This window comes from Cajanus cajan, chromosome 9 (genome assembly GCF_000230855.2).
Source record: "Cajanus cajan strain Asha chromosome 9, NIPB_CcT2T_4, whole genome shotgun sequence".
Lineage (NCBI taxonomy): Eukaryota > Viridiplantae > Streptophyta > Magnoliopsida > Fabales > Fabaceae > Cajanus > Cajanus cajan.
Window position 1 is genome coordinate 3,391,695 of NC_138525.1, and position 72,089 is coordinate 3,463,783.

Sequence of the window (72,089 nt, forward strand, 5' to 3'; positions counted from 1 at the left end):
TTATAACATCAAGAAAGAGAATCAATTAAATAAAATATGAGACTCGCTAAATTTTATATTTTTCAATAAATTTAACAAATTTGAGAGTGTATTTAAAAGAATGTTTTTTTTTTAAAATATTTATCTAAATTAGAGTGCACTTAAATAGGAATTCTCAATATTTAATAAATTCAAATCTCGATTCTTATTCATACAAGAAAAAAATTGAAATTATGAGAAGATATTCACTTATACTATTCGGTGATGAAGGCAAAAAATATTCCTAAATATGTTTGTGAAGGATGAAGGCAGTGAGTTGGCAATAGGTGGAGCAGTTCCTATCCATTTGCTGTGCTGCGCGGTGAACAAGTTGGCCGGTCGCTTTGCTTTGCAATCATCTGTCTTTGTCACTCAAGCTTTGTAAAGAAATTAATATTATTAGACATGAATCCTCCCATATTCTTAACTATCATAATATAATCATTTTTACAAAAAGAAAGACATACTTTTCATCAAACATAATAAATAAACTATACAAATAACTATGATAAATTTTCACTTAATAAAAAAATATATATCTTTGTTTCTTTAACATCATGATGTCATGGGGCTGATGTCCAATGCCATATCAGTTAAGATTCAAATTCCACATTATCCATCCACTCGTTTGAACTAATGAAAATTTTCTGAGTTGACCAAAACTTAAGTAGAAAATAATGAACTTGGACACCATGTGTTCTTGATAGATAGTTGATTAGTAGATGTCTAGATGAGCATGAAACGAGTGCCACATCTTTTTCGGACAATGCTGAGCCTTATCAGTCTCCAATTATATGCACCTTGTCCCTGCCACGTGTCGCCACCAGAATCAACATTCAGATATAGCATTCTCCCTGTGCATGGAGAATTAGATTTCCTTGTTTAATTTGTGTTTTCAACTTCAACAACCAGAACCTATAGAAGCAAAACAAATTGCAGACTCCGTTATTAATTGGTCCCCAATTCATTCACAAAATGACACATGTGCAGCCATGTTTTTCTCGCTGTTGACATGCACAAAGTAGTACCATTTTTTCATGGGATATTTCCACTATTCTCTCTCTGTACTTGAACATGTCACTGTCCTTCTTCTTCTTAAAAACTGTGTGCTACAAACTCCCTATGCAGAAGAACATGTTCATAGGGAAAAGCTAGAAGAGGGAGTTTCATGAGTTTCTAGATTCTAGCTTGTAGATTCTATTCAAGAAGTTACAAAACAAAAATTGCTTTTACCTTAACTCAGGTGTTCTTTTCTGCTATACTGTACTCATCATACTGACTTGTTATAATTGTAACACAAGAAACTCGGGTTCTTTTTTCTTGCCTGAAAATGATTTTTTTTTCTTTTCATTTTAATTAGTTCTTCGACCAGTCAAAGTGAATACGTTCATAGGAATATATCAATTACTTCTTAGTTTTTGAATTTGTGTCTCTGTGTGTATGTTTATGTGGTAGAATCTTCTCGATTTAATACTTAGAACAGCTTTCTAACTGACTACTCTCTCAAAAATTTCCCAATTTGTTGGGTTAAATGTTTGGTAATTTTTTTTTATAAATTTTCTGTTCTTTTTCTATGCTTGTTGACATGTACTTCAACCGTAATAGGAAAATAATTTTTCCTTTCCGGATCTCTTGGAGTTTGAACATTCGGTGCTTTATTTATTTACACAATTCACAATGGCAAAATCAACTTGTGGTTCCATTTCATTGGCCTTTTCTCCTCCTTGGCATGTTAGGAAAACAATTTATTATTATTTTCTTTCACTTCAAAAGTTCAATTAGCTGAACATTGCAAATTATTTTCCTCTGCTTGTGAAGTTTGTTTGAAGTCTGAAGTTCTCTCCTCTCTTGTTCAAACAGACAACTTGGTTTGGTGAACCATGAACAACAGTATTCGAGGTTGGGATTTTGAGAGTGATACTTGTCTCAACAACCAAAGAAAGTTAGTAAGGTGTGTGTTATCTATCTTTGTCAAATCAGAATTCAGTCACAATTAACTTTGTCTTGATTATAATTCTCTGTGGTCAATTACACAGGCCGGACCAAGAATTTGTGGAGCTCTTATGGCAAAATGGACAAGTAGTTATGCACAGCCAAACACATAAGCAACCAGTTGGGAACTCATCTAACTTGAGACAGGTTCAGAAAACTGATCAATCAACATTAAGGACTAGTGGGCCATATGAGAACTCTAGCAAGCTGGATCAAGAAAACGCAGCCCCATGGATCCAATACCCATTTGAGGACCCATCGGAGCAAGAATTTTGTTCAAACCTTTTACCTGAGCTACCACCTTGTGAAGTTGAATCTTACAAGCCAATCAGGCAAATGGAAGAGGGAAAAAATGCCAATTTTTTTGCCTCTAGTGCCCCTCATTTTACTTCAATTTCACAACCTCTACCACCTAACATGAAACCCTCCAGTGTTGAGGGATTCCAAGGGAATCCTATGCCTGCTCCAAGATTCCATGTCTCAGATCCATTCCAGAAAATCAATGACTTTGGTGCATCAGGCAAGGTCCTAAACTTTCCTCACTTTTCAACACCCCGTTATGTTTCTTCAGCATCTCAAAAAACTAGTGCTAACACGTCACAAGGAGAGGCTGGAGAGTACTCAGTGATCACAGTTGGTTCAAGTCACTGTGGCAGCAACAACATCCCTCAAGACCAAGATGTTAGCAGGATATCAAGCAATGGTATTTGGGCCACTGCTAATAATGCTACTTTATCTGCCGAGCCTGAAGCTGTTAGAGATTGTGTCCGGAGACCAGTTCATAGGAGTGACAAGGGAAAATCAGAGATGATTGAACCAACTGTGACTTCATCTTCCGGTCGCTCAGGCAGTACTGGTATTGGAAGAACCTGTTCCTTATCAACAAGAGATCATGGCCTAAAGAGAAAAGGAACAGAAGAAGAAGCGTCAGAGGAGCAAAGTGAGGTCACGCTCTTCCTCTTTCCATTTACCTTAGTGAATTAATGCATGCATGTTTTTCTCTTCTAATTTTTCTTTTTTGGGTTTTACTTCATGGTTTCTGTTGGTGTGCTAATATGAAGGAAAGTCCTACATTGGATGGATAGAGTTCGTTAGTGCGTTTTTTCCCGGTGTTTTATCCCCTCTTGTTCCCAACAGTACTTCTTAATATTTAGTCTTTAACTGAGTCGAATGATGTTGTGTGATTCATGTAGTTGGCTTCACCTAGAGAGACAATGCTAAGTTTTGTTGTTAGCTGATGAGTTGTGTCTACATGTGTAATAGGCCACAGAACTTAAATCAGCTGATGAAAATAAAACATCTCAGCGAACGGGGTCTTCCAGAAGGAACCGTGCAGCTGAAGTGCACAACCTATCAGAAAGGGTGAGGGCATGGTATTTTTCTTGTAATTTTTAAACTTGTGGTGTTAACTTAACACTTATTAATTACCAGTGTTGATTTTACCAATGCAGAGAAGAAGAGATAGGATCAACGAGAAGATGAGGGCATTGCAGCAATTGATACCTAACAGTAACAAGGTTCGCTATCATAATGCTTGTTGACATGTCACTATTTTAACTTTTTTCTGAAGAGATGCATGCATCTAGACTCAGACGATCAAGTCAATGTTTGGTAGGGTTAAAACTTAAAAAGTGGTATTTCACTGGCGCAGTACACACTGCACACACACTTTCTTTGTTTTTAACGATTCTTCTTTTCACAAGATTCAATCACCATGGTGTAATAACTAAGGGCTAGCTGTACATGCAGACAGACAAAGCATCCATGTTAGAAGAGGCAATCGAATACTTGAAATCACTTCAGTTTCAACTTCAGGTATATACAACTTGCAGTGATTTTTTATTTTTTATTTTTCAAATCGCTCAACAAATATTTTTTCATATATATAAATGTGAAGATCGAACGTTGATCACATAGTACTATATAAAGTTAAGTAATGTGTAAACAAATTTGGTTGTTTATGATAGGTAATGTGGATGGGGACTGGTATGACACCAATAATGTTTCCAGGAATTCAGCACTACATGTCACAGATGGGACTGGTTGCACCTTCTTTGCCTTCCATTCACAATCATATGCAATTTCCAAAATTGGCACATGATCAGACTCAGATGCCAAACCAAACTTTAATGTGTCAAAATCCAGTTTTGGGTGCATTTAATTACCAAAACCAGATGCAAAACCCGTGCCTTTCAGAACAATATGCACGTTACATGGGTTACCATCTTATGCAAAGTCCATCTCAGGTAAGTGGCTCATAGTTAAGTTAATTATCCTTGGATGGAGTTAATTTTCCATGTTATGTGTTACCATGTTGACGTTGGTTTTATTAATTGTTGTTGCATAGCAGGCAATGAATGCGTCGAGATATGGTTCGGAAGCAGTGCAACATAGTCAAACAATGATTGCACCCACCAATAATAGTAGCGGACCCATGAGCGGAACAGCTAATGTTGATGATGCTGTTAGTGGCAAAACGAGTAAGCCACTAGATACATTCAACCTTTTTTTGGATTTTTATTCCCAACAACTCTAGTTAAGAGACGACGAAAATAACTTTTTCTGATCATTTCACATTTTATTATAACGAGTGCTATAAGTATGAAATAATTCTTGTCTTATAATTATTGAAGTCAAATAAAATGAAAATTATTTCAATTTTTATATATTATTATAATCATCTCACCGATCAATTTTTGAGATGGTTAATATGATGTCCATTGTAAGAATTTGATATTTGTTTTACTTAGACTAATGACATGTCAGTAAATTATGTTAATGATATTTTAGGAACTATTAAAATATTAACTTGATTTTTATATATAAAAAAATTAATTAAAAGAGATTTTTTTAAAAAAATAGTTTAATTCCCTTCTATTTCCATGTTTTCGCATATGGTAATTAATCCAAACGTTTAATTTCCAAAAAAAAAAAAAAAAAAGAGTTTAGTTTCCTTCTATTACATATGATAGTTAATCCAAACGTGATAGTTCTTTTTGTGTTAGTTGCCTCCACTAAGTTATGTCTTTTCTCCATTGGCTACTTCCTTTTGTCACTTTCTAGGTTCTTCCACTTTTATTACCTGAATGGTGAATAGCAGCAATACCTGAAACTTACTCAAATAGGGGAATTAGCTAATGAAGTACGTCAATTCTACAAGCACCAAGATACCCTCCAATTTTATGTAATTTGGAATTGGAGAACAAGCAATTTAAAGTTTGTTGTTTAATTAACTTTGAGGAGTAAATTATATGAGAAATGTCGTTGATTGTGGACCAGGTATATATGTTATATCAGCTAGCTCCTAGATATATAGGACCCATCAGGTTCAGCAGGCATTTTGTATTGTTTGTAGATTTGGAAAAGTATATTATATAAGTTTAGTTAACGTGCTAATTTGTACTTCTATATATCTCAACTCATAATTATTATTTTATTATCAATGCTATGGACTGTGAAGGAAAGCTTCATATTCTTACTTCCTTTGCCTTTTATACCTTAGCTTAGCTGCTCCATATCCATATCAAACTCGACACCTTATTTTTAATTCTCATGAAATTATGTTAATACTCCTTTTTTTTATGAAGTCGATCACATGATATTTTTTTTTGTATTGTGACATGACATATGCTATGATTTTTATATTAAAATACAAATTTTTTTTTTGATTAAATGACTATTCAAATAAAAGAGATTTTTACTTTATATAATTTCATTAATTAATATTTTTAATCCACATTAAATATATTAGAATGTTTGTACATCGTTATTGAAATAATAATATTTTACTAACTAGAGCAATTTCTGAAAGTTTGAAAATTTTAAATATATATTTATAATCATTATCATTGAAATAATCATTTATCAAATAAATTAATTTTATATAATATATAGTAATTTACTAATAATAAGTTAATTTTGTCAGAACATTCTCTCGCTTTTTTGTGCAATTAATGTAGCACATTCTCTATTAATTATCTTGAGATTGTATACTAATTTTTTTTCAAGTTTGTATTAAAGATATTTTTTCAATCGAGATATTTGAAAACTAATTCATTTTAAGGAGTAGAGTTCATTCCAAGTAGATTTTTTATCTCCTAATAATTTTTTTTTCATATACATATTTCTCTCGGCATTAATTTTTTTATATAAAAAAATCCAACATTGTAAAATAATAAATTGCATCAATTAAGTACTAACTTAAAATCAAAACCAAGTTATAACCAACCACGATCAGGGAAAAACTATATCTTCAAAGGATAAAATTAAAAAGCTAAAATGGAACACCAATAATAAGAAACAGAATATGTCTTGGCTATAGCTTGTATTTAGGCTATGTCTTGGCTCACAAACTTTACTTATGAGAACGACTAAATTGAACTTGATTGTAAAATTGTGGTTGATGACTTACATGGATCTAATCGACTTATCTGAATATGGTTTTCTGATTCAAAAAGGACGATCTATCTTAACTTCTCATAAAAACTTCTCAGTTAGGTTTATTAAGAGACAAGCAAATCATGTTGTTCATTCCTTAGCAAGGACAACAAGATCATACACTAGTCCTCACACTTTTGATTTCATTCCACCATGTATTATTTCTCTTATTATGAAAGAAATGAATTAGTTTTGTTCCCTTAAAAAAAACTATATTATTTAAATTACCGTCCAAAAATTGTAACTATTCCTCTCCAAAACTTCATATTAAATTAGACATATTAAATTGTTAAAAGATAAAATTATTAAATAAAATATATTTTAAAAATATAAACCTTGGACAACACTAAGTGGCTGTCTTTCCACTAATCATACATAACATTAATTAGCCAATTATTGGATTTTAAATATTTAATGATGTTGCTGACAGTCTATTTAGTTATTTATATAGTATCACGTACTAACTCATATAATATATCTACTTAGGTCGACTCAGTTATGGGAAAATTGAATAGTTTGTGTTAGGTTTTAGATTTTAAGCTCAAGGTTTTTTTTTTTTGGTGTCGTTTTTTATTTCGAAGCTCAAGGTTTCAACTCCATTAATCAGTATTCAATAATGTTGTCATTGAGTAATAAAAAGAAAATATATTAAAACTACAAATAACTGAAATAGTTTTCCTTGATTAAAAAAAATAAAATAGTTTTCATTATTATTATTTTAATATTTAAACTTGATTGATGGAAAGAATTTGATAATCATCGTAGTACAATGCATTAATGCTTTCACTTTTTTTTTTTTAACTCATTCGTATACAAACTATCATTAGTCACTTGGCTCGATGGAATCTTTGAGTTCGTGACATGACATTTAAATCTTAATCCATAAAGTAAACAACGGCTTTTTGACCGAGTTGTTTAGAAAATTTTTTACGTAAACAGGTTCTTTTGAAAGTATTTATGTGTAGGACTATTTATAACGGTGTTTCTATGACCCATAGCGACACCAGTGATACGTGGCATTTTTGTGATTCCAGAGAAGCCATGAAAGTTATATTGACGAAATTGTTGTAACCCATAGCGACACTAACAGCTTAAACGAAGACGCTATAGCCCATAGCGCCCCATATTTTAAATTAAAAAAAAAAAAGCAAAAAATATATTAAATAAAGAAATAAATGAAAAAAAAAGTTTATAAAATAGTAATTAAAATGTATATGATAATGTAAAATAAAATAATTAAAAAGATAATATAGTTAATAATTTAAAAAAATCAAACTTTAAATAAGTGGTACTATGAGTGTCGCTATCGGCCATAGCGCTACTGTGAAAAATAAATAAATAGATATTTAATTCGTAATAATTAAATATATATAAAGAAAATAAAATAAATTACAGAGAAAATAAGCTTATAAATAGAAGATAATATTTATTTGCTAATAAAAAATAAATAAAATTTAAAACAAATTAAGTTAATAATTTAAAAAAAAACAAAAAAATAAGTGGCGCTATGGCCTATAGCGACACAGTGTCGTTATAGGCCACAACGCCACTGTGAAAAATAAATAAATAGATATTTAATTCGTAATAATTAAATATATATAAAGAAAAATAAATAAATTACAGAGAAAATAACCTTATAAATAGAAGATAATATTTATTTGCTAATAAAAAATAAATAAAATTTAAAACAAATTAAGTTAATAATTTAAAAAAAAAAACAAAAAAATAAGTGGCGCTATGACCTATAGCGACACTGTGTCGCTATAGGCCATAGCGTCACTGTGAAAAATAAATAAATAGATATTTAATTTTTAATAATTAAATATATATAAAGAAAAGAAAATAAATTACAGAGAAAATAAGCTTATAAATAGAAGATAATATTTATTTGCTAATAAAAAATAAATAAAATTTAAAACAAATTAAGTTAATAATTTTAAAAACAAAAAACAAAAAAATAAGTGGCGTTATGGCCTATAGCGACACAGTGTCGCTATAGGCCATAGCGCCACTATTTTATTTATTTATTTATTTATTTTAATTATTAACTTATTTTGTTTTAAAATTTGTTTATTTTATATTAGCAGTTAAATATGAATTTGTAATTATAAAGTTATTTATTCTGTAATTTATTTTGTTTTCTATATATTTTTTCCTTTAAATTATTTTCTGACGAATTAAAAAATTAATTTAATTATTTATCTACAATCTTTTAACACCTTGTTAACACATTCAGACATTCAGACAAATTTGTTAAATTAATTTTTTAATTCGTCAGAAAATAATTTAAAGGAAAAAATATATATAGAAAACAAAATAAATTACAGAATAAATAACTTTATAATTACAAATTCATATTTAACTGCTAATATAAAATAAACAAATTTTAAAACAAAATAAGTTAATAATTTTAATTAAAAAAAACAAATAAAATAGTGGCGCTATGGCCTATAGCGGCACTGTGTCGCTATAGGCCATAGCGCTACTCAGCTAAATAATTAAATACATTTTTTTAAAATTATGTTTTTTAAAAATTAAATTTTATTTTTATAAATATATAATAAGTAAACTCAGTTTATTATTTTTAGGGTACATTTAAATTATTTTAGTTTTTTTCATTTTTTTTCTTAAATGGTGTCGCTATGGGTTACATCATTTTTGTTGGCCCATCAACTGTGTTGGCCCAGTCCATAGCGACACTGTTATGGCTCAGTCCAGCCCATTCTGGGCCAAAAAAAAAATTGCTACGTGGCATGGGTGTCGCTATGGCCCATAGCGACACCGTTGTAAACAGTCCCAAAGGCGTAAATACTTTCAAAAAAGCCTCATTTACATAAATAAGTTGGTCAACGGCTCCACATTAATCAAAAAGCCATGGCTTGAGTTCATATTAAATCAGAGAATCCTACTACTTATTTCCCTTGTCACGGTGTGTAGGAATTCTTCATGCTTGTACTTGAAATGCAGAATGGCATCAAATATATAAATCTCACTTTCATATGTTTCTTTTATATATTCTCTCTTTCAATCATCATCATCACTTCATTCCATTTTCACACATGTCCCCTTCAACTTTCCCCACGAAAGCCGTAGACCCTCAAATTTTTGTTCAAAACAGTGTCTACTTTAGGATAAGATCATGGATCATGATGTTATTTCAAGCAAGGAAATCAATCAAATTGTGTGAAACACATAAATGAAAGGGACATGATAGAAGGCATAGATGAGACCCACATATGGGGAAATGTACTAACTAGAACATAAGAGATGGGTGAATGATTAATTCATGCCATCCAACTTCGTCGTATGTGGACAACTTTCTAGTTTCTTCCCACTCACCCATCTCTTTCTTGAAGTTGCATCTTGGAAAAAGATTGATATCAACCTTTTATTTTTTTTTTCCCATTATTTTGTGAAAAGATTATTTTCGTTTGTGGTGTTTACACTCACAAATTGAACTTAGAAGTCATTGTCTCTATTCTCTAATCAACCGCTAGAATACTCATATCGTCATTATTACATAGTAAATTGATTAACCAACTGCAATAGCAATGTAAAAAGTAAAGAAAAGAAAATTGAAGATCATTGACTTTCTTTCTCTTTATTTTAAGTTTCGTTGTTTGGGGGAAGGGTCGATGACTTCTTAAATAAGTCAAAAGTCAAAGCAGTATATAGTACGCTTAATTAGTCAATAAAATTAAAACAGTGATCAATTAGAAAAATGGACATGAAGTATTGAAGATTAACTATTATAATTAATAACCTACTCACTTGTATATCGTGTAAGTTCAATTAGGTGGTCCAGGAATTTGCTCCTAACTATTGGGTTTTTTTTCTTCATTTTTCTGTGAAGTGGTGTCCCAATTATGTCGTTAGTGAGCATTGGTGATCGGCAAGAATCGGGAAGTCGGTAATTTGACTGTATTTTGATTGTTTAATGGATTTGGGTGGTTGCCGATTGGTCAAGGAACTGTGCGTGCTCTTAGGGCTACCTCCCTAAAATTTGTTCTTCAACCTTCACTCTTATTCTTACCATCATTGTGTGTGTTGTCACTTGTCAATATTTTTTTATTACTATTTTTCTCTTAAATATAAGTAATAAGTTAAATTTTTATCTTAATTATTAGTAATATTTATTAATTTTTAAAGTTACTTATGAAACATTTGATAGGAAAGAAATTTTTTATATTTTGGAATCATGATTTTTAGAATTACAAATTTAAGGAATCATAATTTTTTAGAGTAATTAAAATCTATTTCATTATTTATAAAAAAAATTAAAAATATTCATACAGGGATTTTCAAAATTAAAGATTTTCATATTTGATTACAATAGCATATTTTTGGGTATATAAATATTTTTTTAAAAATATTCTTTATTAACATAATATTATTATATATATTTATTTACTTAAATTTTATTATAAATATAATATTAAACTATTTTAAAAAGTCAATAAATTATATTTAAAATTATTTGAATACATAATTTAACTAAAGAAATGAATGAAGAAAAATGTTACCTTGTAATTAAGAAAGATAAAAATATATTATTTCATTTTATTCAAAAATAATAATAAAAGTTAATAAATATTATTAAATTATAAAAAGAAAAAAATTAATAATATTATTAAAACTGACAAGGTTAAAAAATAATGAGGTATAAAAAGACAAAAAATATATATATGAGATAGAGAGAGGGGGGAGGGCAGGTGAGAGAGATATAGAAAGGGAGAGAGAAAGAAAAAGATAGAGAGCAAGCGATACTTTGAAAAGATACATCTCAACTATGTGGCTAAACGACCATTGTGGTGCAGTTTTACAAACAATATACCAAAATGGGGTTGTTTTGAAACATATTACACCTTTGGGGCTATTTTATTGGGTGTCGCTATGACCCATAGCGACTCCCATGACACGTGGCTTTTTTGTTTTTTTTTTGCTTGGTTGGCTGGACCAGTGTCGCTATCAGCTGGCCCACCACAGCTGATGGGCTTAAAAAAATTATGTAGCCCATAGCGACACTGGGTAAAGAAAAAAATAAAAAAAGGAAAATAATAATAATGTAAAATAAATATAATAAAGTGAACTATTTATTATATAATTATAAAAAGAAAATTAAGTTTTAAAAAAACGTAATTTTAAAATAAATAAAATGTATTTTTTTAACACAGTCGCTGTGGCCCATAGCGCTTGAGTGGAGCTATGGGCCATAGCGCCTGAGTGGAGCTATGGGCCATAGTGCCTGAGTGGAGCTATGGGCCATAGTGCCCCAATTTAAATTTTTGTTTTTCATTTTTAAATTATTTTTTACATTTTATTACTTATTTTTTAAAATTAACATTTTTTTCTTATTTCAATCTTTTTTTCCTTTTTACCCGTTATTTTTTTATAAATTTGTAAAAAAAAATTATATTTTAAAAATATTAGATATATTTTTATAACTGGCGCTATGGGCCATAGCGCCTGAGTGGAGCTATGGGCCATAGCGCCCCAGTATTTATATTTTTTTTTTCGTTTTTAAAATATTTTTTTACATTATATTACTTATTTTTAAAAATTTACATATTTTCTTATTTCAGTTCTTTTTTCCGCTTTTTTTGGAAAAAAAATTTTAATTCATTTATCAGTTTTTATATTTAAAAATTATTAAAAATAATTTACGATAGGCGCTGTCTGTCATAGCGCCCAGTATGCGCTAGCAGCCACAGCGTTCCAATTTTTACATTTTTTAAATACTATAATTACAAAATTTTGTTTATCAACTCCAATATTTAATACTGTTAATTGATTGTTGCCGTAATTTTTAATAAAAAATTTAGAATAAATTATACATGGAATATACATATATATACACCAGTTAAAAACTTCAAAGTTACAAGACGTGTAAAAGGTAAAAAAAAAAATGGTATCAAAATTGACGAAGAGTAAAATATGATTTTAATGTTCTCTATTACAATTTTCATAAAATTATAAATATATCTCAACAAATTATGAGCATCCAACTGTCCCACCACTTTTGTTCAATACTTCAAATCATTATTAATGTCCCAGCAAAAGGTGAAAATTAGAAGCGCTACAGGCGCTATGGGCCATGACGCCTAACAGGCGCTCTGGGCCATAGCGCCCCATTTTTTATTTTTATTTTTTCGTTTTAATTTTTTTATTGCATTATATTATATTTTTTTTTATTTATATTTTTATAAATTACAGTTCTATTTTTCCCTTTTACCAACTAATTTTTTTATAATTTTTTAATCATGTATAATATTTAAAAACAAATTTTAAAATGATTTATTACAAGCGCTATGGGCCATGGCGCCTAACAGGCGCTCTGGGCCATAGCGCCCCACCTTTTTTATTTTTTTTTCGTTTTTAATTTTTTATTGCATTATATTATTTCTTTTTTAAAATTTATATTTTTTATAATTTTTTAATCACGTTTAATTATTACTTTTAATTTTATTTATTATTACTTTAATTACTATTTGTTATCAAAATTTATTTTTTATTTGTCTTACATTACTGTTATATTTATTCGTTTTTTCTTCACATTTTTTTTAATATTTTTAAATTTATAATAATATATTTTTTTTTATTTATATCAATGTTCTGTTTTAGGCTATAGCGACTTCATTTTTAGTCCAATGGAGGCGCTATAGCCTACAGCGACTTGTTCAAGTTCTCCACCAGCTACAGCGACACTTCTGATATGGCTTTCATGGCTTATCTTCAGGCCCAGGATTGCCACGTGTCATGTGTGTCGCTATGGCCCATAGCGACACACATGAATACAGCCCCAAAGGCGTAAAATGTTTCAAAACAACCCCAATTTCGTATATAGTTTCCAAAAGTGCCTTACAATGGTCGTTTAGCCCAACTATGTATATTTTTTATCTTAAAAATGGATGTTATGCTCTTTTTATATACATAAAAAAAAAAATTCCCTAATTTGATAAAGTTGAATTCTCCACTCTCATCTCTCATGTGAATATTTTTGTGAAAAAATAAAATAAAAATAGTTCTCACGAAATAAGTATAGTTTTTTTTTTAAAATAGTTACCAATAATAAAGAATCAAGATTTTCAATTTAAGATTATCAGAAAAGTAAAAATATTTCACGTATTAAACATTTTTTTAGGAATTATTTAGTAGGGAAGAAGTTTTTTTATACCCACAAATCATGATTCATGAGAATTACAAATATGGAAGTCATTATTTTTGGGAATAGTAAAAAGATATTTGATTACTTATAAAGATTCCTAGGAATATTCATATAAAAATTTTGAGAGTTAAAGATTTCCATATTTGATTACAATAAAATATTATTGGTTATACAAATACATTTTACAAAAATATTCTTTATTAAAATAATCTTATTAAATAAATTTATTTATTTAAATCTTATAACAAATATGACATTAAATTAGTTTTAAATTTTGAAAAATTATAGTTAAAATTATTTAAATATAGAATTCAATAAAAGAAAATAAGAAATAAAAATGCTAAATAATACTAAAAAGGATAAAAATATATTATTTTATTTTATTCAAATAAATAAATATTAACAAATATTATTAAACTTTAAAAATAAAATAGACGTTAGTAATATTATTAAAATTAATAAAATCAAGAAATAATGAAATACAAGAAAGAGATAGAAAAAAAATAAAGATATGGAAGAGAGAGAAAAGACAAAGAGAGTGAGAGTGAGAGTGAGGCTTTGTTTGGATTTGAAGATGGAAAAGGGGAAGTGGAAAAGGAGAGATTTGAAGGGAAAGTGAGTGGAAAGTGAGGTTGTTTGGATTAAGGGAAAGTGAGTGGAAAGTATAGAGAAAGTTTGTGAATGAATTGATTGATGTGATAGATAAAAATAAATTTTTTAATTGATAATTGTGAAAGATTACTATTTTTCCCTTAGGTTAAAAAAAGTTTATAATTATTATAATTAAAAGATAAATATATAAATTTTAACTAAAAAAATTAAAAAATATTAATTTAAAAATAAATTAATTTAAATATTTGCTTTAAATTTAATGATAGATAAAAAAATAAAAATTTAATAGATGAATATATAATTTACACTTTTACCCTTGGATTAAAAATGAGTATAATATTATTTATTGTAATTAATAATAATTACAATAAAATTATATTAATAGGTACAATTTAATATAAAAAAATGATAAGAATAATAATAAATATTAGAAAAATAATAAGAATCATAATAAATAATAATGATACTAATTATAATAAATAATAATAATATTAATAAAAATGAAAATAATAATATTTATAATAATAAATAATAATAACAAAATATATTATGATAATTATATTTTGTAACATTATTTTATTAATTTTTATGAAAGTGTTATTATTTTAATTTTATAAACATGTATTAATTAATTTTTTTTATATTTGCACTTTTTGATGTCAATATTTAAATAATAAAATTTTATTAGTATAAAAAAAATGTACAATAAATTTTTTGAAAGTTAATTAATAAATTAAAAAAATTGATAAATCATTAACATAAATCAGAATGAAATGAAGATACATTTGTTAATTGTACAAGTTAATTTTTACCAATTAAAAAATTAACAAATTTTTAACATTACAAAGTAGATGAGTGATATAACCGAACTTTATTATATATCAAAGTGAGAACATAAAAATATTAATATTTAATATTATTATTTTATTTATATATATATAAATTAAATAAATATTTAATTTATATATATATATATATTAAATATTAAATATTAATATTAAATAATTATATTTAATTTAAGGTATTATATATTAAATATTAATATTAATATTAAATAATTATATTTAATTTAAGGTATTATATATTAAATATTAATATTATATATATATATATATATATATATATATATATAAACGGTATTAAATAATCATCATTAATAACAAATTAATGACTCTAGAACGGCCCGTTCCGAATCCGGAACGGCCGTTATGGACTCATTTGCCATGTCTCATTGACATACCTGGAACGGCCCGTTCCAAAAGTGAAACGGCCCGTTCTGATTTCACATATTTCTCATAAAATGCATTTTTGGAACGGGCCGTTCCGGGTTCCACTGGCAGCGAAAATACCCTGCTTAATCGATTATGGCCTTGCCATAATCGATTATGCCTCACCCATAATCGATTATACAAGGCCATAATCGATTATGTGGCCAACCATAATCGATTATGCTCCTTCGTATATACAAATGAGATCAAACTTACCTTCAATGGAGGAGCTCTTTCCACAATCACTCACCACCAACACCCACCAGCCACCACCAGCCACGCACCAGCAGCCACCACCAGCCACGTTACGTCGAGAATGAGTCACCAGCCCGTGGAGAACGTGGAGAATCAGTGAGCAACACCAACCACCAGCGTCGAAATTCTGTCAACCATAATCGATTATCTTATGTTGCATGGCACATGCATGGGAGGGGCATTTTCGAATTTTCACAAATCCTATGTGTCTTTCACCTCCTTTCTTCCCTTTTGTGCGAGGAGAGCAACAGTGCTTCTCCTCGCTTTTCTTCGCCTTTCCTTCGTTCCAAATTAGGGGAAACAAACGAATACTTTCCACGCCTTTCTTTGCTCGTGAACAGTACTTTCCCGGAAACAAACACTACCTGAGAGAGATATAGAAAGGGAGAAAGTGAAATAAAAGAAGTGAGAGAAAGGGAGAGGGGAGAGAAGAAGAAAAGGGGAGTAAGAGAGGGAAAGAGAGAAATAGAAGGGGAGAGGAAGAGGGAGAAAGGAAGAGAGTAGGAATGAGAGAGAGAGAAGGAGAAAGAAAAACAGAAAGAGAAAGAGATTTTGTTTTAAAAATGAATATTGTATTTTTTTCATTATATTAGACTTTTCCACTAATTAAGAAAAGTTAGATCCATAATAATGTTTTTGTGAAAAAGTAAAATAAAAATAGTCCTTCCAAAATTATATTCTTGATATTTTTTTAATAGCTACTAAAGATAAGAAGCCAAAATTTCAATTTAAAATTTAAAATTCTTAAGAACGTAAAAATATTTCGAATACTAGACGTCCCTTAAAATTAAACTTTTTTTTTAATATACTTTTCATTTATTGTTAATTCTACTTTCAATACATTCACTTATAACTAATATTAAATATAACAATCACTAAATATAAACGGTATCTTTAAAATAAAACTTAATTTTTTATAAAATTAATTAAAAGTAATAATTTTATTTTTTAATTTTTAATTTTGATAATTTATCTTATATTACTTGATGATGGTCGAGATAATATTATATATAGAAATATACATGTAGAAGCCAAGAAACTTGAGTGATAGGTAAGTTACCAACATAGGGTGGGCAACCTCATTTTCGCAACAATCTGCTTCTCTTTTTAATCAATACGTACCAAACACCAAAACATGTAGTAATGAATAGAGCTCCCTATATAAGAACCTCTGACTTTATTTTATTTTATTTTTTATTTTCCAAATAAGAAACCCTTACGTTTTATTACACTTATTTATTCTTATATAATATTACATATATTTAATCAAATCCAAGATTATATAATTTAAAATTTCTTAACAATTTCTTTCAATTTATTACAAATATATACATCCTGCGTATAATCAAACTTTTTATATTTACTATTTTAATTTTTTTTACAAATTTATTAAATATAAAATTGAATATTTAAAAAATGCTATATTATTTTCTGTGCAATTCACGGTCAATATACTATAGTTTATATTTAATTTAGATGTGGTATTGGATTTGCAGTTTGCAGTTTCCAGCAGAGTGGCGTGACGTTTTAAAAGAAACCATTAAATAAAAAAAAAAAAAAAAAGGTGGAATGCAACTTCTCTTCCGATTCACCAATTATATCATTATCAACTCTCCCAAACCAACCACTTTCCTCTCCTTCGCCGCCGATCCGATCCATCTCACAGTGGTTCGCCTTTCGAAATTTAGCTGCATGAGCTGGTTCGGGAAGCTGCGTTTATTCTCCAATTTCAATTCATTCTACTTCATTACTTGTCTCTTAATTTTTATTCTCCATTTCTCACCTCAATCCCTCCAACCCTCATTAATCGACGCTAAATCTAATCACACTTCTATTTTCCCTCTTTCCTCGCAATATGGAGTCCCGATTCAGGAGTAATCGCAGAGGTTCCTTCTCCACCACGCCCTTTTTATTTTTTATTTTATTTTATTTTATTTTATTTTTAATGCTTTTAACGCGTCTACAGTTTCACTTTAATTTGATTTCGTTTTGTTTCTCAATATAATAGTGAAGTCATTGTATGGTACGAATGAAAGGCTAATGTCACCACGTGCATGCCTATTTTCTTGTTTCAACTTTGAAATAGATCTAGGGTTTTGGGTAATCGAGTTTCTGAAAGTGATCTTTACTCTTTTGGGAGAATAAGATTGCTATCTCGTGGAATCTAGCCGCGAATGTGACTTGTGTTTTGGCTGGTTTTACTCTCGAGTGTTTAAAAATAAAGATTATGATGATGTCTTTTTTTAGTGCTGATTGCTGAATAATGAGTGTGATTTGAAAAGGGAAATAATGTCTTGGGTCATCCTTGCTTTTATTTCTCTGTGCTACAATTGACTTGGATCCTGCTTCCTCCTTCTTTGTAGGTCTTTGCTATGAAAATGTTGACAAGGAGCAGGGGAGGTCCCCGTCTGTTATTGTCATTGGAGGTGGCATGGCTGGGATTGCTGCTGCTCGGGCTCTTTATGATGCCTCGTTTCAGGTATTCAAGCAAAATAATATATTTAATCACTATCTTTTACTTCAAATTTTAGTTTGTTGGACTTGCATGCCACTCTAATATACAATGATAAGTTTTCCAAGTCTGTCTTGTGCCTGCATACTTGACTACAATGAATTGTGTCTATGATTAGCTGCATGGATTGTGAAACTTTGCTTTGCTTCTGACCTCAGAAGTTTAATGTTAATTGCAATCTATTTCGGTGGAAAAATTGTTACACTCATCTATTGTTGTGTCTGTTATGTTTTGGCTCAACTTAGAGGTTGTGTGTGGGTAAGGTTGTTTACTTTAAAGCATTTTATATTTCCTGGGTGCTACCACTTCACTTGGTTACTTTGCTAGTTTAGAATTGGACTGGTTTTGTACATTAGTCAAATCAAACCACACATTTTGAATGAGAAAAAATTCACAAAGTGAAAAAAACAAGCAAACATATATTTAGCTCATGAAGAGAGGCAACATCTCCATTATTGTTTTTGCTTTCCCTTCTTGGACATGCATGCTTTTGTACTTGTTAGATTATTTATTTGCATAAATTTACTTTTTTCAGGTTGTTCTTTTAGAATCACGGGAAAGACTTGGTGGCCGAATACACACTGATTACTCATTTGGCTTTCCTGTTGACCTGGGTGCATCTTGGTAGAGCTTATACTCTTTGTTCTCATTAAATTTTTATTTTTTTACTGTAGATAAGAATGTGGCATTTCTCCCTTTTTTAGTATTAAAAGTGGCTGACTTTGTTTTAGGTTGCATGGTGTTTGCAAGGAGAATCCATTGGCTCCATTGATTGGGAAACTGGGACTACCTCTTTACCGTACTAGTGAGGATAATTCTGTCCTTTATGACCATGATTTGGAAAGGTACAAATGCCTCTTTGATTTTAAATGATATTATTTAAATATTTCTGCTTTACTTCTATAATTAATTGGTGACATTAGTGTATGCATCAATTTATCCTCTCCTCTCCTTATCCTGAATGGGATACATTATTGTGTACAAGTTTTTTCTAATTGAAATTCATCAACTTCTTGCAGCTATGCACTTTTTGATATGGAGGGAAATCAAGTTCCCCAAGAGTTGGTAACAAAAGTTGGTAAATTTTTTGACATGATTTTACAAGAGGCAAGTCATTTAATATTTGTAGTTATTTTGTTTATCTGATATATTGAATTTTCAAAATAGAAAAAGAAAATATTCAGGAATATACTGCTTTTTTGATTGTTTCTATATGTTTGATTCCATTTATTACGATCATCATCCCTAAAGATTGACCTGAGTTTAATGCAGACAAATCACGTACGAGAGGAATTCACTGAAGACATGTCCATACTCCGCGCACTTTCCATTGTTTTTGAAAGAAAACCGGAATTGAGGTCATTATTGGCATAAAAAAATCCCTCAACCTCCATTATTCATTTTCTTGAAGCCCAAGTAATGTATAATTTAACTTTTTCTGTTGGATGCAGGTTGGAAGGGCTATCATACAAGGTGTTGCAGTGGTATATATGCAGAATGGAGGGCTGGTTTGCTGCAGATGCTGATGCCATATCACTGAAATGTTGGGATCAGGTAATTTGATAAAACCAAGTTTGAGATATTTGGGTTCTATTATCTATATATCCATTTCAAATTTGTGTCATTCAAATTTGAATTGCATGACATATCATTGATTGGTGGTAGGCCGAACCGCTGAAGTGAATCGGAAACTTTTTCTTTTTTGTCTATTTATAATTATTGATCTATTTTTTCTATACCTATTTTAACTGAAGAACATGATGTTGGTCGTAAAGTTGCAAACTCACAGACTCACAGTTATACCTTATATGTTTGAGTTTGAGGTTAAATGGCAACATATGACTTATTACTGGTTTCCATAAAGCATATTAGACATAAAGGATGTATTATGAGATAGATAAGTGGCTTCATATGGTGCTTCTAGTCACAGTATGCTGCTAGTTTATTGTTGATTACTGCATGCGTAAACATCTTTCATGTATAACTTATCCTTCTTTGTATACCTGCATACAGGAAGTATTGCTTCCTGGTGGTCATGGTCTTATGGTCAGGGGTTATCAGCCTGTTATAAATACCCTAGCCAAGGGTCTTGACATTCGCTTGGGACACAGGTATATATTAGTTTAAAGTTTTGTTTTGGAAGTCTATGTTCTGTTATGTTGCTTAACTAAATTTAATGGCTTTGATAATACCTCTTCTCAGGGTCACAAAAATAGTTAGGCAATATAATGGAGTAAAGGTGACGGTAGAAAATGGGAAAACATTTGTTGCTGATGCAGCCATTGTTGCTGTACCTCTTGGGGTACTGAAGGCAAAGAGCATAACATTCGAGCCAAAGCTCCCAGACTGGAAAGAAGCTGCCATTTCTGATATTGGGGTTGGAATTGAGAATAAAATAATTTTACACTTTAAAAATGTTTTTTGGCCTAATGTGGAATTTTTAGGAGTAGTTGCAGAGACATCTTATGGATGCAGCTACTTTCTTAATCTCCACAAGGCTGCCGGTCGTCCTGTCCTTGTTTACATGCCTTCTGGGCAGCTGGCCAAAGACATTGAGAAAATGTCTGATGAAGCAGCTGCTAACTTTGCTTTCATGCAGCTCAAAAGGATCCTTCCAGATGCTTCTTCTCCGGTAACCTTGATAATTTTTATGATTTATTTCACTTTTAAACTATGCAAGAAAATGCTTCAACCCATATCTGTAGGCGGCAGTTTCCCAAATTTAATTCCTTTTTGTTCCTGTACATATAATATTCGCAGACAATTGCTATATGGTTGAATCGAATGTTATTTTTTCGTGTCAAGTCTGTTGTTCATGTTTTGAGGATGTAATTTGTTTCAATATGCAGATTCAGTATCTTGTGTCTCATTGGGGTTCAGATATCGATACGCTAGGTTCCTATAGCTATGATGCAGTTGGGAAACCACATGATCTATATGAAAGGCTACGGGTCCCTGTAGACAATTTATTCTTTGCAGGCGAAGCAACGAGTATGTTGTATACGGGGTCTGTGCATGGTGCATTCTCTACTGGAATGATGGCAGCTGAGGACTGCAGGATGCGTGTCCTAGAGCGTTACGGGGAGCTAGATTTGTTCCAGCCGGTAATGGGAGAGGATGTTTCAGTGATACCACTCCAGATCTCTCGTTTGTAATCTCCAGATGCTCCCAGTGGCATATCTGGTGTTAAATGTTGTGTTGAACTGTTGGTGTGTTCCTTAGAACTGCTGTGACTCCTAGAATTTGAATTACGCAGAAATGCCTTAGTGACATGCTGCCTCATTTGAGTTTTTTACTCAAATAATATTATTTTTAAAAAAATTTACTCAAATAGCAATTATACAAATTTATTTCTTGAACTAGCACCATTTATTATTCACGTTTCGGAACGGGTCGTTCTGAAATCAGCATGGGCCGTTCCGGATTAAAAAATAATACATGGAAAATAAATCAGAACGGGCCGTTCCAAAATTGAAATTAGCACATAATAAATGGAACCAGAACGACCCATTCTGAAAGCAGAACGGGCCGTTCTGAAAGCAGAACGGGCCGTTTTGACTTATAAATAATTTTTTTTTCGATATTCACTTATCAAATACCAAAATTCAGAAATTAAAATCAAATAATTAAATTTATTGAATATTAACATTATAAATATATCTAAATAAATTTATTAAATTTCAATACAACAATAAAAATTAATGGTGGCAGAAATTGATTATGTTGTTCTTTAATGTCCATTTCTGTTTTAATCCTGTTAGACTTTAGTCGACCCTTAAAAGTTTGCTTGAGTTCTTGATTTGGCTACAAAGTTAGACCAGTAGGCTAATAATCTTCATGTCGGAGCTCTCCAAATTGTCTTTCGTATACCTTTTTGGAACTTGCCGCAATCATATCACATTTCATTTAGTCTTACTGTAAATTTCCCAGCGGGTCAAACTTTTCTCGGATGTAATCTTCATGTCGAAGCTCTCCAAACTGTCTTTCGTATACCTTTCTGGAACTTGTCGCAATCATACCACATTTCATTTAAGCTTATTGTAAATCTCCTAGCGGGTCAAACTTTTCTCAGATGTAATCTTCATGTTGGAGCTCTCCAAACTATCCTTCGTATACCTTTCTGGAACTTGTCGCAATTATACCACATTTCATTTTAGTCTTACTATAAATTTTCCAGCAGGTCAAACTTTTCTCGGATGTAATCTTCATGTCGGAGCTCTCCTAACTGTCATTCGTGTACCTTTCTGAAACTTGTCGCAATCATACCACATTTCATTTAGCCTTGCTGTAAATCTCCCAGCGGGTCAAATATTTCATTTGGAGAGCTCCGACATGAAGATTATTGACCTACTTTCACTGGTCCAACTTTGTTGCCAAATCCAGAACTCAAGCGAACTTTTAAGGGTCGGCCAAAGTTCAGCAGGATTAAAACAGAAATAGACATTAGAGAACAACATAATCAGTTTCTGCCACCATTTATCTTTATTGTTGTATTGAATTTTAATAAATTTATTTAGATATATTTATAATGTTAATATTCAATAAATTTAATTATTTGATGTTAGTTTCTGAGTTTTGGTATTTGATAAGTGAAAATTGAAAAAAGAAATTATTTGTAGGTCAGAATGGCGGCCGTTCTGAAAGTGGGCCGTTCTGATCCCACTTTTTATGTGCTAATTTTGATTTTGGAACGGTTCGTTCTGATTTATTTTCTATGTATTGTTTTTTAATCCAGAACGGCCCGTTCTGATTTCAGAACGGCCCGTTCCGAACATGAACAGTAATTGATGCTAGTTAAGAAAATAAATTTGCACAGTTATTATTTAGATAATTTTTTTAAAAAAATAATATTATTTGAGTAAAAAACTCCCTTCATTTAGTTATATTTGCCAATTATATGTATGGTAACGCATTGGTGTTTTCTCTGTTGTCTTTAAGCTCTATCCTTTTTAGGACTCTTTTTGTTGGAATTTTAGGACTTATTTTATCAGTGGAGAACTTTGCCGAATCATTGTAACTAGACTAGTAGGGCAGTAGGATATATATCATATATTAAACTGGTGTATGGCTCGTGCAGCAATTCATCCAGAACGGTATATTTTTTGTACGAGTAGCGATTATCATAGTCACTTTTTCTTCTATCTAACATCTACCTTACTTTTTATTTTTATTTTCTTTTTTATTGTCTCTTCAGTCTTCATTTCTCAATAATCATCAACCATATTAATTATTATCCCTTTTTTTTTTTTCCTTTTCATCCATACGCACACCTAAAAATGATGTGTATGCTGATCTTATGTATTTTCATACGGAACTCATAGAAGGTGTGAAGTTTGCTGCTCAAAATAATAAGAGTTCTATTATCATCGGAAGTGATTGCAAAAGGGTAGTTAATACTTAATATTAACACAACTAGAGATACACGCGCGCGATGCGGAAATAAAAAAGAAATTATTTAAATTAAAAAATATATTATTTTGTTAGTTAATATATAATTTTTTTAATTATATAATATGACTTTGTTATTGATTTCTTTTACAACAAATAAATTTATTATTGTTTGTAATAGGGTTTGTAAAGAAAAAATATTATTATAAATACTTTTAACATTTATATTTATATAATATTTCATGTTTTATTATCTTTTAGTTAGATTCAAATTCAAAAATATAAGGTTCAAGTAAATAATCTTTTAAAAGTTCATAACTAAAGATAATATATCCAAATAAATATTTTTTTTATAAAAATATTAATTTGATCCCTTATAATATTTTAAAATTTCAATTTAGTCTCACTTTAATTTTTTGTTTCAATTTGGTCCCTAATAAGTTAAATCACTGCAATGTTGGACCTTTCGTTCAAATTTCTTAAACAGAGTTAACTGTCGGCTACGTGGATGCCACGTAGATGCATAGGTGGCAAGGTCTCGTGTCCTCCTCCTCCACTTTCTTTAATGCATCTGGAACGGCCTGTTCTGAAACTAGAACGACCTGTTCTGGTTGCACTATTTGTGTGTTAATTTTGCATCTGGAACAGGCCATTCCAGATGCAATATTTAACATACAACAAGTGCAAGCAGATCGGTCCGTTATGAAACCAGAACGAACCGTTCCAGAAAGCCAACGTATGTTCAACAAAATGCAGCAATGTAGTTCAGAGATTGAAAATAAAAATTCATAATATAACATAAATTCAAAGACTGAAATATGGTTCAGAGACTACAAACAAAAATTTATAACATAACATATACTAAGAAAGTTCAAATAAATTACTGAGAAGAAAAATAAAACCATGTCATTTCATCATTGACTGTATAGTGCCGATTTGGTAGTAAGTGATTCACTCCAGTTTGAGTAACAATAAAATAAAATCTGTCACCATTGTCCTTAGTGTCCTTAGTGATACACTGCATTGCATAACAAGTATTATAATTAATACTTCTAGGAGTTTCTATATCATGCAATTGGTCCATAAATGGTGTATAGCCCAAATGTTTAGCAATTGAAGTTATCAATTCCCCATTGGCAATATTACCAAATTTAGTGTTTGGAATGTTTTGTACCTTGGGTTTTTTTTTCTTGAACAATTCACAACTGTGATTTAGAATCACGGGCGTGAACTATGATCATTAACCATTTGTGGTTGGCGTTCTAGGACCAGAACGGACAGTTCCAGATGCATTAAAGAAAGAGGAAGACATGGGACCTTACCACCTATGCATCTACGTGGCATCCACGTGACCAACAGTTAACTCCGTTTAATAAATTTGGACGGAAGGTCCGACATTGTAGTGATTTAACTTATTGGGGAGCATATTGAAACAAAAAATTAAGGTGAGATTAAATTGAAAATTTAAAATATTATAAGGGACCAAATTAGTATTTTTGCCATATTTTTTATAACCAAATTATAAAATAGTCTATTTCAATATTTTATAAAATTAATAAATTGATAATAAAGAATATAGATATATTTATTATTTTTAAATATATAACTTCTCATATACAAATCTAATTGTTGAAAGGTTTGCTCAATTTTTTTTATTGTTGTTTAAAATTAATATTAATCAAAAGTTTATTATTTTTCTTATCAATGAAGATAAATATCAATTAATAATAATTATTAGGTTTCAGCAAAAGCAATTTTTTAATAAAGATTTATAATTAATATTAATATTAATTACTATAATATTTATTATTTTTTTGAAACGGAGAATTTAATCAAATTAAATTTCTTAAATAATAAATGAATGATTGAATATTTTAATCTACAATCAATATCAATTAATATTGTTTCATTTTTATTTATAATTAAAATTAATTTGTTAGTAACTAAAAATTTAACAAAATTTAATCTCTTAATTAATAAAATCATTAATTCATATATAATTACATATTAAACATAATTTTAAATTATTAAAAATTATAGTTTTGACTAAAAAATGTTTTTTTTTTTATGTTACTCATAATTAATAATAACTGCATAATATTTTTATTATAACGAACAATTTAATTAAATTTAATCTCTTAATTATCAATTAATATGATTATTTATATAATTACTAATTTACTAGTTAAATATAATTTGAAGCTATTTGTTTCTCAATATAAATATCGAAAAACAATAAAAATAATTCTATAGAAAGTGTTACATAGATAATAAAAATAATTGTTTCCTTCATCTTTTTGCAAAACAAATAGTTGCATATTAAAAAATAATTTAAAATTCAAGTTCAATACATGTAAGAAATAAATTAGATAAAAATGTGTGAAAAATTAAGAATAAATAGATAAAAAAGAGAGTAGAATATAAATTAAAAAGAATGTAAATATATAATATAAAAGGTAGAAAAAATAGGTGAAAAAAAAATTGTCACGTAAGATCGTGTCACACAAGAACGATGCTTGACGCAAAATCGTAACAGAGTTTTATAATGAACTGATAAGGTTAGCGCAATATAGTGTATGTTTGGTTTCAATTTTGAAACTCAATTTCTTTGTCACTCTCCACGTCCAAGTAGCAATTTAAGGAGAAACTATTATTTTTTTCTTCCAGTCAAACGTGAAAAATCACGTTTTGACGCTGTTGCAAACACACAGATAGTTTGATGAATGTATTTTCAACTTTGTTCCTGGGAAACGAATTGAGGCTGTCCACAAGTTAACAAAATTGGCACAATTCTCGGTGTAGTGATTTCTGATTCTGTTGCTGTACGATAATTTGATTCATTTCATTTCATTCATTTTGTACGGCGAATGAGCAGAAAGTAATCATTTGTAGATTATTTTGTGGACCAAGCATTTACATTTCATTTTTACATTTTGTCCCGGATGCTCGTACTTTGATTTTTTACATGTAAGAAGGGCCAAAAAGGTGGAAAGAGAGGGTTGAGTGGGAAAGGAAAGGTGTCACCAGAATAGGAGTGAGGGAGGGGGGTTGTAATATTTCTTACATATTTTGGAATTCACTCCAATAGTTCATAGTTTGAAGAACAATGCTTAACGCTGGAACTGAAGGTTTTCATTATTTTATTTTTAAATTTATGTGATGAGAAACACCCTTGTAGCCCAATACAAGATTCAGCACCACCTACAACGCTTTTAGACCATGCCTGATGAAAAAAAATATAAAAGAAAGGCCAGCAACACAATTACTTTCTAATATACTCTTTATTATTAGTTAAAACTAATTGAAAACTACAAAATTATGAGTAAGACTCATTAAATAAAATTTGAGACTCACAAAATTTTGTCATTTCCAATTCAACCAATAATAAAGAATATGTTCAAAAGAATATTGATTCTATTTGAAAGAGTGGTTGAAAGTTTGTTGCTACTATTTCTCAAAAGAAAAATGTTTCTTATGCGTTGACAACCAGTTGATCTAAGGTCTCAGTTTCAGCAGATTTCTTGATGCGACCAATGGCTTTTTCAACCTACAGTAACATTATGAATTAGTTCCAATGCACGTGATGAGCAATTCATGTAAAACATACATAATATACACAAAATCTTATGGGGTAGAATTTTGATTACCTCTGCATCCCAATTTGTTCTGGCAGTCAGAACTATTAGAGTTACTGTCTGTATAAGAACTCCAAGAACCATTCCCCACCAGATACCCTACAAAAATCCCAAATGTATAGTATGATACTAATCTTTATTCAAGCGAAGAGCTATAATTAGTGAGAAAATTGTTTCAAACTTACAGCTACGCCTAAAGAAGTTTTAAAGCCAAGAACACATCCAATTGGAAGTCCAATGATATAGTAAGAGGCCAAGTTTACATAAGCCACTATAGCTTGCCATCCACTTCCAATTGCAACCCCTGAAAATTTCAAAGTAAAAGTAACAAAAGGAGGGTTAGACCAAAATTGGTGCTTATGCTAATATGCTTTGTACAAGCTTTATTACCTGACAATATAGGTTGAATGCCATTAAGGAAAACAGAGATGGTAAGCAATGGAGTCAAATCGGATACAGCCTCAATGACTGAAGTATCAGAAGTGAAAAGTTCACTCATAGGAACCCGGAATATCAAAATAATCACGCAGAAAACCACACTGATGAGGATGCTGGTTCCATTCACTACGAAGACAGAAAGTTTCGTGACTTTTGGATTAGCTGCTCCCAATTCATTGCTAACTCGGACACTACAATCACAAAAAAGTACTATCAACATTTTTTTGTGAAAAGTTTTTTGGATGAACACATTGTTTTGTCACCAAATTTAACCTGGCTGCTGCACTAAGGCCCAACATAAAATTCATGTCCAAGTTCCAATAGTTCATACTACATAATTGGAACAAACATTATAGTTAGACATGTTGGGAAATGATAAGAAACTAAGAAAGATTATAAGACGAAATATTATCATACCAAATAGAGATAGAATCCAATGCGATTGTGGCATTGGGAAGCAGCCCTGATAAAATCACTAGACCCTGATTGTACCATATCTCCAAACTACATCAAGACACATTTTCATATTGTCAAAACAAACTCATCTGAACTCGAGACCTACATTTTGGAATTCATAATTGGTGTGTGCATGAGACGGCGTCTATGTATGCGTGTTTGTCAAAAAATGAAAATTACATTGCAACATAAATGTATAAGGTGGTGGTGATGTAACGTAGTCAACAAATGTAGAGATATAAAATTATTAAAGTAGGAGTTTAACAAATATGCATTATGAACTGTCGACCAAATAACAAATAGTTTTGACATGATTTGTAAGAATAGGCTGGTTATTATCAAAGTCAACAAATTTAACATATAAAATGACGTGTGATTAGATAACAGGGCATGTACTTTTTTTTTTTAATCTTAAATTAATGCATTAACCAATACCAAGAAAGTATATTATGGATAGATGAAAGCTCAGTCGAAGGAGTTTGACATATGGGCATACCATAACATGACAGCAGAAGCAACTGTGAGCTTGAAATAAGGCCAAATTCCTTTAAAGGCTTTTACACTGAAGCCAGTCCAGGTTTCCTTGCATCTTGGGCTAAGAAGGATGTAAAGGCCATTTAACAAGACAAGAACCCACCAAGAAAAGCTAAGAGTAAGGGATGCCCCAAGAAGGCCGTAATCAAAAACAAAAACAACAAGCCAGTTGAGAAGCACATGCAGAAGGAACACCCCAACAGCCATATATGCGAGAGGATTCACAATGTTCTGTGCTTGGAGGAACCTCTGCATAGGACAGCTTATTGCAAATGCATAGAGTTGAGGAATAAGTCCTCGTGCAAACAATTGCCCTTGCTCCGCTATGACATCTGTCTGTCTTATGGCTAATAGAAAATCTCCAGAGAACCAATACAAAAATGTGATAAGCACTGCTGCTCCAAGGTGCAAGATGATTGCTCTCTGCAATATGATGCTCATTGCTGCATACTTTTTTGCTCCATATGCTTGCCCACAAACAGTTTGCACAGCACTTGCCATCCCCAGCTATTTAAGCAAAATGCAATCATCACAAACATGCGTACACCAAATTATAGTTATATAGCACATTAACATTATAAAAATAGCACTCAATGACATTAAAAGATGATTGCTTTCACAACCAAGTTTTCTCCATACACACTAATCACTTACTTGAGACAATGAGTCTGTATAAATACAAGTTATATACATTTTTTTAGAGTTTCTCTACTGAAAAATAAAATGTTTTTAAGCTTGTATCCAAACATACTTCATTACTACTTGAACCAACAACTTTTTGGTACAGCATGTATGTTTTAGAGACTGACAGTAATTAAATAAAGAGTAGTTGTAAAATGTATCATACCATAATGCCATAAGCAAGACCCTGAATTCCAACACTGGCTATGGAGGCCCCAGCAAGCTGAAGGGCCCCCAAATGACCAGTAAACATCAAGGTGACAAAAGTGAGCAAATAATTGAAAATGGAGACAACAATGGAAGCCCCAGAGAGGATCCAGAGGAGCCTTGACTCCCACAAAACAAGCTTTGGCCACCATCTCAACGAAATGGGCCCATTTTCCAAGAACTCTTCAACGGCATCTGATGACAAGTTTCTAATTTGTGTGTGTGCGTCAAGCCTGTGAAGCAAGGGTTGGTACTCTACTGAACCCATGCTTAATTATGTACCTAGTTTCAGTATTGCTGCATGAGAATGAGTGGAGGAGTTTCGCATGGAAACATTTATAAATGGTTACGTCAAAACATTTTCTAACTAACATTCTCTTTTACGACGTAGGCGAGTAGATGAAACTACCCTCTACTTTCATATTATTATTCAAATAGTGACTTGTCTTTGAGTCAAACTCAAACCTGGTATTCCGACACAAACACATCCTCGCTGCTTTTAATTAGGTACGCAACTAAACTCTTGGATTTTTCCTTGTCCTTTTGGTGTTCCTCACATGCTCAGCAAATAGAATGTAATGAAATATTAACATGGAAATTCAAACCTTAAGAAGTGCGATTTATCACAATTTTAGATAATGATTATAGTTTAATATATATGAACAGTTAGTGTAAAATTTTTACATTATTAATCAATTAGAAATCACATTAAATATAGATTTTAATTTAATTAATATAAAATTGATAAATGTAATATACTGGATAATGTTTTTTTATTAATTAATAACATTAAAATACTTGACATTGTTAATAAATATATTATTTATTCTAATAATTAACTGTTGACTATTAGATATCGGAAGTAACACGTTTTCATTAAAAAAAAAGTAACTAAACTTAATTAAAAAAATAATTTTACATAAAATTAATATTGTTGGAAACATATATTCTATATTATTAAAATTATTAAATATAATTTAGGTTTAAATACTTCTTTCATCTCTACAAATATCCTACTTTTCAGTTTTATTATCTGAAAAACTATTTTTATTCTTTCCGGAGGTGGAGGGAGGGGAGACTAGGAGGGTTCATTCATGGTCTCCTTATTTTTTTTTTTAAATTATCAAAATTACTTTAAAAATATTTTTTGACTCTAAAAAATTATAAGTCATGTTAGTTTACATTTAGGAAAAAAAGAGAAAAATATATATAAGATTAATATATAATGTGATAGAAAAAGAAATAAAAATAATAATAAATTATTTATGTTATTAAAATATTTACATAAACTTATTAATAAAAATTTTAACCATTCTCAAACCAAATTTCTGGCTCTGTCCCTAATTCTTTCAATATTTAAAATTTAAATTTTTGTGCTATACAAAAACGCTTAGGTAGCTTCATTAGGTGTTGTCAGGTAACAACTTCTTGTCACAAAAGGCAACATTAGATATAACCATGCAAACATTTTTTAATGAAAATTGACCATAAGAGCAAAAAATAGAGTATTTAAATATTATTAAAAAATACATAAACTCAAAAGGGTATATTTTACATGAGTTATTATAAATATACACTCAAATTTATTTTTCATATCATTATTTTATTTGCACTGAAGATAAATATTAACCAGTAATTAGTAACTAATTCTTTTCAAAGTCCGTGGATAGAAATCACCAAATAAATTTTGTCTCTTTTAATATATTTTTTTCATACTGGCGGCTAAGAAAATAAACCCTCTTCAAAATGAATGAGAAATCCAGCCATAATTATCAGTTGTGTTGTATTTTGTTGATTTTTTTAATATTTTTTTATTCTATTTTCTTTCTAATTTTCCTTTTCTTTCTCATTATATACTTGTGTGTAAAAAGATTAAATTATATTGATATAATTTTATTTACTATTACTTTGTTAATAAATTTATATTAAATATGAATTTTTTTATTTAACAGTTGATTTTAAATATTTTTTTAATTTTATTGTAATTTAACAACAATAGAAATTCATTCAAATTGTTTTTATTTTAATATATTTTAAAATATATATATATATATATTATTGATTTTTATTTATATAATAAAGTATTAAATAATTTTAAATTAATATAACATTTTGAATATATGATGTAGGTAGAATTTTTTTGAATTCAACAGTAAATTTTGAAAAAAATCTAATTAAAAGTTATTAAATAGAGTAGTTTATAACAATATATAACTAAAATAATTTTTAAAATATTTTATAGCATTATTTTTTATTTTAACTTTTTTTAACTAATATATATTTTAAATATAAAATAAGAATATATATATATATATATATATATATATATATATTCATTTTTTTTTTAATTTATTATCAAAAAAATATTCTCCATTGAGATTTAACAACTTGAATTCTGTAATTATAAGAATAAGATTTATACCCTAATCACTTTGTTAATTACATTTCTCCCAAGTAAAATGATTGACTTGGAATGAATAAGTCATTATCAATGTAGTATCTTTCATTTTACAGACAGAATGTGAGTGATTGACTTTCAAGTCATTGTAAAAGCAACTTAGAGACTTCAACAGAATATCTCTCACTCTAGTTAGGTGGCTCATTTAGTTAGTTGTGTTGTGTTGTGTTGTATCCACCCACAGACATCTTTTCTTATTTTATTCAAGAGGCCCAATACTTTACAATTGCTAGTAACCCACTTGGACTATATTTGGCTAAGTGAAATTATTAAAATATAATTTTTATATCTTTTATTTAAATTATTTCTGAAAAACTCAAAAGTAGTTCACTCCATCTTTGTAAAAGAATTAAGAGGAAGAAATAATTAATTTTTATGCTAACTTTTATTTATAGGTTCATTTCTTCGTACATCTAACTGGAAAAAAAAATTAGTCATTAAAACATATGCTTTTGAAAAAATAATAAATAGATTAATTTTTATGTTTAAAAATAATATATTATGAAAGGTCTAATAAAAAATTATAGTGCAAAATTAAACTTTTTTCAATTTTTTTAAAAATATAATAATATGGTGTAATAAAAAGATTCTCCTTATAATAACAATGAGTTAATTCATCTACATTAAAATCTATTGCAAGGCTCACAAACCCAATATAGTTAGTATTAAATGTTTACAACAATATTATAACTAAATAATCACAGATGACTAATAAATACTCTAATTTTACCATTTAATTAATCTAATTTGATTGAATGTGTGACTATCTTAAGACACATGGAATTAAAAAGTCCAATATAACGTGGACAAGGTATCTCAACAATGCATAAAATCACACTTAAAATATATTAATACATGTATGGGAGAGACTTAATTATATATAAACGGTAACAAAAAAAAATATTGTGCACAATAGAAAATGGTAACAACACGTTGATAACAAGCTTTTGACAATGATAATTAATAACGTACATTTTGCTTAACATGTAAAAAAATTTGTTATTTAAAAACATTTGTCAAAAGAGTTATAACTTTTAGGTGAAGTACTTAATGTCTTAATGTGAGCATAAAATCACATTTTTTTTCATCATATAAATAAAAATGGAAAAAAATAAGTTGGTGTAAAATTATGATATTTTAGTCATAAAATAAAATGGCTTGTTTGTTATATTTTTTTATTTTGTACAAAAATCACTTTATTTTTTTTAGTGAATTAAAAAAAAACTTTATTTAAATAGTCACTTTTGAAAATTGTTCATATGAATCAGAAGATGAAAAAAATATAAAATCATATATAAGCTATTTTGAATAATAAAGAATTATATAAAACTGATTTTTTTTATTAAATATTTTCGTGATTGTAAGCAAACATAAATCATCTTATACTTTTTAAAGAGTGTGCTTGTTTCAATTAATTCTAAAAAAAATTTATAGAAAAAAAGACACTTATAAAATATTGTAAGGTGTTTGATTATTTTTTTTCTTCAAAAAATCAAAATCAGAAAAAAGTAGGTTTATGTTTTTTTTCTTTTTCTTTCAAAAGCTAGTTGTAGCTACTCCTCCAAATAATTAGATGTGGTAGATGAGAGCACCAAGTCTCTAATTTGAACAGAAAAATCTATCTAAAAATTGAAATTATAATGATTGTCCCTCCTTTTTTACTGGAGTTAATAACAATAAAATAGTGTAGTTATTGACCAATAATTCATGATCAACTTTTAAAAAAATATATTTTTATCTTGTTATTATAAGTTATAGTGCTTTTTTTTGTCAGTACAGGTTATGGTTATTTTTTTTTAGAAATTTTTTTTATTTATTGTGGTGGTTGTTAACCCCTTTCTTTCTTTTTTTCTTTTTATTTAATTTTTTAGGATTTTTTTTTCATTTGTTTTTAAAAATATGGTAAGCAAGATTTGTTTAACTAATATATCTTCTTTTTTTTTTCTATAAAGAAATTACTTTTACTTTTTAAATATTACACATTTAGAAAAATAAATCACTTTTTGAAAAAATATAAAAAAAAATTTAAAATAAATCACTTTCATTTTTTAAATATTACATATTTGAAAAAAAAATCACATATATTTTTGGATCGTTATTGATTATAACACTTCATTTTTTTAATATATTTATGGGATTACTATATGCTACAACAATTTTTTTTTTAATTTTTACTTTTTAATTTATATTTATTATTTTGCTTTATTTTTTCATTTATTTTAAAAATTAATAAATAAAGATGATTTATTTAAAAAATAAAAAATATATATGCAAGATTTTTTTAATAAATATACCAATTTTTTTTATAAAATAATTCACTTCCATTTTTTTAATATTTCACATTGAGATAAATAAATCACTTTTTGAAAAAAATTAACAAAATTTTTTAAAATAAATCGCATTCATTTTTATGTATTACGCGTTTAGAAAATAAACCATTTTTTTTTATAAAAAATAACAATTTTAAAAAAAAATCACTTTAACTATTAAATAATACACATTTTAAAAAAATAAATCACCTCTTTTGTCGTTAAAGATTATAGTGTCTTATTTATTTATTTTTATTGTTATAAGTTATAACAACTTTTTGTTTGGTTTATTTATTATTTTTATTTTTTTGGGGTCATTGCTATCATAGTGACCTCATTTCTTATTTGTTTATATTTTTGGTTTGTTATCTTCATTCATTTTTTAAAAATTGATAAAGATAACTTATTTAAAAGCTTAAAAATATGCAAGATTTATTTAGTAAATATACCAAATTTTTTTAAAGTAAATCATTTTCATTTTTTTTAAATATTACACATTTAGAAAAATAAATCACATATAACAATTTTTTAAAATATTACACATTTAGAAAAACAAATCATTTTTTTGTCATTATCAATTATAGTGTCCTTTTATTTATTTATTTATTTATTTTTGTAGCTATAGGTTATCACAATTTGTTTTTTTTTTTTAATTTTGATTTGTTTTTCATTTGTCATCATAGCAACTTTCCTTTCTTTATTTTTTATTTTTTAATTTATTCTTTAAATCGATAAATAAAGATAATTTATTTAAAAAAATATGTAAGATTTATTATATATATATATATATATATGTATATATATATACATATATATATACCAATTTTTTTTAAAAATAAATCACTTTCATTTTTTAAATGTTACACAGTTAGAAAAATAAACTTAATTAAAAGAAAAAAAAATATAACAAGTTTTTTTTAAATAAATAAATCAGTTTTTTTTATTATATATATATAGATATTATACATTTAGAAAGATAATCACTTTTTTTTATTGTTGCTATAGGTTATAATACCCAATTTATTTATTCTTATTATTATTTTGGTTGTCACTATAAACTATAGTAACATAGTATAAAAATGTTGTTATAACCTATAAAGATAAAAAAAAAATGATTCTAACTCTACATCTTCTGTTGATATAAAACTCAAGGAATCAATAATGACCTAATTAATGTTGATACTAATTCTAATGATTTTTAAATGATGTATAGCATCATAATTAGAAAAAAAAAAAGTAAAAAAAACTTAATTTATATGTGATATTGATATCACAATACCTCATAACGATATCGACATAAACAATTTCAAAAGTAAAAATAGTTTCAAAAAGTCTCATTCTAATAAATAATTTTAAAAAATGATCCACGATTTCAGTTATAGGTTCTAAATTTGTGTTGTTTTAGACAAATTCACTATTTCTTTTTCTTACATACAACAAGTATTTTCTATAAAAACAATCATGTTTAACTTAAACAAAATTTCAATGGCTGTGTGGAACGCAACTCAAAGCATAGTTAAAGAAAAACAAAAATGGTAACAAGAAGCTTTTGTATAATGTTTGAGTTTATTGAGGTTAACTCCCTTACGACCATAAATTAGGAAAAAAAATATTTAATTGACTAGTTATTAATTATTTTAATCATAATTATTTAAACAATAAGTTAAATTGATAAATACAAATTAAAATAAATAAAAATAAAATTTAATTATTATATATATATATATATATATATATATATATATATATATATATATATATATATTAGTAGTTCAGGTACTCCATACCTTTATATTTTATTTAATAAAAATATTTAGGAATTGTTTTTTTAGATCAATTAGTGTTATGTTTGGTTTTTAAACATCAAAATCTTGAGTTCAAGTCTTATGTTTGGAAGAATGATTATTGTTAATATTATTTTTTATTATTTAAAATTTAAGGATAAAATCATCTAAAAAAATGTGTATACTAAATCAAATTATTGTCTTTATATATGTTAAGATTATCATATATTATATGTAAACTTTATATGTTTTTTTTACACAATCACATTATATTCAACTCATTTCATAATGTTTATATATACTAATGTAAAAAAAAAAAAAAAAAAACACTTCATATATGTTAAGAGTATCATATATTACATGTAAACTTTATGTTTTTTACACAATAATATTACATTCAACTCATTTCATAATGTTTATATATACTAGTGCAAAAAACAAGCACTCCATATCTCCATATATATATATATATATATATATATATATATATATATATATATATTCTTTTAAAAAAAAAAAGAGCAACAAGTAAAACTGAGAGTTTTCTGGTGTCCAAACAACTACCCTAGTTTGCATTAGCATATGCTAACGAGTGAAACTTGTTGTTTGTAGGAAAAAAGAGACTCCGCCCTAAAGTGGACTTCAAATATGCCAACAAGTGATGAACTACACTTAAATGAATGGATAAAGGATGCTTCATGTATTGATTAAGCTTGTGTACAACAAAGGTAATATCTGGCTAAGATATGGTCAAGTACATAAGTCTTCTAATCAATCTTCTATGCACTAAAGGATCCTCAATAGGATCACCATCATTGAGACTAAGTTTCAAATTTGGATCCTTAGTTAGAGTATCAAGTTTGATACCTAAGAAACCAGTATCATTAAGTAAGGATAAAATATTCTTTTGTTTACTCAAGGAGATTCCTTTGCAATACTTAGCGATTTCCAAGCCTAAAAAATATTTGAGAGAACAAAGAGTCTTTAATTTGAACAATGGCTATAACTTCAACTGTACTTGATTAACACAAGTGGAATCAAGTCTAGCTAGAATGATGTTATCCACATAAACAAGTAAAATAACTAGAGATGAACTAGATCCATGTGTGAATAATGAATAGTCATTCTTGGACTGTGTAAAATCATGTTGAAGTAATATGGATGAAAATTTATAGAACCACTATATATCTTGAGGACTGCCTAAGTAGACTTATTGAGCTTGCAAACTAAACATTTTGAGTTGTTTTTATAACCTGTAGAAAGATCCATGTAAACTTCTTCAAATAACTCTCCATTTAGGAAAACATTATTGATATCTAGCAGTTATAAGCACCAAATTTTAGCATCAGTTAGAACTAGTAAAACCCTTAGGCAAGTTTGGCTATTGGTGAAAAAGTATCTAAGAAGTCAATCCCAACTTGTTGTGTGTACCCTTAGCTAATAATAGAGCCTTGTATCTGTCTACTAAACCATAAACCTTGTATTTCAACGTGAAAACCCATCTACAACCTATGTAGTGTTTACCATCAGGTAATGGCACCAAAAACTAAGTGCCATTATCCTCTAAAGCCTTAATTTCCTAATGACCCATAACTCTCTCCACCCAGGGAAAGGAATTGCCTAGTGGTAAAATTGAGGCTCATAAGTGGTAGAAATCTTATTAACAGAAGAGGGTGTGGAATCTGTGCCACCTTTCTTAGAAGCAACTTGATTCATAGTACCAGAAAATGCTTAATTAATAGAAGCTGAAGAAGGTTTATTCTTCTTGTAATTTGGCAGGTACCAAATTAGTTTGTAGCATTGAGCTTTAGTATAACCTAGAAAGCCTTAATGAGCACAAATTGGGCGATCTTTCTTATCCTTGAAACCAACACCATTCTTGATTGCAAAGGCATGAGGAGATTCAATATTTTCTGAATCATCAATCTCCCTCTACTTCTCTTCTTGAACAATTAAAGAAAACATCTTAGTGATGGAGGGAAAATGATCATAGACAAAATTTGACCCCCAAGGGAAGAATATCTTATTAAGATCCATGAGAAAATGCATTGCATACTCCATTTGATCATAATCACACCATGGTTTGATGCCATTGTAGGCACACATATAAGCAGGTTTCAACTCCATCAATGACTCCCAAGTTAATCTTAATTTTGCATGATAAGAAGAAATTGACATTTTGATCCTTGCTGAAGCAAAACAAGATCACATTTCAACTAAAATATTAAAGGACCATCATGTTGTTTGAAACACTCTTTTAGATTACTCCAAATTTGCTTGATTGAAGAACAATACAACACGTTCACCTGCATTTCCTTTGAAAGTGAATTTAGGAGCCATGAAACAACTATGTTATCATTGCGAAGCCAAAGAGAATGAGTAGCAGATCCAACAACAGGTTTTGGAATGGAACTATCTACAAAATCAAACTTGTTCTTGCTTAGAAGTGTCATCTTGATTGCCTTCTTCCAAGAACTATAATTGTTTCCAAACAAAGGGTGAGAAACAAGCACTAATTCAGGATTATTAGAAGAATGAATGTATAGAGGATTGGATTAATCCATGGCTACCATGGGAGAAAACCAGAGAAAGCTTCAACGAAGGAGAAAAAAGCTTGAAGAAGAAGGTGAAAATGCTTCGTGAAAAAAACTATGAGTGTGTAAGAATTGCTATGCTACCATATTAGATGAGAGAATTGAAAAAGAATTTATCGAATAAAATTCATAAAAGAGTACATACGGATTGATTTATATACATCACAATCTTAATAGAATTAACTATTTTATAACAACTTCTAACTTTGATAGTAAGTATAATAATCTTAATTCTATTAGAGACATTACTTTATATTTGTAGAAGCTGGTGAGATCTTTATTAAATCAGGAAAAAAAACTTTTATAATGAGTAAATTATATTTGATAACTCAAATTTTGTAATTTTAATTTTTCTTCAAAAAATTTGATGAAGTCAACTTCGATTAACTTATCCATTCTTATGAAAAGTTTGCTAGAATATTAGCTTAAAAGATGAATATGATTCCTAAAAACATAAAAGTCCTTGGGAAGTAACTTATTCAATATTACATTTTTTTCTTAAATGTACATCATATACACACAACCTTGAAATGTGATTTTCATACAAAGAAGACAAACCATTACTTTTCAAGGAATATTAAGATTTGTATATGATTTTGTATTTTCTTTAACACACACCTTTATAATAAATCTCTCACATATATATATATATATATATATTTTTTACCGAAATCTCAAACACACTGCTCTTTTATATCTCCCCGTTATATTCACCATGCAAATCATATTAACAAGAAATGTGATTTCTATGCTTTAAGATCAAAGTCTATTATTTTCTCACTTCTTTAGCATTCCAATCGTTTCATTTTAAATTATTCATTATTATTTGCTGCTTTTGCTGAGTTGTAAGATAGCACAAAATTAACTTCGAGAAGATTTTAATTTCTTAATAGGTTAAGAATGAACCACACAAATAGGCAAAACACTATATCTAATAATAAATGAATTAAAAAAAAACAGTGTAGAGACGGATCGAAAACCCCATCAGAAGAGACCAATTTTTTTATTAATAAATTTAAATAAACATTAAATTATAATCGTTAAATATATTAAGTAAATTTCAAACAAATTAAAAGATCAATTAAAAATTAACTTTGAAAATATTTATATAACATCTATTATAATAAATAATTTTATCATAACATATTTTACATCTCTCTTATTCCTAAATGATTAGATGTAAGTACTTGTCATATATGCTATTCAAAATTTTGCTAGCCATATTTCTCCCTTCAACATGACATTTCCCCTAATAGAATTATGAGTCTCTCAAAGGGAAGCTTTTAAGTTTTATCCACAAGTAGTATTCAACAATAACAACCTTAGAACTTCCAAATCACCAAAAATATTTCAACACAAATATCTCCAAATAATTAAATTTACTATCATTTCCTTTATGGTTCAACACTTGTTCAAGTGACCTAACCAAACATGTTTTTATCCATTCAAACAATTTTTATTTCATTGGATGAATGACGTGTATAGCTTAGTTAACTAAGTTCGATTTTGATAGATAAAAAAATGCATGTAAGGACACGATGATCTGCATGAACATGATGAACCCATTTAACTGCAACCTGCAAAAGTTTCATCCCGTTTTCCCCATGCATATCCCATATTTCATTTTCTGCTTTGCATATAATCACTAATTAAAGCCAAGTATGAACAGATAAAGATGCGTACCATTGCCATGCATTAATTTAATTATCCCATTCCCAGCATTCAGCAAGCTCTGCAAACGCCATAATTAAGCAGCAACATTCTTAATTGGGCTTGGGCCCCACACAAGGGCCTTCACTCCATGCTTAATTAATTGCCCCACCATCATCTCAATTCTATTTCTATATGTTCCAATAATTCTTCATTGGCATCATATCACACATTTCCAAACTCTAGAATCAATGTGCTCAATGCTCAAGCTACTTCACCAATGGTGGGAACATTGCCAATGAAAATTGAAATGTGAATTTAGCCCACGGAAGATTTTTTAACTACCGTTCCGTTTTATTCATCACGTGCTCCTCTAAACGTAGGGAATCACCGTACCAAATTTTATTCATCTAACCATTTTTTTTCTTCTTACAATGATCAATGATCAGCATGAACTAGCTACCTTTTAACTGCAACTTTAATTTGGAAACAAGTAATTGCATTATCTCACGCAAACCACACTCCTCTTTTTGGTCTTTTTACTAAAAGAGTTGTCTAATAAATATAAGGAATAATCAAATCTCTTAACTTAATAATTATTAGATTTTTCTTGGAACATAGTGATTGACCTTGTACTTTTATGATAGATTCTTATTAATATAAAAATAACAAAAATGCTTATTATCTGAAGAATATTTTAATATAATATATTGAAATTGAAATGTTAAATGATAATTTAATAAAATAAAAATAATTTTTATTTCTCAAATGTGTTTTCCAATGTATTTTAAATAATTAATAGCAAGGCCTATATACGTACATGCAATTCTCAGATAAAATCCATATATACTTGCCCATCAAGAGATTCTCTACTGTTAAAATTCTAACTGGAAAAGTCTGAAGCTTAAAATGAAATGTTAACTTATCGGGTCCACAAACACCGCATAACAAAGACCAAAAGCACGCCAGAGTGGTGACAAATTGTATGAACAATGAATTAAAAAGACAAAGGAAACGACGTACGATATATGTGTCCATGTGTTTGTTGAACACATGAAGCAGCTTCACAACTGAAGGTCACAGCTAATGACTCACTTTATTTATTTTTCTTCTTTTTATAAATATGGTACATATATTGTTCAAAAACTGACGATTAATTAATCAACGCTTTTGTAAGGTTTGATAAATTTTATTTTATTTCTTTAACGTGTGTGGCCCGTAGATCTATCTGCTATGGTTTACTATATGATATATAGTAATATTTGTTTGCTAATGTAAAAGATATTTGTTTTTGTCCTATTTGTTTGTGTGATAAGAAAGCTAACTCAACTAATAACTTGCTCAGACTATATTTCATTTTAGTAAAGAAAAATATCTAGACAATTTTAATCTAAATTTCAGAAAGATTAATTCAAACAGATAGTTTTCCTATATATAATTTAATACTAAATATTTTTGTGGAAAATTGGCCTCTACGTTTATGTATAGGTTAATACCTTTTACATTTTATTTAGAAATAATTTTTTATATGAGTAAGATTACAGTACCTGTATTTCTGCCCAAACTCAATAATTTTGTGGATTATTGTTTTATGATAATTATACCTTATAAGTCATACCAACAATTATTTTTATTTGGTTGAATAAAACCTTTTACACTAACATAATTAAACTCTTGAAAAAAAACTTTATTCGAAAAAATATAGAGTCGTTGCTACCAAAATTTATTTTTAGAAAAAGTGACGAAAAATTATTTTTAACAGAAAATGTATAGTCTTTAAAAACTAGATTTTGACTTTGTGTAACATCCTGTCGTTTTCCGTTTTTTCTAATATGAAAAATATAAAATTATATTTTAAGAATTATTAATATTATTGGGGTTTACAATTGTTTTAAAATTATGTTTTAACAAATAAAAATTTGAAACAACTTTTTTTTTTTTATAAAAATTATAGTAAGTTTTATAAATTTAAATAAATTGACACTTGTGGGCGTAAAATTAAAATTTTAAGTAAATTTAAATAATATTGTGTCATCCCCTACTTTCTAGTTTTATTACTTGCAAAAATAAATAAAATGGAATTTTATTGACAGAAATTATAATTAATAAATTTGGAAAATTATCAAGGATTTAAATAAATTAAGATAAAATTAATACGAATAAGTATTAAAACGATTGCTTAATAAGAATTAAAGACTTATTGTATGGATAAAAGAAATGATTAGAATAGTACTAATTGATTAAACTTACTTAGATTAGATATTTTCCCTTAGGGTTAGGTATTTAGAGGTGTGAAAATGAGTCAAATTTGATGAGTCAATTTGATTTATGTTGAGTTTGGATCGGGTTAGGTTATGAAAAAACTTATATCAATTTTGACTAAATTTTAATGCAACTAGGTTCGATCTAAGTGAGTTAGATTGATCTGTTTAACTCATTATTAAAAAAATTAAAAAAAATGTTTATATTTTATATATGTAGTTTTTATTTGAAATTTTGATTAATATTTTCTTATACATTTACATTTGAATAAATGATAAACTTGATTTCTTGATATAAAAAAATAGAACTCTTTATTTTATTTATTAAAAATAAAAACATGTAATTATTATTTTTTATTTCTTAAAAATTTGGTGAGCCAACTCACCTAACCCACTAAACAGTGGTGAGTTGATTCAGATTGGAATTTTTCTAATTCACCAAAAAATGAATCAAGTTGGATTGACTTGTTTAAAACACTAACCTGCAATGAGCTAACCTATGTAAATCGAGTTTGCTTACTTTGACACCTTTAGCTATCTAGACAACACAAACCAAATCACATATCTTTACAATCAATGTCATTAACTTATATAGAAGTTGACATTAGTTAGGTGTAGTGGTCACTTATACAAATCAAACTACTCTTATTTCATGGTGACTATAAAAGTGATTTTTTCTAATTCATTGCAAACATGGATATACCAAAAATTCTTTGTTGAAAGGTTTCTCCAATTATATATATTTTTTATTATATTAAGTTGATTTTGGAACAGTTTGACATTAATACACTTCAACCAAATTCATGCAATTATAAGGCAATTTAAGTCACGGTCATCATGATACCCAAATATCAAATAGAGATTTTATTATCATTTTCATACATAAAAGATTACATCTAGCATGATCAAAACTTTCATCTCAAGTGACTTGAGTCAAGTCACTGTATCATTAACAAAACAATAATTAAATGTCATTCAAATGAATACATCAACTTAATTCAAATCCATAAACTAAAATTGACTCAAAATAATATTTTCAAGAAATTGACAACCAAATTCATCAATAAAATATATGAAATTCAACAAAAAGATAAACCAAATATTTTAATTTTATCATTAAAAAAAATGCACAAAATGAAAAATACAACAAAGAAGAGAATTTTATTTTTCATAAACCTTAACAAAAAGCCATATCAGACCAATGAAAGATTTCTATTTCAAATTTAAATTTAGTATCCATTAAAAATTGAAATTTTGAATCAAGTTCTAATTTTTCTCACCTTAGCAATAACAGGAACAATGTATATAGCACAAATTAGTCACCTTCCCATGAAGATATACCTTAGTTGTACATGTAACATACAAATTAAAATAGAAAATAAAAAAGGAATGTAATCATAATAGAGAGTCAGAAAAAATAGTTAAAAAAAAACACCATTAGTTGCATCAAGCTAGATACCACATGGATTATAAACTGTTGCAGGAAAGGAAAGTATATCTCAAAATTAACATTCACATGGATTTTTACAACAAAGAGCAGTCATGTTTACTCTGACCGAGATACTTCAACAATACATGCAAGAGACAAAAAAAAAAAAAACAAAACAAAACAAAAAGGAAAAAATAGACAATGGATAAACAACGAAAAAATAAATAAGTTGAATTTTACCCATGTTTACTTCAAAATTTTGATTTTTATTCTATCCTTATCATGCTCTTTCTTAGTTCCAAGTCCAACGGTGTGTAGTCCCATGGCATCGGCTTAACAAAAGTTCAAACTAATAAATTAAATTCAAATATGAATGTCAACGTGACAAAGATAACACTTATTAATGAACAATTATAACTAAATAACTAGGATCCTAATTATCACCAACAACATCAAAAATAGGGACAAAATTGTATAATGTGGAGGAACAAAACCATTATCAACTAATGTTGACGATTTTCAGCAAAACTAAAATATTGGATAGAGTATATATAGATCCCTTCTTTAAATGATTTTGAAATTTGCATATGAATGTTCTTCTCACAGAAGTATAAATTCGACCCCCTGCAAAAGATGACAATATTATTTTACAATCCACCAACAACAACATGACTAATTGAAATATTATAAAATAGAAGAGAATGCAAAACATTTAAATGAATACCTTACAATAATCCACCACCACCAACTCCATAGAAAAAAGTAATGTTTCAGCAATTCCTTTTATGCATAATTTTAAAACCTGACTCGCACTTACCGGTCGAACCGGAACCCGATTATGTATCCGATTTATCTGGAACACTGGTTCACACAAATTTTTAAAATTTTTGCACGTTGCCAATTGCCATGCTTAACTTTTTTCTTTTTTTGTCACATATATACTGCCCTATGCTCATCTTCATCCATGCAATTCGCGTCCCAATGCCATGTTTGCATGTTCCTATTTTGGATAAAGATTTTTTTTTCTATGTATTTAATTATTTATGCTGGCTTGTTAAAAAAAATTACTTGTTACCGGAAAAATACAGGTTATTTCTACATAAAAAATAAAGATAATTTTAGGTTAGATAAAACTTAAATCTAAGTGAAATGTGATTGTTTAATCATCTTAATAATTACTTAACTAATATGTTCTATTATTATATAATTCACTTAAAAAATATTTATGTAATATGTTTTAATTTAAAATTATATATTAATTTATAAAATTTATTATATTAACTACAATTTTTGGGAGGTCTCTCTAAGATATATATATATATATATATATATATATATATATATATATGACTTGATGTTTTTTAAAACAAAGTTAATAGAGAACAAGTCATGTAATTCAATTAATAACTTACTGACTTTATTTCTGTCTTATTTATTTAGTATAATGACTAATTTGATAGTCAATATGATTTTAGAATAATATTTTTTTATAATTTAATTATCTTTTATCTATTTTTTTATAATAACACGTGTAAAATATTTCTATTTGTTTCGTTCAGTTGTTAATATTATGGAATCTAGCTTTGGTTGGTGAATCACCTAACCTAATGCTATTCTGTTAGGATTTTAGATGATTTTTCCTAACAAGGATAGATCAAATCTCTCAAAGGCTATCAAAAGAAAGGGGAATAATCTTCAATCATTTCATTTCATCATGTTAGAATTAATACAACTCAAAAAACTAGGGTAACAAGTTCCCTCCAGCCAAGGCCCAAAAGTTGTAAAAACTATTCTAATTTTTTTGAAAAGGAAAACTAAACTACTCTGAAACAGAATTGGGCTTATAAGACAAACATTGGGCCAATTATTTTAATTAATAACATAAGGCAGATGATAAACACACCTCCACTCTCATATAAACATACCCCCTTTTTAAAAAAAATATATAAAATATCTAAATTACCCTTAAAAAAAATAAATTTCCTAAATTTTCATCCCGTTACCCGCACCCCACACCCCCTTCCCTTCCCCGCAGCCCCACACCCCCATTACCATGAGCTTCACGAGTTCAATGTCGGAGGAGTCGAGGGCCCGCCTCATGTGACAGATTTTCTGGTCCTCGAGGTCGAGAGTGGCGTGGTGGTGGTGGTGCGGCACTAAGGAGCGGCGCGCTAGGGAGGATTTCAGCCGAAGCTCTTCGATCTTTGCCACGATGTCTATGGGGAGGTGCTTGGCGAGAACCTCCGGAGGAAGACTTGATTTTGCCACCAGGTGAGAACAAGTGGCCCATAGTTGCTGCATGTCTTGCTTCCGAGATGCCAACAGCACCTTCATTACATCCTCGATCGAAGCTTCTCTACCATGCTTGCCAATTGTTTCTAGTAACACACAAAGCACGCGTGTGAGCATGAAAGAGAGTTTGCTATATCCTCCTCCGGAAAGAGGCTTTAGGAAGAAGGAGGGTGGGGGGTGTGGGGTGTCCTCCTTTGGTTGCAGTTGTAAATAATGTATTGTATGTTGTAGATTATGCCCAACAAGAGGTAAGGAAATATGATAAAGAAAGTTATTCATGGATCACTATTGGAAGATTACCTGACCGGATAGTATCAATGAATGGCTGGGGATTAGCCTTTCGTGCATGTGGAAATCGTCTAATTGTTATTGGTGGGCCAAGAGCTTTAGATGGAAGGGTAATTGAGATCAATGCTTGTGTCCCTGGTGAAGGTGAACCATAGTGGAACCTGTTTGCTAGCAGGCAATCAGGGAGCTTTGTGTATAACTACGCAGTGATGGGATGCTAAGGTGTATGCTTTTGGTGAGTAGTGCTATATGGATTTCTTCTGAATGGAATTAACATTCTTCATTCTCAAGGAGATGCTTTTGGCTCATGGGTAATCTCTGCCCACTTTTTGGGGGTAAATGTTTACTCCTATTTAGAGTAATAGATACAGTTTTAGAAGGTTCACAGATCTGAGTCTTTTCATTTTAAATTATCATGATGGCTTGTCAAATGTTGGCACCATGACTGGTGAATAATTAGCTCCTGGTACATGTTGGGTTGCAATCACCATTTTCATAAGTTCAATTGAAGCATTGCAGAATTGTAACTGGTCTCAGATTTTGTCTTTTTTGCTTTCTCTTGTCTTTTTTAAATATGTATTCTAATTGTCTTTGGATCTTCCCAAACCCTGTTTGCGTTGCCTGTATTTTCCACTACTTCTTTTCCTCATCCCCAAGTTGCAGAAAAAAAAAAAAGGGTGCGAGAAAGGGGGGTATGGGGTGCGGGGAAGGAGGGTGCGGGAAACAGGAGGGCAGGAAAGGGGGTGTAAATTTAAGAATTTTATTTTTTTAAGGGTAATTTAGACATTTTATATATATTTTTTAAAAGGGGGTGTGTTTATAGGAGAGTGGAGGTGTGTTTATCATGTGCCATAACATAATCTTTATGTCAAGTGGGCTTCTGAGTGCTTCTTTTAGCCTGTTTGTCTCCAAATTCTTTAGTTTCATTTGGGCTGCTATTATATTGTCATTCTAGATTGAATGAAAATTGATATTAATCGGCATGTTTGGGTTGGTGGACTGGAGTATGAGTTTCTGATCTTGAAACAGTTTGCTATTGGGAAGTTCTCCATTAAGGTGAATCAACATATTTGCATTTATACATTGCTCTTAGTTGTTGTATGTAATTGGTTCTATCTATCAGAATTGATTATTTCTGTTATGTAATTCTAGATTAATTTTATATAATATTTTTATTTTTTATAATATTCTTTTATTAGACCACACAACCAGTTTTAAATAAAATTAAAGGTTTTAAAAAAAATTAACCAAACAACTTTTAACTTAAAAAATATTCAGTTAACTTTACCAAAAAAAATATTCAGTTAAAAATAAAATCTATCAAATATTTTCTATTTTATCTTTAAGGCACTTATATATTTTGGGTTTTAACTTTGAAGTATCTTTGAAGTAATAAAGAAAACTTACAAGGCCTCGGAGGGATCCACAGTAATCATTGTGGGGCATATACAAATGTTATAATAAAGTATCTCAATTACCATGTTAAAAGTTGAGTGCTCTCACTGTATTTTTTCTAAAATAAAAATATATAAAAAAATTTAAAGTAATTTTTATAGTATATATAATTCTGGACCATAAATGTTTATGTTTTAGACTTTCTCTTTTATTTCAAATTTGTTAATATATTGGATAATCTAAATAATATTAATTACTTTTTTATGTATATTTTTATTTGACAATTACTATTTCTAGTCTATAATTATTTTTACTCTACATTTTTTAATATATTAAATGGGGGTATTTTAGATTTAACATTTTAGTATTAATTATTTCTTAAGAAAACCTTAAACATAAAAAAGAAAAATGAATCGAAGGGAGTATATAATACTAATAATAATTAAGTTAAAATAAAGTTAGTAAAAGAGTGATAGTTGACACAAGTCGATATTACACTACTTTTTATATAAAAAAAAAGTCAAAATTTTAATATAAAAATTAGATGGTTAAATAATTATTCAATTATTTGTGCAGAGAAATATTTATGAAAATATGAAAAATAAAAAATATTAAATACTTTCAAAATATAAAAGCTCATAAAAATAATTATGATATATATTTATGTTTTATAAAATATTAAATTATATATTTAATACTAGAAATTTATGTATGTATGGAGAGAGTAAAATTTTTAAAATTTTTGAATTACAGTTTTGTTTCATAAACAGAGTGTCCATAAATAAAATTTTACAATGCTCCTCGGGAAAAATATCTTTCTACAAACTACAACAAAATATAAATATAGAACAACTTATCAGAAGTTGGGTTTCATTATTTGATTCTCAAAAATTATGTGAACAGTACACATAGGGAGAAGAAACCCATCAACAATAAGCTAAAATGCATTTCTTCCAAGCCAAAAGAGAAAATATGAATGCCTCTATGTGTTGGTAACAAGTTGAACTAAGGTGTCATCTTCAGCAGATCTCTTGATGCGCACAATAGCTTTTTCAACCTACAAAGGCATTAAGAATTGGTTCACCACTTACTTTATGAAATGTAACATATACACAAGAGCATCAACTAGTGTATAGAGTTTTGATTACCTCAGCTTCCCAATTTGTTCTGGCAGTTAGAATTATTAGAGTTACTGTCTGTATAAGAACTCCAAGGATCATTCCCCACCAGATACCCTGTGAAAATTTCAAATACATTGCATGAAACTAATCGTTCACAAACTTAAGAACTAGCTAGTGTCAGTGAGAGAAAAGTTCCAAACTTACAGCAACTCCTAGAGAAGTTTTAAAGCCAAGAACACATCCAACTGTAAGACCAATGAAATAGTAAGAAGCCAAGTTTACATAAGCCACTACTCCTTGCCATCCACTTCCAATTGCCACCCCTGAAATTTTTCATGAAAAACTTAACAAAGAGAAACTTCTCTAAAAAATATTCTAAGAAAAAAAATATGGAATAAGTTTTCTCATAAATTAAAATTAACTTATATATTAGTTATAAATAACTTTTTTGGAGAAGCTCATAGGAGAACATTTTCACAAATTAATTTATGCACAAACTAATTTTAACTCATGAAAATTTTTTTTTCTTAATTTCTTCTTTTGTGTGTTTTTTAAAAAGGTTTTTCAAACACGTCTAAAGGAAAGTCAGTGTGCCTTTTATAGGCTTATTACCTGACAGTATAGGTTGAATGCCATTTAGGAAAACAGAAATGGCAAGCAAGGGAGTCAAATTAGACACAGCCTCAATGACTTCAGAGTCAGAAGTGAAAAGTTTGCTCAAACCAACTCGGAATATCAAAATAATGGCGCAGAAAACCACACTAATGAGGATGCTGGTTCCATTCACTACGAAGACAGAAAATTTTGCTACTCTTGGATGGGATGCTCCTAATTCATTGCTCACTCGAACACTACAATCAAAAGCCCACCATTAGCATGTTTTTGAGAAAGTTGTTTCAATAAAAAAACACACACACACATTGTTTTATTACTAACCTGGCTGCTGCACTAAGTCCCAACATAAATTGCATGTCCCAGTTCAAGTAATTCATACTGAAAGTGCATTACCAAAGATATTATGCTTAGAAAACATATTAACACACAAGAATAAAAATTATTAACATAAATAATACTAGCAATGCATTGTCTAACACAATGTTTTATTAATTAAAATTTATTAAAAATCATAAAAAAATTAATTAAATAAGACGTGAAATTCACAAAATTTTATGAATTTTAATAAATTTTTACCAATACTAGAGAATGCGATGAAAAGAGTGTATAAGATAATATGTTTATAACATTTCTCTTATTAACATACCATATAGAAATGGAGTCTAGTGAGATTGTGGGATTGGTGAGAAGCCCTGATATAAGCACCAGTCCCTGGTTGTACCATATCTCCAAACTACATTAACATACATTTTTAGATTAGTAGATCTAATTGATGCAAATAATAACGTATATGTGTATGCATGCAAGTCAAATGAGTGAAAATTAGGGGGACAAAGACATATAGTCATAGTACCATAACATGACAGCAGAAGCAACTGTGAGCTTGAAATAAGGCCAAATTCCTTTGAAGGCTTTTACACTGAATCCAGTCCAAGTTTCCTTGCATCTTGGGCTAAATAAGATGTAGAGCCCATTTAACAAGACAAGAAGCCACCAAGAAAAGCTGAGAGTAAGGGCTGCACCAAGAAGGCCATAGCCCAAAACATAAACAACTAGCCAAGTGAGAAGCACATGCAAAAGGAAAACCCCAACTGACATATATGCCAAAGGATTCACAATGTTCTGTGCTTGGAGGAACCTCTGCATTGGACAGCTTATTGCAAATGCATAGAGTTGAAGAATAATTCCACGTGCAAACACTTGGCCTCGCTCAGCTATGCTATCTGATTGCCCTATGGCTTTTAGAAAATCCCCAGAAAACCAATACAGAAACGACAGAAGCACTGCTGCTCCAATGTGTAAGATGATTGCTCTTTGCAATATGATGCTCATTGCTCCATGCTTTTTCGCTCCATATGCTTGCCCACACACAGTTTGCACAGCACTTGCCATCCCCAACTAGTTAAGCACATCACAAACATGCATATAATTATCATTAACATAAATTAAAATGTTTCACAATTTAGTGAATGTTGTCCCCTAATTTTCCAAATTACATATTTTGCTATCATACTTTCAAATTTTACACATTTTGCCACTACCACATAAATTAATTGTTTGATATTAGTTAAATGTAGATGTGAAATATAGTAGGTTAATTATTATTTTTTATTGCTAATATGACATATAAATGATGTGACATAATATGTCACGTGAGCAATTAGCATATCATGTTAATAAATAATTAATGACATTAAATGAATGATTATCTCAATAACAAAAATTTACAAAATTTTGATAATTAGATGGTAAATTCACAATTTTTGAAAATTTAATAACAATAATTATGAAATAATTAAAGATGACATAAAAAAAAATGTGCAATTAAGGAAGAAAAAGAACTATTCCAATAAAGTATGAACTGTAAAATGCCATCCTACATGCACTAATGTAGTAATGTCCACATTTCTCTCCCTTATTTATATAAGTTGTTGCATGAATATAATTTCTCAAAGACTAAAGTGTAACATATGAGAATAAAAAGTGGCATACCATGATCCCATAAGCAAGACCCTGAATACCAACACTGGCTACGGATGCCCCAGCAAGTTCTAGGGCCCCCAAATGGCCAGTGAACATTAAGGTGACAAAGCTTAGCATATAATTAAAAATGGACAAAATAATAGAAGAGCCAGATAGGAGCCATAGGAGCCTTGACTCCCACAGAACAAGCTTTGACCACCATCTCAACGCAATAGGCCTATGTTCCAAGAACTCTTCAATGGCATCTGATGACAAATTTTGAATCTGTGTGTGTGAGTCCAAAAATGGTTGATGCTCCACAGAACCCATGATTATTAACTTTTGGAATGAGGCATCGTAAGTAAGCAAATCAATAAATATAAATGAAATGCATGCATGTGGAATATTTGCTCCACCAAAAATTATGCAACTAACGTTCCCACGTGTTGGTTGCTACCATCCAGTGCTTCACGTGCTTCTTGATCTTGACCTTCCCAAGTTAGATAAAACTACCTTTAATTTATTATAGCTAGACATATAGTATCTATATATTTTGTACCCAAAAAAATAAATGGTATCTATATGTTTCGCATAATTGATACATATATAGATTTCGTGAGTATAGTAATAAAAATTCAATTATGTATACCTTTTAAAGATTAGTACACTGCTACTTGAAAATTATGCGTAGTGAAAAAAAAAATTGAAAAATAATAAAAATGAAACTTGTTCAAAATGGAAAGGACTTACCTTTCGTGAAGCAGCTGCAAGTCTTCAAACGACAGTTAAGAAATGAGAAATGTTAATATCTTTGATACGTTTTCTTGAAAAGAATATTTGTTTTTAAATAAATTTTTATATAAATCATAGTAAATAAAGTATGAACACAATTGTTTTTTGACAGCAGAACACAAATTATTTTATAAAAATTACATATGATCATAGATAATACATGAACTGATAGAATACAATACAGAACATTTGTTGACATTTAAAATATATAAAATAGTATATGCACCATGATTTATATATTACCTATCAATTAAAAATTGTTATGTGCAGTAAATTTGTTAATTTTTATAAAAAATAAATTATAAAATTATATCTAACATGATTTTTAAATTAATTTACATTGGACAAAAGTAGCTGAAAAGTTGGTTGGCAGCTGAAAGTTGATATTTCATAACTGAAAGATGTTAACTTAATGAATTATAAGTGTTTGAAAAATTATACGTTGAAGTAGATGATAAATGTAAAATGATAGAAATAATCATCTTTCTATGGTATTTTTTACATAAATTTTAATGTTATTTTATTGATAAAATATATTTGGCTATTTATAATTTTTATTTATGAATTAATGTTTTAATAATATTTTTTATTTTAATTATTTTTTTTAGTATTTTGTATTTTACTATTAATTTTTAAATATTTCTAGTCAACTTCTTGTTAAAAACAAATACACTAAAGTAAATGTCACATTTTAATATTGTTAACTGTATTCCTCTTTATACAAGCATATCATGATATCATCATATTGTTTTACTGAATTATTATAAATCAATAATCATCGTTTTGTCCATTTGCATGTGGATTGTTTTTTTCCCTTTTCGGAGGGAGCTTATTTTCTTGTATTTTCTCATTTAATGGGAAAATTTGGGTGCATTTCAGTAATGCTTGTGATGCCAACATAATACTCGTAACATGGTAGAATCTATGAATCTTACCTGAACCGAGCCATTGCTTGTGCATGTGTAGCCATTGTTATTACTAAAATTAAATAAATTGTGTTAAAAGAGGTATAACACGTGTTATAAATAAATAAATAAATAAATATATATATATATATATATATATATATATATTACTGTATTAAAAGTCTGATAAGGGAAAGGGAATTTTAATCTCGGGTGACTATTTGTAAAGTTTGGGATAGGGTTCTTTTTCTATACTATTCATTATATTTTAGTTTTTTTATTACAAGTACTCTAACCTGTACCGATAGTATTATAAACTATTTTGATCACGTCTTGTGATTAAAAGAATCTTTATTTGCTGAATGAAATTTTGCCTTTACAAAAAAAATGACATACTAATCATTATAAGATGAAAATGTAGAAACATGTTAGGTTGTCTTTCACTAACTTTTGTAACAAAAGTCATTCATTTTAATAAAGATTAAAAGAGAGTTAAAATGTTCAAACACATTGAATATTCAATATCAATGTGCATAAGTGTTTGTAATATTAGTTTAGATTATCGTTATATTAATTTTACCTAATTTTAAAATAATGACCGATTTATACACATATATTTTAACTAACTAATAAAGATTATGGTGTACCACCTTCACATGTGATTTATAGTTCATCATTTTAGTAGACAATTAGATTCATCTAATCCTTATAGTAAAAAATAAAATAAAATCAAAGATATGAATCTTTGTAAAATTGAAAAGGCAAAAATAGTGTGTTACATGATCTTTTATCATAATTTTTGTAACAAAGGTCATTCAATTTAATTAAGATTATAAAGAGAATTTACATATCAAATTTAATATTATTTACATTCAAGATTAAGGCGCTAAATATTTATGTAACATCCCTTAGATTTGATATCTTAGTGATTTCACTCCATGACGCTTCATTCGGTAACACTTCACAACTCCTCGTTGGTTAAAATCCTTCACCAATCAAAACCCTTCGTAGTTAGTCATTCTTGAGATATTTGTTCGTCTTTATGATCAACAACTAACACAAGACTTTTTAGCATACTTTATTTTCACTCGCACATTTTCTAAGAAATTTTACAGAAGATCACTAATCTCTAAATCGCTCCAGATAAAACACACTAATTATAGAATTCTTAAGTTATGAGCTACCAAAAAGTAAATGTATTTTGTTGACATAGGTAATATTAATTAGTCTTTTAAGTCATTTTCAACTATACAATCTCATGCTTATACAAATCTTTGGATCTCTCTCATTCTGGTATGTTTGAGTCATTACAATTCCATTAGCTTTCATTTGATTCATAATACTCCTCAGATTTAATGTCTCGACAGCTTCACTCCACGACACTTTATATAATGATATTTCACACAACTCTCCGTTAATCAAAATCCTTCATTGGTTAGAACACTTTGTAGATAGTCCTTTCTAAGATGTTCATCTATATTTAAGATCAACAACTAATCTCACAAACCAACACAAGACTTTTCAACATGTTTTACTTTCATTCTCACACTTTTTGAAACTTTTCAAAAGGTCATTTATTCTTAAATCACTTAAAGTTAAGTATGCTTAACTGCAGAATTCTTAAGTAATGAGCTATCAAAAAATAAATGTATTTTATTGGTATAAGAAATACTAATTAGTTTTTTAACTCATTCTCAACTATATAGTTTCACAATAGTACAAATTTTTAGATCCCTCTTATTTTATTATGTCCGAGTTATTATGATTTGTAAACTTAGTTTACATTATCTTTATGATACGGAGTTAGTTATACCAGTTAGGGGTTGGATATGTTAGTTAAGTGTATAAAAGGGAATAAGACCCATACATGAAGGGACACATTCAGTCTATTGTAAAAACACAAATCTTCACTCTGCTCACTCTGATTAATAAAACTTTCTTCGGAATCTCTTCTATTCACGATTCCCTAGCTTTCATTTGGTTCTTCGGTTACCTAAATCCCTAGAACTACTTCTTTCCTTATCAATTGGTATCAGCCTGTTCCTTCCTTTTGCAATCCTTCTCCATGGCCGAAAACACCAGGACTCAGGCAGCAATGAAGGAGATGGAGGATCGTCTCGCAGCCCGATTAGAAACACGTTTGATTGAACTTACGGGAAACATCAAGAAGGCGCTGGATGAATCTTTAAAGAACAGCATTCAAGAAGTCTTCCGGAGTTCACACGAAGGCAATGATAGTCATCATTCTTCTGGGAGTGCGACTCAGCACAAGGGGTCTCATCCACATTCTTCTTACGGAACAAGACTGGCCAGAATCGATTTTCCAAAATTTGGGGGCGATAACGTGCATCAATGGATCTACCAAGCTGAGAATTATTTCTCTATTGATAATACTCCCAATGATGTGAAAGTCAAGATAGCGATCATCCACCTTGAAGGCAAAGCCTTGCAATGGCATACGGCATTTGTTCGTTCTGCAGGTAATTTTCCTATTCATAATTGGGCGGCCTACACTAACCTATTGATTGACAGGTTCGGTGCAGTCTGTGATGATCCAATGGCAGAATTAATGAAGCTGAGACAAACCACTAGTGTTGAGAAATACCATGAGGATTTTGATGCTATCGTGGCTCGGTTACAACTCTCGGAAGAGCATACGTTGAGCTGTTTCTTGGGAGGACTAAAGCAGGACATTCAAATGCTGGTCAGGATGTTTCAACCAGATTCTGTGAGAAGGGCATTTACTCTGGCAAAGATGTATGAAGCTGCCAGTTCTCAATCCTCGGTAGCAACTACCCTTGCGAAACAGACTCGAAATCTTTCTAACCAAAAGTCAATACTAGGAGAAAAATCGGTTGCTCTACCAACTGCAGGGGTAGACAACTCCAAGACAGCACCCAAGATTCACAAGAATCTTACCCCAGCGTATATGGCCGAAAGGAGAGCTAAAGGCCTTTGTTACTTCTGCGATGAACCCTTTACTCAATCTCACAGTTTGACTCACAAGAAATTGCAGATACACGTTTTAGAAGTCAATGAAGGTGATGACGAAAGCTCGACACTTGATAGTGCTACAGAAAATGAAGAAGTTGGAATGAAGGAGCCTCAAATTTCAGTGAATGCCTTAACAGGAATTGCCAATTTTAGAACCATGCAAATTACTGGTTATCATAACAAGAAACCTCTCCATGTGCTGATCGATAGTGGCAGTACCCACAACTTCTTGGATATTAATATAGCCAAGAAGTTGGGTTGTCAGATTGTGGAAATGGAACCTTTGAATGTTGTTGTTGCAGATGGAACTAAACTGCAAATTTCCTCGGTGGTACAGAAATTCTCTTGGACGATCCAGCAAACTACTTTCACTTCGGCCATGTTGCTTCTTCCTTTAGGTTGCTGTGATTTGGTGCTTGGCATCGAATGGTTGGTGACATTAGGTAATATTACTTGGAACTTTGACAAATTGACAATGGAGTTTATCGTCCAAGGCCGCAGACATGTCCTTCGAGGTACCTCTTCCAGTGGACTCCATACCATTAAAAGACAACAGGTACAAAAGACTCTACAAGACGGGGTACACCTTACAATGATCAGCCTATGCGAAGATGATACTTCCTTACTTCAATCTATGACTACACATGCGGCTCAACCAGCTATTCCACAAATCATTTTGCAACTTTTGGATGACTTCAAAGACATTTTCCAGGAGCCCACCCAACTTCCTCCTTCTAGACCCAACTATGATCATACAATTCCGTTAATACAGGGCGCTAGCCCTGTGAATAAACGACCCTACAGGTATGCAAGACATCAGAAGGATATTATAGAAGGCTTGATTCAGCAATATTTGAAGACTGGAGTTATACAACACAGCACCAGCCCCTATGCAAGCCCGGTGGTATTGGTTGGAAAGAAAGACGGTTCTTGGCGCTTATGCGTGGATTATAGAGATCTGAATCAAGCTACAATCAAAAACAAGTTTCCCATTCCATTGGTGGATGACTTATTAGATGAGTTGCATGGCTCTACGGTATTTTCGAAAATAGATCTGCGAGCAGGTTATAATCAAGTCCGAATGGCCAAATCTGATGTGGGAAAGACAGCCTTTAGGACACATGGAGGACACTACGAGTATTTGGTCATGCCATTTGGGCTTACAAACGCCCCAGCCACCTTCCAAGGCCTTATGAATGACATTTTCAAACACGCTTTGAGGAAGTTCCTATTGGTTTTTTTTGATGATATACTCATCTATAGTAAGTCCTTCGATGATCATGTGAGACATTTACAGCAGGTCTTGTTAACCATGAGAAAGAATTCGTTATTTGCCAAAAGGTCCAAATGCTACTTTGCGGTTGGAAAGGTAGAATACTTGGGTCATTTCATAAGTGGTGAGGGTGTTTCAACTGATCCAGCAAAAATAGAAGCTATGGTTCATTGGCCATTACCGCAGTCCATAAAACAACTTAGAGGCTTCCTTGGGCTAGCTGGATATTACAGGCGGTTTGTTCACAGGTATGGAATTGTGGCTAAACCTCTCACTGATATGCTAAAAAAGGATAATTTTTCTTGGACACAGGAAGCCAAATTAGCCTTCCAGCATCTCAAACACTTGTTGTCTTCTACCCCCGTCTTGGCATTACCCGATTTTAGCAAAACATTTTTAATTGAAGTGGATGCTTCTGGCTCAGGCATTGGAGCAGTTTTGATGCAAGCTAACCATCCTATTGCCTATATCAGCAGACCCCTCAATAAACAACAACAAGCTCTCTCCACGTATGAAAAAGAGCTAATTGCAGTAGTGTTTGCTGTCCAAAAATGGCGACATTACTTGTTAAATAGGCACTTCATTATTCGAACTGATCATTACAGCCTGAAATATATCCTAGACCAGAGACTATCCACTGTTTTTCAGCAAAAATGGTTAGTCAAACTCATGGAATTTGATTTTTCTATTGAGTATAAACAAGGGAAAGAGAATGTTGTCGCTGATGCACTCTCTAGAGTGGACTTTCCGGAATGCCATGCTCTAGTTACTTGCCAATTCCAATCTGATTTAGTGGCCAGAATCCAACAACTATGGTCATCTGACCTTACTCTGTAGAAAGTAATTTCTGAGATTGAGAAGGATCCATCATCACACAAGCATCACACTTGGGTTAATGGTGAACTGCGAAGGAAAGGGAGATTGGTTATTGGAGGTGATCAGACCTTGCGAAAAGATATTTTCCAGTGGTTACACGCCTCTGCAGTTGGAGGACATTCGGGCAGGCAGGCTACTCTACAAAGACTCAAGGCGGTAGTGTATTGGAAAGGGATGCACAAGGATGTTCAGCTGTTTGTTCAACAATGCGTTACGTGCCAGCAATGTAAGTATGATACGACAGCTTCTCCTGGATTGTTACAAGCTCTCCCGATTCCGGGTCATGTATGGCAGCACATCGCAATGGACTTTATTGAGGGATTACCAATTTCTTATGGCAAAAAGGTTATTTTTGTGGTTGTAGACAGATTAAGTAAAGCTGCACATTTCATGTCTTTATCCCATCCCTATACAGCTGCGGAAGTAGCCCAGTCCTTCATGGATAATGTCTTCAAACTCCACGGGTTCCCAGATTCTATCACTAGTGACAGAGATGCGGTCTTCACCAGCCAATTTTGGAAGGAGTTCATGAGTCTCCAAGGGGTCCAGATTCAGTTGTCCACTTCCTATCACCCTCAGACTGATGGACAGTCTGAAGTGGTCAATCGCTGCCTTGAAACATACTTACGGTGCATGTGTTCTGACTGTCCTCAACAGTGGTCCAAATGGCTTCCTTTGGCTGAATGGTGGTACAACACTACCTTTCATTCTTCTATACAAGCCACTCCTTATGAGATTGTTTATGGACAACCTCCTCCAGCTTATTTGCCTTATCTACCGGGGGAATCCAAGTTGGGATTGGTTGATAGAAGCCTGGTAAAAAGAGAAGAAATGCTAAAGGTTCTCAAGTTTCATTTACGAAGGGCTCAAGACAGGATGAAACAAATTGCAGACAAGCACCGGACTGATAGACAATTTGTAATTGGAGACTTCGTTTATGTCAAGCTACACTCCTATCGACAAGTTTCTGTTGCTCACAGAAATTGTGCTAAATTAAGTCCTAAGTTTTTCGGTCCTTTCAAGGTGTTAGACCGTATTGGAGCTGTTGCATACAAGCTGGATCTTCCTACCTCGTCTAGAATACATCCTGTTTTTCATGTCTCACAGCTCAAAAGGCATATTGGTGATCTGGTTTCAAGCCCTACACTTCCTCTGCATGCTGCTGATGCCATTTCTGACAAAGAACCTGAAGCAATTTTGGATCGAGTTACTGTCAAAAGGGGAAACAAAGCTGTCACGAAAGTCTTGGTTAAGTGGAAGCACCAACTTCCTGAAGATGCTAGTTGGGAGTTTTACTATGATCTGAAACAGAAGTTTCCTTCTTTTCATCCTTGAGGACAAGGATTTTTTCAAGCAGGGGGGATTGATACGGAGTTAGTTATACCAGTTAGGGGTTGGATATGTTAGTTAAGTGTATAAAAGGGAATAAGACCCATACATGAAGGGACACATTCCTTATCACTTTATCTTAATTTTACCTAAATTTATTATATATGAAAAAAGGTAGTTAATTTATGTATATGGTACTTTAACTAAACACACATATGTAAAATAAAAAGTAATTTTTAACATTAAATTATAGATTCGATAATCAATTACAGATAAAGAAACTATCAGTATCAACACCCTATAAAGTTTGTTCAGAACAATTACTTCTGATTAATTTAGTAACAGCAAAACAGATAACTCGACCATTCAAAACTATGAACTATAACATAACAGAAAAAGACTTAAATTTAATTTGGCATCCTATATAACAGACAAAAATACTTCAATATAATTTGATATCCTAATTTGATGTTCACGTCCAACACTACGTGGGTTGTTATTTTTCTTTTTCTTTTGGCTCAACCTTACATTTTTTTTTCCTTTTAGTTGATTTTTTTACTCTTTCCTAAAATTCAAGATTGAAAATAATGCTATAGTGAATCTTATTGGCATATTTATTTCGGTATGATAAATAAGAAGATATATAATAATTTTATTCTATTGATAAATTTAGAAAATGATTGAAAAGTAATACTATGATAGAGATTGCAATTGTTTTTAATACATAAAGTATATAATATTGGAAATTACTAGTCGGTACCTTATAGCACTGCACTGCAGTAGAAAGTTTTTTTTATTGGAAAATTAATATAGTAATTTTCTTGATTTTCAATGTCATTTTCCTATAAAAAATTTCCGCTTTTAATTCCTGAAACAGTATTCTTAGAACACTGACTAGCAACTAGCAAGACCCTGTATTATAAAGTAATTGCATGTGTCATTATATAAAAGCTACAAGAGTACTTGTATATATCATAGTTTACGAGTAAGAGTTTGTATAAAAAAAGAGTTAATGGAAACAATTTTCAGATGTATACGTAGACCAGTCGTTTTGACTTTTCAAGCTATGGCCATCACGTTTAATTTCTCAAACAAGTTTGACTAAATATAATAACAAGAAATTTACAATTTATAGCCAAAAGAAGAAATTATGTACAAATTTCAGAAGCACAACCCATACAAGCCAAGTTGAGGGCATCCAAAAAGATTGAATCAACGCCATCTAATTTCCAAAAATCGATCAATCTACAAAACTTCTCTAAGAGCGTTGTCAATGAAATCATTGTATCTGGTACTCTATTTTAATTCCTGTTAAAGCACTGATACAATTTCTACTTGTTATGCACATCAGTGCGTTTTAAAATACCAGATAACAATTTCTGTTGATTTTTATCCAGTCCAGAGAACCACTTCCTCAAAGTTTCAGCAATGTCAGAAATAGATTTAGAGTATGCTGGAAGATTGATGTTAGTATGCAAAAGGGTATCAAAATCAAGAGGAAGAAGACCAAATAGAGCAGTGGCTGCGGCAATTTGAAGAGAAAGGCTTGCTTTCATGGAAGAGGTGCCACGTATATAAGCAGACAAATAACATCCCAAGTTCCCAACTCCTTGATCTTCATATCCACCAACATCAACTCCAATCCTGAAATTTATAACATTTATCACTTTGTAAGAACACAAACTAAAATATATGAAATCATCTTTCTTTGTTAAATCAAATAAGACCAAATAATATTTTAATAAGGACATGTGCCCATGGCAGTAGTTATGTGATCAAAGAAACAACTATAAAAGCTAACGAGAAAAACGAATTATCACCATACAAAGCTTCTAAGGATAGGTGCTACCAATCAAGCAAAACAAGTTAACATAAATCAGAAAGATATCCATTAGTGGCTAGGTGTCCCTTAGTGAGGGAATTAGGTTAGGTTAGTTGGGCAGGCTGAGATAGTATAAGAAATAATGCATATTGCCTATAAATAGAGGTTCAAAGATAAATGATTAAGACTCTCGGAGAGTGGAGAGTCCTGATCTCTCGTATCCAGAGAAATCATTCATTTTGTATCTTTTAACCCTAGCCTAAGGCTGAAACAACACTGGCACATTAATTGGGATTTAGGGTTATCAATAAAAATTCATTCTTTCCTTCCGATGACTCTAAATAGTCATCTTAGTTGAAAGTGATTTTTAATCTCGAGTTTGAGCAATGATTACGAATTGCTCTTCTCAATTTCTCACTCTCATGATAAGCATACATATATCTTCTATTCACACAAACAATTAGAAATGTTGTAAAGAGGGTATCATCATTGCAACACTTTTCTAAGTGTGAAATAATATCTTTTTTCACTTGCAACACAAACATATATGTATCACATTATGTAAATTGATGATTGGTCATGATACTAAAATATCAAAGCAGCAATGATCAATTTACCTCCCAAGTTGATGTAGAAGAACAATTATACTAATAGCAAAGTTCTCCTCTCGACATGAATCAAGAATATTCCGCAGCTGAGGAACAAGTTTCATATCAGCCCAGTGCCAGCCCTGTATTAGGAAAAGGAAACATGCAATCAGGTATGATTATGACGATGACATCAACTAAATAAAGTGACAAGTTATTCCAAGAGTACGAGAACAGTATAACTCAACCATACAAAAACTGAAGCCTTAGCAACAAGTCGCTTATTTAAGCAAATGATAGTTAATACCATGAGTGACCTCATTTCAAGAACTATAATCATGACTAATTTTATATTGCCGAATTCTATTAATTTCAATATGACATCAATTCTTAAAAAAGGAGATAATGTCACTTATCTAGTTATCTTGGGAGGGTGGATTACCCTTTAAATATAGAACTTAATGAAAATAATTTATAGAACAGGGTCAATAGAAGTTTCTAGAATAATACCATTTTGTTTGCAACTAGTTCCACCAATGACAAAACATCATTCAGGTGACAAAGGTTGTCATTCTTAAGGCTATCTGGTTGAGTAGCAGAAATCAAGCATTTTTTCGAACAGGGCACATCACAGCTCTTGTTTTGTCCAGCATTATAATTGTCTGACTCTGACATGAATCTAGAATCTGACAAATCTACTTGCTTCATCCCTTGAAGCCAAATGTTTCTAATCTCTTCCAAGAGCAAGCAAGCAACTACATCAATGGATTCAGCACCTTCAAAAAATGGGCATTTAATATTCATACACAACTCAGCATGCAACTCATTTATTGAAGGAAGACAAGCAGTAGCAACGGATAGGCTCCCATCCTCAAGAAACATAATTAGAGACTTCAAAACAGTCACCATTAAACCAAAATTATCCATGCTAAAACACTTCTCTCCACCCAGATAAGCAAAAATATGGAGAATAGTCAGCACCACTAAAGAATCCCACTTGCACAATTGAAGTATATGGTATGAAACCTCAGAAATAAATCCAACATAATCAGTTGCAGCACATACTGATGCTAATATAATACTAGCTGCTACCAATTGTTCGGTTGAAGCTACATCAGAAGATACTTCATTAACACATTCCAGATAATCATTGGCTCTCAAATCACAATACGATGTTTCAGCATCTACTCTACTGTTTACTATAATAATTTTTCCCTCTATAAGAAAATCTTCAATGAGGCCAAGCAGCTCATGCAAAGGATAATTCTCTTCAAACAGGAATTTTGTCTCTGCATCAGACATAACTGGGAAAAAGGATGTGAAAATTTGTCAACTTAAATTCAAGTTTCATAAAGTGAAAATAAAATGATATTAATATATAGTTAAAAACATTATTTATGTTCAAAAAATGGAAGTTGATTATGAAACAGATTAGCAAACCTGTGAAAATATGTTCAGAGTAAGACTGCAAGCAGTGGGATAATTTCCCATCCCAAAGTTTCCCAAATGTCTTTGTCACAGCCATGGCAAAGTTGAACATCAAAAGTGTTAACAGCACTGAAACCTTCTCCCTGGAAGAAATCAGAAGAAATAAAAATAAAGTTAATATCCACAACATCATTTATCTACAGTTAGGGTTATCATGAACTGATTTGTTCAATACAAAAAGAAAATACTGAAACAAAAACTATAATGGGTGTTCAACAGCATCAGCCCTATACTATAAAAAAAAAAAAAAAAAAAAACATGAGAAACTTACTTAGGTGAGAGCTTTTCTTCCAATTTAAGTGCTGTTAGAATGTTATTGACGGCCCATCCTGGTTGAGTAGCCAAATTGCACCGTGCTATACAATTTTTTGTAGCAACAAGTATCCTAGATATGATACTATTGTTCTCAATATTTGAAAAGACAATACAAAATTTAGGAAGTTGATTGTGTGAAGATCCCATTCCATCCTCCACCAAAAAAGCAGTCCTTAAATTTTCTGTAGTGTGCATATGCGAATTATGAGAGACTCCAGAATCATCAAATTTTTGTTCATTAGAATTGATTTCAACATTCATTACATCAAAGTAAGGTGATGCAGACAGGCCAGTTCTTGAACTCAACATGCCCTCTTGGAGTGCTTGCTCTAGAAAGGGATTCATCAAATTGTCCGCTTCATATGTTTCACGAAATTCAATTTCAGGAAGCAATGGAGACAAGGGAAAATCCATTGCTTTTCTAAAGTATTCCTCACTGGTAGGATCTTCTAATTCTAATAATTTCATATAACTTCCATCAGCAACTGTATTAAAATTAATTATGGAATCAAAACTATTTGCAGCATCACATATCCTCTCCCCACATGCTTGAGTGGTTTCTAAAGTATGTGGGGCAGGGCAGGAAGTGCGTCTACCAACATTTACATCATCATAGACCTCAGTGTTAGCCTCTTCAATGCCCTTTTTCTCATCCCTGTTAATCCTAGGTATCATGTCCACTTTTTCCCCATGAGATTTTTTTCTCTTTTTGTGGGCACTTTTATTCTCTTCCTGTAAATTATTGAGATTATGAACCATCTCTTTTCCTCCTTCTAAGAATTTGCCAACTTCTTTATACAACAAACCATGCAAATCAGAGAGTTTCTCAGAAGACAAATTTGTAATGTATTCAACTGTATCGTGCATGTTTTTCCTCTTCCTGTGGTGCACATTAACAGATCTGTCAGATGGGTTGCAGATAGCATTAAAGATCTCCTGAGTCAATTTTGCTGATGCAGTAATTGGAAAAGTGGTTGCATCCTGTGAGCCCATCAACTGTCCATCAGAAAAAGATTGTGTACTGGAATTTACTGCAGAACTCTGTAAGTTTGTTCTGTTGGATCCTCCTCTAACAAGAGGCTCCAATTTAGAACCAATACCTGTGATAGATGCAGAGTAATTTCCACTAGGAGAAGCGAGTGGAGCGTGCTGCATGTTTTTCCTCAATGGATCACTTGCATCCATTGTTGTGCAGCAAGGTTGCAGAAGCTCATTTTCAAATTGGTTACGCATCTCAGACAAATTTAGATTGCAAATTTGTCTCATGACATTTGAATTCTGCATGCAGCAATCACCCAAGAAAGATGAAAATAGTTAAGTTGTGCATACACAAGAATAACATACAATAAAAAGAAAACTAATAAAAGAAATTTAAAAAAATCCATTAATTATATAAAATCTGACCTATAACAAAATCCTCTCGCAATCCAAAAAAAATCCAGATTCAGAAAATCAACAAAAGGATAATTTCTCCACACCCCCTAAAGAAAAAAAAACTAAAACCATGTACCATCTATAACTCAAAAACAATTATTTAGTGCTGATATATAAACATCCACATAATTATGTATTGCTTTCAGAGGATAAGCTCCCATTTCCCAAGGTTAAATAAACTGTCAGTGCTACTGATAATATGATGATAAGTTCATAACCAATAATTTAGGGGACAACCAAAGATTCCAATAATTTGGGGGACAACCAACCAATAATTTATGGGACATCAAACCAATATGTTCATAACCACTTGTCCATAACATAAGTAGTCCCACACTTTAATCTGCATATGAGAGTAAGCTAGAATGAGATTGTTTGGCTTCAAAAGTGTGCATGATTTCAACAGGGAGAGGATATACAGAATGGCAAAAACACTCAGAACATTATATATATATGCAAACAATTAGTCAATGAAGTACCTTTGTTTGATCATGCATACTTCCAGAAACAGGTGAAAAGGATGCATCCAGTACATCAAGCCGATGCAGAAATTGAACAAAATCAATCTTTATCCGACCTAATTCTTGCCGTAAAATGCTGTATCGACTTGCTTCTAACTTATATTTTTGCCTGGTATGCTTTGTTCGTAGCTTTTCAAGCTTAAGCTTGTTTTTCAAAAGCTTCACTTTCGCACTTTCAGCTTTGACATTGCTGTCAGCAGCCATTTCATCAGGTTTCCTCAAGGATGAGAGTTCATCAATCTTCCGTTTCAAATTGTCAATTGTCTGCTTATTCTCTTCTAACTGCTGAGACATCTGATCAACAAGGGATTTCTCTTTCATGAACCTGTTCCAGTTATCTTCAGCAAGTGCCTTCTGCTCCTCTAAATTAACCATCTCCACATCTGCACGCCTTTTTTCTTCATCAACCTTTTGTTTTTCAATCTCCAACATTTCATTCACTTTTTCCATCCCTGACTCGGCATTTCTTTTTTCTGCTAATATTTTGCGCTTTTCCGCTTCAAACTTTTTAGTTGCCTCATTAAAAACAGACATCTCAGACACCAACTTCATTTTTGCTTCATTAGCCTGTTTCTCCAATTGACCAACCCGAATTTTATACTTCTCAGCCTTCCCCACTTCAATTCTGGCAATCTCCCCCTTTTGAGCAGCCTTACTCTTCTCTTCTTCTAGTAACTTGCAAGCTTCGGCAGCTTTCTTGCTCTCAGAATCAGCCCTTCTCATCTCCACCTCTAGAAGCCCCTTCAATCTACTGAATTCCTTCTCCTTTTCAGCAGCATTCTCGGCAGCTTTCTTGCTCTCAGCATCTGCCCTTCTCTTCTCCGCTTCTAGAAGCCCCTTCAATCTACCGATTTCCTTTTCCTTTTCAGCATCCTTATTCTTGTCTTCTCCTTGTAACTTACAAGCTTTGGCAGCTCTCTTGCTCTCAGAATCAGCCCTTCTCTTCTCCGCCTCTAGAAGCCCCTTCAATCTATCGATTTCCTTTTTGTTTTCAGCATCCTTATTCTTGTCTTCTCCTAGTAACTTACAAGCTTCAGCAGCTTTCTTGCTCTCAGAATCAGCCCTTCTCATCTCCACCTCTAGAAGCCCCTTCAATCTACTGAATTCGTTCTCCTTTTCAGCAGCATTCTCGGCAGCTTTCTTGCTCTCAGAATCTGCCCTTCTCTTCTCCGCTTCTAGAAGCCCCTTCAATCTAATGATTTCCTTTTCCTTTTCAGCATCCTTATTCTTGTCTTCTTGTAACTTACAAGCTTCGGCAGCTCTCTTGCTCTCAGAATCAGCCCTTCTCTTCTCCGCCTCTAGAAGCCCCTTCAATCTACCAATTTCCTTTTTGTTTTCAGCATCCTTATTCTTGTCTTCTCCTAGTAACTTACAAGCTTCGGCAGCTTTCTTGCTCTCAGAATCAGCCCTTCTCTTCTCCACCTCTAGAAGCCCCTTCAATCTACCAATTTCCTTTTCCCTTTTAGTAGCCGTATCCTTCTCATCTTCTAGTAACTTAATAGCTTCAGCAGCTTTCTTACTCTCAGAATCGGCCCTTCTCTTGTCCTCCTCTAGAAGCTCCTTAAATCTAATAATCTCCTTTTCCCTTTCAGCAGTCTTATTCTTCTCATTTTCTAATAATTCGCAATCTTCAGCACCTTTCTTCCTCTCAGAATCGGCCGCTTCCTTCTCCACCCCTAAAAGCTCCTTCAATGTACCAATTTCCTTTTCCTTTTCTCCCAATTTCCGATCTATTTCCCTTTTGGCCTCACATGCTGCAGAGAATAACATCATATGATATTATATTACTAATATATTGACTCAGTTAAATCAGCTGCATATGCATAAAACCAAATATTCATGTTTAATACCCCCAAAGATTGACATAGATTAAATAAATAGAATTACCTTGGTTGTAGCTGCACTCGATTTCTTTAATTTTTTTGTTAAGAATATTGACGGCTTCACGTAGAGCATTCCGAGATTTTCGCACCTTCGAGTATTTCTCCTTCTGCATATTATAATGAGAGAAGAGAAATGGTTAAAATCAAAAGTGAGTTAAAAAATAAACGAAAGTGAGTGAAAGCGAATGGAAGAGGTAGTACGTGGTCACAGCAATGGTTTTCGGAGTCAGATTTGAGAGTGTGATTCGGATTCGACAACAATTCCATGGCCACAGTGAAATGCAATGCAATGCAATGTGGTGAATGAATAACAGATGGCTTAGCCTATAAGAAAGAGACGAATCGGTGATGGTGATGATGGCGGTGGAGAAAAACCCTAAACCCCATGGCACCAACCTTTCGATTTGAGTGTTGAGTTCACTGTTTTGGGGTTTCTGAGTAAAAGGGGAAAAATAAATGGAAAATGGATAAAATTAAATATATGAATTATATTTAAAAAAATTGAATTTCACCAAAATATATTTAAATTTTAATAAAAGTGAAAGGTTAATAATAAGAAGTAATTTGACAAAAGAAAATAATAATAAGAGGTAAAAAAAGTAAAAAGTTAAAATAAAATAAAAGTGAAGGTGTAATTTTAGAGACAAAATTGTCATAAAAAAATATCCACTGAAAAGAATAGTATTCATTATTATTAATAATATAGATTTACAAAAAATCATGATAAATATTTAAATATATTATGTTGATTTCAGGGAAACAGCAATTATAACATAAAATATAATATTCTTTTATCGAAGAATAATATGTTTAAAAGTATGCTGCGCGGTTAAACAAATGTTACAAATTTTATAAATTGTATAATGACTTAAAATATATTAAATCAAACAGTTTTATATATACTAATTAGAAAATAACTTAAATGAAAAATAAGTTTTTACTATATTATCTTCAATGTTAATAATAATTTTAAGAAATAACAAAAATCTTCCCCCACTTTTTTCCACGTGAATTTTTTTTTTTTTTTGAGTCCGTGGTGGATAAAAGTAAAACATAAAAATTATTTATCTTTTAATATATTATTTCAGACAAAGAGTTTATTTTTATCTTATTTCTTTTTAGAGTTTAAAATATTTTCTTTTCATTTATAATTTACTTTTATTAAACCAAATAAATGTTTTATTAATTAATAATTGAGATCAAATTCGATTTTTATTATGTTTTATATATTTTATGCAGATTTACATTAAAATTTTACATCTTTTCTCCATAATTATTTTGATATTACACCTTCAATTATTAAAGAAAATTAGAAAAATAATTATTTTTTGAGGGAAGAAAAATAATTATTTTAATAACTATTATTTTTGAATAACCGGTTCTCATTTCCTGGAAGTGTAATAAAGACAGATACTATGTAAGTCACGTGAATAGAAACTGTGAGAAGAAGGTATCGGGTGCTGCTGTTCATATACTTGCAGTGTGCATATTATTTGTGCCATGAGGTTAGCAAAAGTGGTGTGTTATTTGTGCTATACATTAATGTCTTCTATACATTTAAGATGCTAAAATATTTATTATTTACCAAAATAGGATCACTTTTATATTTACTTTTTTGCCTTATAACTTTATTCTTCTTTATGTTATACAGTTCAATTCTTTTAACAATAATATAGTTTTAAAGAAAATTGAGATTTTAGTTGCACATGAGCACATTTACCTTTGGATTGCAGGGCCTGTTTTCGTAGTATTTAATTTGCTGATCTTGAATTTTCTTTTTCAAGAACTGCTAACATACAAAAGCTAATGTCAACATTCTTCTTAAATTTCTTATATTTGAAATCAAATGCTATTTTACAAGCATAATGCCTAAAGAATGGCATAACTTCATTCCCAAAAACAAAATTTATTTCCTTCTTTAGATCACAAGTTTGGTCATCCTCAACTAACAAATCACCACTCAAGTCCTCAATGAGATGAACGAACGAGTAGTTGAATGACTGAATCTGCATTTTGGGTTTCTAAAATAAACTGACATGACATGTTATATAAAACCTATAAGAATTTCTTTTATGTTATAGCCATTGATTTTTAAAGGGCAGTTCTTTCAGCAACCTCCACAATGGTCGAGATAGAAACACAATTTGTAGCCATATTTTGCATGTAGAAATCAATGATGAAAAATCTACAACCGATTGATCTGGATCACTGCCTTGTTTTTAATCAACATTTGCAAATTGACTATAAACAGGGTTCCTGCAATTTTTGCTTAAAAAAGCATAAACAACACCATTGGAAAATTTATTTTTCATAAATATAAAACATAGCACAAGTGGGATCCACTTTGCAGATAGAAGCTAAGACTGGCCGTGGTACTAATCATGGTCAATTGTCGTGCTGATCTTGGTGCTAATTCTAGTGATGTAGAGCAGTTCAATAGATCCAAAGACACTGAGATGTAGCAACTATTATTTGGCATGGGCATTGAAGGCTCCTCATAGATTATAAAGCTAGACAAGTCCTATCCCATTTCCATCTCCTTTAATGAGGCCAGCATAGTCTGGATACTTTGCTAGGACACACTGTTCAACATATTCCATTTCTTTCTGTGTGATTGGACCTGACCAATTCAGACAATTTAGTTGATATGGCTTCAGCTATGATGTGGGCAGGAATCTACTTATGTTGCTTCTGTTTTGGTACCAATTCAGACAATTTGTTTAGTTACAATGGAACGCACATCTACAAAAAGTAAGTAAATGTGGGGATTTGATAATTACCTTTAGAATCATGCTGATAAATTTTCAGCTCTCAATTATTAATTTTTGTGTTGCAACTTTCTGAGAGTCCTTGACTTCTTTTTCTACCATCTCCTGATATGTCACATCACACAAGGCGTAGAATTCAGAATTGTTGAGGCTTTAGTGATTGAAATACAAGTCTCATTAGAAGACAAACTTGAGTTGAATTTAGCGTTGAGTTTGACCACTTCAACTCAGATCCACCATCTGAAATATCATGTTCACTGGTAATTTAGTTATATTAGCTTCTTGAAAAGGCTTTTTCAATAATTTTAACAGCTTCATTTAAAGATATTACTAGATGAAATTCCCTTCATACCTGACAGATAACATCCAGCTGACAGTTGAGAATCTGACATAGAAATCAGTGTGATTTGGTATCCAACTGGTAAAGCAACTAGTTAACATTCTAGCATGGACAGACAACTTACTGCACAAGTTTGAACCAAATGCCAACAATTAACTATTTTTTTCAAGTAGACATGAATCCACAACATTCATACTATTGCTATACAGAAAAAGCCAGTTCACACTGATGAACAATGCAACATACTTCATTATAAAAATCAGTCATGTGAAGATCAAAGAATCAGATGGAAATCTTGTTATGAACTATGGACAACGGGACAACATAAGTATGGTGTTTTAACAATTAGACAAGTAGGAACTCTAAATAGGCTGATTAACAAATGTGTAAGCTTAAGCAAGAGCCTGGCAAACATGTCTAGATCTAGATAAGCTTGTACTAGGTTCTGGGTGTGGTAGAATCAGCATATACTACTTAATAGCTAATTGGCTATAGTTTATTGTATTTAGTTTAATAGCCAGTGTGGACATGATAGGTAAAGAGATCCCTTGTGGACTGGAAGGAACCAACCAATTAGTTCCTGTACTCAAGTTTGTTTTTGTTTATATAATAGAAAAAACCTGAAATTACAAGACTTTGCCACAAAAAAATTAATTTGATTCACATGACCTTATATCTTACTATTTTCATTATATTTTGAACTGTTATAGAAATTCAGAAAGGAAGACTTGCAACTCTCAGGATTAGAGGCGTATATGCCTTGCAGAGAGTCAGTTCATGTCCATTACTATATGAAGACGCGGGTTCTGAGGATGCAGTACCTATAGCCACCTGTGTCTTTATATTCGGGATGAAAGACCACTTTTACCAACTGATTGGTGGTACAAGTGGAACAGGAAAGGAATTACTCCTACCATCATATTCTTGTCAAGCCTAAACAAAAAAATCTTTGGCTTCCTAACAAGCTAGAACATGGACATCTAACAGTAAATTTAAGAAAGAAAAC

General features: G+C 30.5%; 6 protein-coding genes across 7 annotated transcripts in view; 2 read left to right on the forward strand and 4 right to left on the reverse strand.

Annotated features, from left to right (window-relative positions):
- The first annotated feature begins 854 nt into the window (after window positions 1-854).
- On the forward strand, window positions 855-5,488 carry LOC109789483 (transcription factor PIF4). Of its 2 annotated transcripts, XM_083063506.1 has the most exons (9): window positions 859-1,261; window positions 1,879-1,969; window positions 2,055-2,955; window positions 3,274-3,372; window positions 3,462-3,527; window positions 3,760-3,825; window positions 3,978-4,256; window positions 4,361-4,490; window positions 5,074-5,488. In XM_083063506.1, the coding sequence occupies exons 2-9, from the start codon at window positions 1,899-1,901 to the stop codon at window positions 5,094-5,096; spliced, it is 1,635 nt and encodes a 544-aa protein (XP_082919632.1). In that variant the 5' UTR covers window positions 859-1,261; window positions 1,879-1,898; the 3' UTR covers window positions 5,097-5,488. The 2 variants fall into 2 exon arrangements, with proteins under 2 accessions (XP_020204038.2, XP_082919632.1); XM_020348449.3 differs by lacking the exon at window positions 5,074-5,488 and having other exon boundaries at window positions 855-1,261; window positions 4,361-4,676.
- An 11,770-nt stretch (window positions 5,489-17,258) lies between these two features.
- On the forward strand, window positions 17,259-21,618 carry LOC109795185 (polyamine oxidase 2). Its single transcript, XM_020354617.3, has 10 exons — window positions 17,259-17,633; window positions 18,111-18,226; window positions 18,795-18,883; window positions 18,991-19,104; window positions 19,279-19,366; window positions 19,532-19,617; window positions 19,711-19,813; window positions 20,273-20,370; window positions 20,462-20,891; window positions 21,109-21,618. The coding sequence occupies exons 1-10, from the start codon at window positions 17,603-17,605 to the stop codon at window positions 21,412-21,414; spliced, it is 1,461 nt and encodes a 486-aa protein (XP_020210206.1). The 5' UTR covers window positions 17,259-17,602; the 3' UTR covers window positions 21,415-21,618.
- A 5,049-nt stretch (window positions 21,619-26,667) lies between these two features.
- Window positions 26,668-29,917, reverse strand: LOC109806314 (protein DETOXIFICATION 41). Its single transcript, XM_020368687.3, has 8 exons — window positions 29,558-29,917; window positions 28,673-29,217; window positions 28,138-28,224; window positions 27,994-28,050; window positions 27,673-27,911; window positions 27,468-27,586; window positions 27,295-27,381; window positions 26,668-27,194 (listed from the first exon to the last, which is right to left on the reverse strand). Exons 1-8 carry the CDS (start codon window positions 29,864-29,866, stop codon window positions 27,120-27,122), a joined length of 1,518 nt encoding a protein of 505 aa, XP_020224276.1. The 5' UTR covers window positions 29,867-29,917; the 3' UTR covers window positions 26,668-27,119.
- Window positions 29,918-48,911: 18,994 nt separating this feature from the next.
- On the reverse strand, window positions 48,912-52,113 carry LOC109793225 (protein DETOXIFICATION 41). The gene is made up of 8 exons (XM_020352692.3): window positions 51,787-52,113; window positions 50,648-51,192; window positions 50,441-50,527; window positions 50,116-50,172; window positions 49,792-50,030; window positions 49,384-49,502; window positions 49,207-49,293; window positions 48,912-49,115 (listed from the first exon to the last, which is right to left on the reverse strand). Exons 1-8 carry the CDS (start codon window positions 52,084-52,086, stop codon window positions 49,041-49,043), a joined length of 1,509 nt encoding a protein of 502 aa, XP_020208281.2. The 5' UTR covers window positions 52,087-52,113; the 3' UTR covers window positions 48,912-49,040.
- An 8,914-nt stretch (window positions 52,114-61,027) lies between these two features.
- MEE22 (maternal effect embryo arrest 22) lies at window positions 61,028-68,418 on the reverse strand. Its single transcript, XM_020378268.3, has 8 exons — window positions 68,177-68,418; window positions 67,980-68,082; window positions 66,051-67,846; window positions 64,094-65,415; window positions 63,775-63,905; window positions 62,845-63,638; window positions 62,365-62,477; window positions 61,028-61,569 (listed from the first exon to the last, which is right to left on the reverse strand). Exons 1-8 carry the CDS (start codon window positions 68,240-68,242, stop codon window positions 61,257-61,259), a joined length of 4,638 nt encoding a protein of 1,545 aa, XP_020233857.1. The 5' UTR covers window positions 68,243-68,418; the 3' UTR covers window positions 61,028-61,256.
- Window positions 68,419-70,107: 1,689 nt separating this feature from the next.
- The window catches only part of LOC109788196 (Pentatricopeptide repeat (PPR) superfamily protein), a 4,919-nt gene continuing 2,937 nt past the window's right edge, over window positions 70,108-72,089 (reverse strand). The window contains exons 2-4 of the mRNA XM_020346871.3: window positions 71,096-71,206; window positions 70,756-70,983; window positions 70,108-70,666 (exon numbers count right to left, since the gene is read on the reverse strand). The gene's annotated coding sequence lies outside the window, so the exon portion shown is untranslated. The remainder of the gene's footprint in view (window positions 70,667-70,755; window positions 70,984-71,095; window positions 71,207-72,089) is intronic.

Excerpts from the sequence above, each read along its gene's own strand:
- LOC109789483 (XM_020348449.3), top strand. The coding sequence starts at position 1,899 with ATGAACAACAGTATTCGAGGTTGGGATTTTGAGAGTGATACTTGTCTC. Across the intron at positions 3,528-3,759 it reads TGATACCTAACAGTAACAAG|ACAGACAAAGCATCCATGTT; the intron begins GTTCGCTATCAT and ends CTGTACATGCAG. Across the intron at positions 4,257-4,360 it reads TTATGCAAAGTCCATCTCAG|GCAATGAATGCGTCGAGATA; the intron begins GTAAGTGGCTCA and ends GTTGCATAGCAG.
- LOC109806314 (XM_020368687.3), bottom strand. The coding sequence starts at position 29,866 with ATGGGTTCAGTAGAGTACCAACCCTTGCTTCACAGGCTTGACGCACAC. Across the intron at positions 27,912-27,993 it reads GGCCTTAGTGCAGCAGCCAG|TGTCCGAGTTAGCAATGAAT; the intron begins GTTAAATTTGGT and ends TTGTGATTGTAG. Across the intron at positions 27,587-27,672 it reads CATTCAACCTATATTGTCAG|GGGTTGCAATTGGAAGTGGA; the intron begins GTAATAAAGCTT and ends TGAAATTTTCAG.
- LOC109793225 (XM_020352692.3), bottom strand. The coding sequence starts at position 52,086 with ATGGGTTCTGTGGAGCATCAACCATTTTTGGACTCACACACACAGATT. Across the intron at positions 51,193-51,786 it reads GTCTTGCTTATGGGATCATG|TTGGGGATGGCAAGTGCTGT; the intron begins GTATGCCACTTT and ends GTGCTTAACTAG. Across the intron at positions 50,528-50,647 it reads GCTTCTGCTGTCATGTTATG|TTTGGAGATATGGTACAACC; the intron begins GTACTATGACTA and ends ATGTTAATGTAG.
- MEE22 (XM_020378268.3), bottom strand. The coding sequence starts at position 68,242 with ATGGAATTGTTGTCGAATCCGAATCACACTCTCAAATCTGACTCCGAA. Across the intron at positions 62,478-62,844 it reads AACTAGTTGCAAACAAAATG|GGCTGGCACTGGGCTGATAT; the intron begins GTATTATTCTAG and ends TTCCTAATACAG. Across the intron at positions 61,570-62,364 it reads CTTCTACATCAACTTGGGAG|GATTGGAGTTGATGTTGGTG; the intron begins GTAAATTGATCA and ends TATAAATTTCAG.
- LOC109795185 (XM_020354617.3), top strand. The coding sequence starts at position 17,603 with ATGGAGTCCCGATTCAGGAGTAATCGCAGAG. Across the intron at positions 19,105-19,278 it reads TATGACCATGATTTGGAAAG|CTATGCACTTTTTGATATGG; the intron begins GTACAAATGCCT and ends AACTTCTTGCAG. Across the intron at positions 20,371-20,461 it reads GACATTCGCTTGGGACACAG|GGTCACAAAAATAGTTAGGC; the intron begins GTATATATTAGT and ends ACCTCTTCTCAG.